The 68180-nt window shown below is 39.9% G+C and overlaps 1 protein-coding gene across 1 annotated transcript; it reads right to left on the bottom strand.

The window, feature by feature from the left end:
- Positions 1-7792: 7792 nt before the first annotated feature.
- Positions 7793-63212, bottom strand: EDNRA (endothelin receptor type A). Its single transcript, XM_080672745.1, has 8 exons — positions 62329-63212; positions 58365-58851; positions 28707-28834; positions 17978-18176; positions 14701-14853; positions 10602-10735; positions 10084-10192; positions 7793-8725 (listed from the first exon to the last, which is right to left on the bottom strand). Exons 2-8 carry the CDS (start codon positions 58782-58784, stop codon positions 8585-8587), a joined length of 1284 nt encoding a protein of 427 aa, XP_080528871.1. The 5' UTR covers positions 58785-58851; positions 62329-63212; the 3' UTR covers positions 7793-8584.
- Positions 63213-68180: the final 4968 nt, after the last annotated feature.

Below are 68180 nucleotides of genomic sequence, written 5' to 3'. Positions count from 1 at the left end.
ATCTTTATTGATGGATCAACCCAGGACTAATGGGGCCATTCTGGAGACAATCTGGGAAGTACTTGGAGATGTTAACTGTGCAAAAACCCTGTGATCTTGTAGCGATCCTACTCCTTTTTAATTGCCCCAGAGAACTCATACAAGTCTCCATGGAGCCTTGTACAAAGATGTGTGGTATAGCCTTCTTTGCGGTAGCAAAGATCTAGATAAGTTAAATGTAAAATAGAGATGTAGATATAGTCTCATATGTAGGGATTTTTTTTCTCTCCCTTGCATACATAGATCATTAATTATTTTTTTCATTCTGCAAAGGCTTTAAATATATTATAGATCTATTTTATATATCATTTTTGTAATTTAAAGAGCAAACATTTTTAAAGAAAATAATAAAAATTGAGGAATTAACTGAGCTAAAAAGAGCAGCAGAAATGAGTAGCAGGATATATGGGTAATATCCTCAACGATGAAGAAAGGATGGTGTAGCCTGGATGGCGTGGCTCAGTGGTTGAGTGTCGACCTATTAACCAGGTCATGTTTCGATTCCCAGTCAGGGCATATGCCTGAGTTGTAGGCTCAATCCCCAGTGTGGGGTGGGCAAGAGGCAGCTGATCAATGATTCTCATCATCTCTCTCTCTCTCTCTCTCTCTCTCTCTCTCTCTCTCTCTCCCTTCCTCTCTGAAATCATTAAAAATATTAAAAAAAAGAAAGAAAGAAAGGATGGTGCAGTTGTTCTCCCTTCCCCTTTCTAGGGCCACACTGGTTTCCTTTGAGAAGTCAGTCCCTTCCCATCCCTGCCCCACTCCCCCACTCCCCCACTCCAGTACTCCAGTTCTAGGAGTTGACCCTGCTTGGCCTAAACTGGTCAGTTGAATTCCCTGCCTTCCAACAGGGTCCTGATTGAGAGTGAGGAGCAGTGATCCAGGCCTAACCCCATTAGGTTTCATAACACAGAGAAAAGACTGGTCTGAGGTGGTCAGTTTTTCATTACGCACAAATATGCGCCCGAAAAGCCTAAAAGGGCACTACGTTCCCTTCACTTGATCACACTTAGTAGATTTTCTCATTCTAGGATATTTAAAAAACACAAGAATTTAACTGCATTTTATCCCAATTACCACAGTTTATAGGTCATGGAGAAATGGCTTTTTACTGTAAAAAGGTGCACTACATGGAGCGAGTCAGGGCTGTGCCCTGTAGATGCCTAGGGCCTGGGATTAGTCTGACCATGCAATACTGCATAGTCTGGGCAGGGTCCCTGACTCCTCCCACCTGGGACACATCTGTCACAACACCCTATATGTAATTGTATCTACCATCATAAAATCAAATTCAGATAAAAGATGATCAATCTCCCATAGATATGTTAGGTAAGAGGATAGTGGTTTAGGACCAAAAAGGAAAAATTTTTGGAATTCTCTGTATTTCCTTAGGAATATTCCATGACTCTTCTGATGATAACTAGATTTGGCATTGCTGTTCCTAATTTATTACCTCCCAGGAAGAAGCACAATCTACTGAGTAACATTGATGCTAAAACCTTGGGAAACCAGGAGATAGTAGGACTTTGGCTTCATCAAATTGAAAGTGAACTACACTAGCAAGCTTCTTGGAGAAAGCCTGGCTTTGCAGTTACAATGTTATGTTCAGTTCTTTATTAGTCCCGATTCTAAGAACTATGGCTTGTCTCTTTTCAGTTTTAGAAACAAAAAGACCAGAGAGAGTATTGGCCTGACCAAATATAGACACTGGTTTGTCTTTGTTGCTACTTAGAGGAAAGTGTGACAGAAGATTCTCCAAATGTAGGATTACTTAAAAGCCACTGGGGTTTTTAAATGTGAAGACCCCACTTGGAAGTTCAGAAATAATCAACTGCATGTGGTGGACTAGTGCCCTGATTTAACCTTGCTTGCTTGAAATATGGAGAAAAAGCAATAAATACAGAGCTGCACTAGATTATGTTGCAAGCAAAGGAATTGCAGACTCAGACTTTCAAGCCTGGAGTGCATTTTCTTCAATCCTCACATATAGGGTGTCCCCCCAAAATGTATACACACTGTGAATAATTATTAATTGCATTGGGTTACATCTGAAAAGAAATAAACATCAATTAAGCTATCAAAAATGTATGTGTATACATTTTTGGGGGTCACCCTATATATATAATAACTCTACCATGGACTAGTAGTGATGCTACTAAAAATAACAATAGAGGTAACAGACTAGGGAAAGATCAACATTTGTCTCAGTTATTTCCTGGACTTAATCTCCAATTTGTTTCATTCCCTTAATTTTAAATTTACTGCATAGGTTTATTTTTGCATAGAGTTTAACATGTATTTACTGACTTCAAAAGCTCATACTGTAGAGGCAATACCATGTTGCTTATTATTATCCCATTCTCCCAGGAGTGACATATTTGTGCTCACTACAATAAGAATTGTAGAAGCAAGAGCCCTCACACTGTGTTCACTGAGGTCACCAGCTGAAGTTGAAAGAATTTGGACTACTCTTGCCTTTGCTGTCTCCTAAGCTGATGCCTACTGAGTCACCACCTCACACTTCCCTGCATTTATTTAGTTACTAGAAGACCGATGCATGAAATTTGTGCAAGGACCTCGGCCCTGGCCCCCACCCACCGCAGCCAGGCCTTCTGCAGCCTCTACCGTGGCCCCCACCTGCTGTAGCTTTGTCTGGAAAGAAGGACGTCCAGAAGGACATCCAGTCTAATTAGCATATTATACTTTTATTATTATAGACTAGGGGACCGGTCGATGAAATTTGTGCACTGGGGGGTGGGGGGTCCTTCAGCCCAACCTGTCCCCTCTCACATACTGGGAGCCCTCAGGGGATGTCCTACTGATGGCTTAGGCACGCTCCCCACGGGGAGCGGGCCTAAGCTGCAGTCTGGCCTCCCTTTGTGGGAAGCGACCGGGCTGATCAGGGGAAGGCACCAGCCTCATCACCATGCTGCTGCAGCCACTGCCAGTCACCACAGCCACCAAGGTGTTTTCATCAACACGGACTCCAGTCCCTTCACCATGAAAAAATGACAACTTTCTTTAGGCATTTTCAAGATGTGTCTTTCATAGGATATGACATTTCTTTCTTTCTTTTATTTTTTTTATCCTCACCTGAGGATATGTTTCCATTGACTTTTAGAGAGTCTGGAAGAAAGAGGGAGAGACAGAGAGAAACATCCAAGTGAGAGGAACACTTTGATTGATTGCCTCCTGCATGAGCCCTCACCTGGGCCCCAGCCAGTGAGGAGCCTGCAACCTAGGTACATGCCCTTGATCAGAATTGAACCCAGACCCTGCGGTCGGCAGGCCGAGGCATTAGCCACTGAGCCAAACCGCCTAGTGCAGGATATGACATTTCTTAGCCCTCTAGCAGTGGACCTTCGTTTTTTTCTCTAGAAGTGTGGTGGAAAAACCCTAGATCACCTTTTTGGATTCTTATTACCCAAGTTACTAAGAATATTACCAGTGGCATACAGGAAGCTTAGCCAATGAGCGGTCAGAAAAGGTCTTTCCTCTGTAGTCCACACCAATCGCCGGCTGGGCCCTGCCCAGGCCTAAAGCCTCTGGCCGAAGCTTTAGACCTGGGCAGGGGCCTCCAGCTCCCTCTGATTGCCAGCTCCACCCCTGCTCAGGCCTAAAGCCTCGGGCCCTGGGCAGGGGACCCCCAGCTCCCTCCGATCGCTTGCTCCACCCCTGCCCAGGCCTAAAGCCTCTGGTCAAGGCTTTAGGCCTGGGCAGGGGACCCCCAGCTCCCTCTGATCGCTGGCTCTGCCCCTGCCTCCTCGGCTCTGATTGCAGGCTTGGCCCTGCCCAGGAGCCCCCTGGCTCAGGCCCTTCCCAGGCTGCTCAGGGCCTATGCAGGGCCTACCTCAGAGTGACTTGGGTGCCAGGATGTTCCCGGGACCCAGGTGCTGGGTGCCCATGTATGCAAATTAACTTCCATCTTTGTTGGGTTAATTTGCATACTCTGGTTGGCTATGGGCGTAACGGAGGTATGGTCAATTTGCATGTTTGTCTATTATTAGGTAAGATAGCTGTGTTCCCAGCAACTAAAACAGTTTAATATGGTGGGTGTTCACCTGATCTGTGTTGAGTGAAAAGGTAAATCAAGAGGGAGAGAGAGGAAGGGAAGAAAAGGTGGAGCACAAGGGATTCTTAGGGCAGTGAAACTATTCTGAATGATATATAATGGTGGATAATTGTCCCTGTGTTTTTATCAGAACCCATAGAATGTACAACACAAAGAGTGAATTATGTAAATTATAGACTTTAGTTAATAATAGTTTATCAATATTGGTTCATCATAATTATTACACTAATACAGGAGGTAAATAATTGGGGCGACTGTGCAGGGAAGGAGGAAAAAGAACACGTGGGAACTCTACTTCCCAATCAATTTTTCTGTAAACCTAAAACTACTCTAAGAAACATAAAGCCTATTAATCTAAACAACAACAAGAAAATATAAATAACTTAAGTAAGATGGCCTTAGCATGTTGTATATTGTAAGAAAACAGAAAAACCATATGTAACTAGCACAGACAAAGAGGTAAATGTGTTAATGTGTTGTTTTGCTTACTCAAGCCAAGGGAAAGCATGAGGGGAAACTGGAACCAGGAACTTAAATGCCCTCTTTCATTTTTATAACAATCTAGATAGACTTTCTTCATAATGCCCAAACAACGGTGGCCTGTAGCTCCCAGGTCCACAACCTCCCAGACACATTGGGAAGGGGTGCTTTCTTACTTTAGTTCTCCTCCTCCTCCTCCTCCTCCTCTTTTTCTTCTTACCTTAGCTCTTTTTAAAAAAATCCTCTAGGAATGTTGGTCAGCCTACCTTGGAAATGTGAACATCTTCAGACCACTTATGGCATTTGAGATATAGGCCCCACTTAGCACATGGTGTTCATAAGGCTGGAAACAAGTAGGCATAATAGGAGCCCGTTGCTGCTATCCTGACCAGAGATGTTGGTGGCTCAGAAAAAGATGGTGGATGTAGACAGAAGTGGTTAGGTTCTGGATCTAGTCTGCAGATAGGCCAGCAGCATTTATTGAGGCAATGGGTATAAGGTGTGAGAGAAGGGAATGGGAATGACTTCAAGGTTTTTATCCTGACAACTCAAATGTTGGAGCTGTCTTTAACTGAGCTGTGATGGTTAATTTTATGTGTCAACTTGACTGGGCTAAGGGATGCCCTTGAACTGGTAAGACATTATTTCTGGGTGGTCTGTGAGGGCATTTCCTGAAGAGATTAGCATTTGAATCAGAAGACAGAGGAAATGAGATCTATTCTCACTAGCATGGGCTAGCATTATCCATCTGTAGATGGCCTGAAGAGATTAAACAGTAAAGGAAGGATGAAATCTCTCTCTCTCTTCTTGAGCTGGGACATCCATTTTCTCCAGTTCTTGGACATCAGCGCTCCTGGTTCTTGGGCCTTTGGGCTCTGGGACTTACATCAGCTGGCTTCTCCAAACGTTCTCAGGCTTTTGGCCTCAGACTGGGAGTTACACCATTGGCTTCTCTATTTTTCAGGCCTTTGGACTAGGACTGAATTACATCACTGGCTTTCCTTGTTCTCCAGCTTGCAGACGGCAGATGATAGCATATCTCAGCCTCCATAATTATATGAGCCAATTCCCATAATAAATCTTCTCTTATACATATTGGCTCTGTTTCTCTGTTGGATCCTGACTAATACATGAGCAGAGGGATATTATAATGGCACAGGTTAGAGGGATATCAGGAGCTTAGTTTTAGATATAGTAGGTCTGTTAGTCATCCAATTGGAGATGTTAAATAAGCAGTTGGATACATATGAGTCTATTCCTCTAGGTATCGCTTGACATATTGTTTATGGACTGTAATTGTTTATTGTTCAATTTCTTCCTCTAGAATTCAAGCTCCATTAGAGTAGGAACTTTGCCTGTTTTGTTCACTGCTATATTTCAGTACCTAGAAAAATTCCTGGGGCCTAGCAGATGCTCAGCAAAATTTACTGGAAAAGTGAATGAAGAAATGAATGAAGGAGTTATGTGTTCAGCACAACAGTATAGGTTGAGAATGCAGCAGTTAGGAAGTATGTGTTTGAAAGTGAAATTGCTTGACTGGCTGTTACTAGGGAGAGGTTTACAATAGGCATTGTCTAGCAAACATTTTCTCTGAAGAACTATGTAAAAATGAAGAGACACTTGCAAGGCTTCTGTAAACTTTATTTTTATACTAACAGGCCACTGCCAATGCAGGGCCTTGGCTTTTGGCTCATTTCTACAGTTTTACTTGGAAAGATGTAGTAAAAGTAGAAACTGGAAATATTCCTACTAGTAAACCACAGTTACTTACCAGTCCATAAACAAAATGTCCATTGAAGCCTGTGTGGTTATTAGGAAAGCTATGACTTTCTGAACTTATAAAATGCATTATTCATATGTAAGAGAGAAAGCATCTTAAACAAAAAGACAGTTGTTTAAACAAAATGGTGTGAGTTTATGGCTTACATTATGGGTATATATCAGTGCATGGTATGTACCAGTGAAATAATGGAATTCGACTGCTTACACATCAAGAAGCCCTGCAATGGGGTCAATTGGAACCTGATATCGTTTTATATGTGATGGTGCTAAAACACAGCCCAACAAATTATTAGCTAATTTATCATCAGGAATATGTTTGGTGAAGTCTGATATATACATTAGATTACTTGTCAACCTTATCACTGAGGTTAGTTGAGGATTAAGACAATTTAATTACTCATAGTTTAATGATTTTTGCTCCAACAACCCCAAATACTGTTTTACCAAATCAGCTAATCAGCCAACCAACCAAATAAAACCCTATTGTTAACCCATGACTCGCCCCGTTTCATGCTGCCTCCCATATTCCACTTGTAATGGTGACATAGTCACATGCTTTATGAACACAGATTAAAACTGACTGAGGCCGACTGTCATGATAAACAACCACCTAGATTCCAGTCCAAGTGTGTGCTTTGGCACAGCTATAGGGTATCATTATTAGGTTATATACGTCCATACATAACATCATACACAAGCATGTATCACACACAGAAATATATTTCATACAGATAATAACAGAAAAATTGGCTAAAAGATATGTACAGTTGCATATATATATATATATATATATATATTTATATACACATGGTAAAAGATTTTCTGCTCTACTCACAGTCTGTAAACATCTTGGAAAATAACCAGCAAAAGTCACTGTGGGCCCTTTTAAATGGTGACTGTGTGAGTTGTGGGAGTCGGGGAGGTGTTTAGCTCACACTGGAAACCAAGAGAAGTGAGGAAGCAAAGTTCATGGTGGCCTTTGGGGTGATTATATTTCACTGACATGATAAACTCAGCCAGCCACTTTGAAATTGTTTCGTATATGGAAAAGGGAATGACCAAAAAAGTCTTTCTGTCAGTTAACATTTAAAACAAATAAAGAGAATATGAGGTGATATGTATGCTATATATATATATATATATATATATATATATATATACACATACATGTATATATGTACATATATATGCATATACATACATATACATGTTACTATTACTAAAAAACCTCAATGAAAATTTCCAGATCTTCTAAAAATATTCAATTCTATTCTCCTAGGTATCTTTAGACTTCTAAGAATTGAACTGAAAGTCTTGGGTACAGTTAAACGATATGTACCTTTATATTTTGGTATATGATATTGATTGTACATAAAAGATATTAAAAAATAGATTTGGCTTATGAAAAATAGAACTATTTGATTCAAGCATTATTTTATTAAAATTTAACATGAAAAAATGTCCAGGATCTCCTGTAATGATACACCATAAAAATAGATTCTTAAAAATTCTTTGAATAGCAGCTATTAAACTGCCATGTGTGGTTATCAGTTTGTGCTTTAGTCCTGTATTTGTTGCAGCTTGAAAATTTATGTTAAAAAAAAAAACCCACAGTGGCATGAGAAACATTAACCCAATTGTTCACTAAATTGTTTTACTTTTTTTTTTTTTTTTTTACAAAATGAACTCAAATAATTATTTTTAGGCTACTATGCAGTTAAAAATACTGACACTGAATGACATTTCAAAATAAAGGTGACTCATGCCCATACCGTGTTTGCAAAACAAACAAAAAAACCCCATTTAAAAATATCTCTATTTTATAACCTCCAAACTTTCATGGTGTCCAGTTCTCATTAAACATTTGACAGAACAGCCGTGAAAGCTAGTCATGTTCGTGAAAACGATTTTCATGCAAAAGTAGTAAATATCTTTCTGGTTTCATTTAACAGTCTCCCTTTCCCCTGCCAACTCTCACCATTTTTTAGTGTTGAATATAACATACAGAATATGTAAATTAGATAAATTAAAGAAGTAAGATTCATTGAATTTGTGGGCATGAACCAGTCCACTCTCTGATGTTTTGGAAAGCATTTTCCGGGCGTGGGTCTGAGTCATGGGAGAAGAGACTTCTGGAGACATAGTTGCTGTGTGATTTTTTTTTTCTCCAATAAGGTTTGAAGGAATACTGATTAATGTTTCTTAAGATGTTTAGTTTATACTATCCTTGTGGCTGCTCCTCTCTGTGTTGTGGTTGTTTTGTTCGTGGTTCTTCCACTGGATGCTGGTTCCATTCATGGGGACTGAGGTCATCAGACTTTTGGACTGGTAACAGCAGCAGCAGAGGCAAGACTGGGAGAAGAAACAGATGCTAAATGACATGACATGTGTTATGTTCCGACCAACAAGGGGTAAATGTCCACATACATTTGAGGACAGAATGTGAACCTTAACAGTAATCTAGGGTATGGAGTCTGTAACCCCTAGGTAGAAGCTAAATTGTCCATTCTAGTGCAGAGAAATATATCCCTTGTTTCTTGTTTAAATTCTAAGTCAAAGAGGGAAGCAGTTTTGGCCAGAGGAAGAGTGCTCTATGACTTGGGGTGGGCATGAGTGGGGGACTAGGAGGAGCCTAGCATTTCTTCAGTGTGCACCACTGGTGTGGCTCTCTGCATTGTGTACCTCATCTGATGCTCACAGCCCTAGGTGGTAGTTGCTATTTTCCTACCAGGTTGTATGAAACTACCAAGTTTCATCTATTTGTATAATTCTCCTTTTAGATTGTAAGTTCCATGAGGGCAGTCACTGTGTTTTTTTCCTGTCCTCTCTATCCCAAATAATAATAGACTCATACTTAGCACTTATTATTGTTTCAAGCACTTAACATATATTAACCCACTGAATCCTACTTATGAGATAGACATTGTGATTGTCTGATTTTACAGACCAGCAAACGAAGGAAGCAGGAAGGGCACCACCCAGACCTGCGTTTGTCAAGTAAGTGCAGAGCTGCAATGCAAATCAAGATTGTTTGCTTCCTAAGCCTGCACCCTTGACCTCTATGCTACTCTTCCTAATATGTACCATGAAATAACATCCTGGCTAGAGATAACAGAATCCAGTTTGGATTAATTCTGTGCTAAAATCATTCCAGGAACTGTGCTTGGAGCTTCTGGAGGACATGGGTTGGTTTAGCTACAAGAAGGTTTGAAGAACAGAAGGAAACTGATTTCAAATGTGATTACATTAGTTCAGATTTCCTGAGCAATAAGTATTTACTTGTCTTGAAGCGGCTATTATTAAATATACTATTAAGTAGCATTTAGAAAGAGTTTCTTAACAATAGAGTTTATGTTTTGCTGAGACTGTTGTTAAAATCTAAAAAAATATAAGGAAGGAATAGGATTTATGTATTCTATATGGCCTGCAGCTCACATTTGAGCCTTTCTTCTTAAAGGAGGGTACTAAATTGACATGTTATTAAGTTAGTTATTTTTTATTTTAACCTCTGAATATGTTGCTGTCTGAGTAGATATTGCTTTTTTAATGCTGACAATGTAACCATCTTTCTGGTTAAAATATGATTTTCACTTATCTACTGAAAAGTATAGCTGATGAAAGTAATATTTATAATTGGAATTAGCCATGCCTGTTGGCTACTTAATATACTTATTTGGTTTTCCTTAAAAATACTTGCAAAACAGTCTTACCTGAAAACAATTTTTAAATTTCTTGCTCACAAAATATAGAGCTATTGGGTTTATACATGAATTCATAGTTGCCAAGTTAATGCCGATGTAATCCATGAGCAGCAAGAAACTAGAGCAAGAGAAAATAGTAGAATAATTAGCACATAATGTTTTCAAAACTGCAAACTAGCATTTATCCCTAGAATAAGCATTTTTCTTGCCCAGAAGCCATTTCTCACAGGTAGCAGTCAGAATTTTTTTTAAAGTCCTTGTTTAAATGGCACTTAGTTCTGCAGAACATTTACTTGCCACTTGGTTAGCTCAGACTATTAGGCACAGCCTCAGGAGGGGAGCAGCAAGATTATAGACATGGCTTGCACAAATTTTGGGATCAGTTATGAGTTATGTCAGCTAAAAAAGAAATAATCAACTTTGCAGTTTTAATTTTCAGGGCTAATGAGAATGTAGACTAGATGGTTTTGTAAAAGTATCATAAATGTGAAAATCAGAGAAACTCCAATTTCCTAATAGGATCATACCTAAGTAATTCACATCGGTTCTTGTCCATCTCATTATACACGGTTTTCTTCAAAATACGGCTTAAATGAAGAGGGAACCAGCAAAGAGCAAAAATTACAACCAAGCAGAAAACTGTTTTTGCCACTTCTCGACGCTAAAGGAAAGTGAGAAAAAAAAGTACAGTAAATTCATTATTTTTGGCTAGATAAAAGAACTACATAACAAGGAAGTAGTTGAGAGCAGAGAAAGAATAGCTCAAAGAGGAGCCAGGACAGTCTTCCTCACAGTACCTCCACCTCTTTAAGATTTAGAGTCCAACTTCATTAAGGATTTGCTACTAATTCTTTTGGGCAACTTCTAGGAAGGATGGTGGCTTCAGGTTGGTTATTAGGACCAGGGCAGAGGTTCTATGGCAGGGAGAGGTGGGAACTGGATGGAGCAGAGCCAACACTGTGGGTGCACCTGGGTAAGTGTGTGTGTGTGTGTGTGTGTGTGTGTGTGTGTGTGTGTGTGTGTGTGCGCGCGCGCGCAGCACGCACATGTGGCAAATATGTGGGGAAAGCATTACCTAAAAGCATTAATAACAGGTAACTAACTAGCATTAATTACAGCGTAACAGTCAAAGTGACTGAACTCACCATGTTAAAGAATGGACAAATCTGCAAAGATGTTTGGAAAACAAAATAGGAATAGGAATTAGAAAAGAAAAAGCAACAGCAGCCTGGCTGGTGTTGCTCAGTGGTTGAGTGTCAATCTATGAACCAGGAAGTCATGGTTTGATTCCTGGTCAGGGCACATGCCTGGGTTGCAGACTCAGTCCCCAGTAGGGATTGTGCAGGAGGCAGATGATCAATGATTCTCTGTCATCATTGATCTTTCTATCTCTCTCTCCTTCTCCCTTCCTCTCTAAAATAAATAAAAATATATTTAAAAAACAACAAAAATCATCAACACAGCAATATGTTTTCTCCACTTCTTGATCTTTAAGAAAGCTAGCATTGGGATATTTTTGTTTTTAAAATATTTTATTAATGACATGTTTCCCAAAGATATATTGTTTGCAAACACAGGGGTGAGGGTAAAGGATTATCAGCAAAGATGATGAGAAAACCTGGGACATGCTGATCCTGGAGTGACTTTAGTTGAAGGTTTACATACTTTCAAATCTGCACAAGATCAGGAAAATCATAGGTTAGAGATTATCAGCAACCAGTCCTTTGTGTGCATTATGCTTGAGTATTATAGTGCATACATTTAGAAGGCTAACTAGGAACATAAAATGTAACTTGTCTATAACTGGGATCAGTTAATGTCAAAATAAAACTGATTGAAAACAGGGTTTGGAAGGGTAATGCTGGTTCAACCAAGAGCATATAGCATTAAGTATAGAAAGCCTAGAGCAAACCCACATGATTAATAGAGTTGTTTAAAAAGATTTGGGGGCAGTTATCACATATTGCTACTTAACTCAAAGAACTGAGAGTTCTTTAATCTTTTTGGAGCTATTGGGCTAGCTGGGATATACTTCAGAGAACACATAAACTGAGCAATGATTGAGAGAAATAAAGGATTCCAATCTGCAGGAATGGGAGATTATTTTAAAGGATCATCTTGTATACACAGAAAGTCAGTGTGCCCAAAAAATAAAAAAGTAAGGTATTAGGGGAGAGGTTATCTCCTCTGAGCATATCATCGAAGAGGATAATCCTTTTAAAAGGTAATATTAATACATTGCCATTACAGTCTGCTATTTGCTTACCCAATATTCATCCTCCTATTTTCCCTGCTATCAATCAGATTCTTCGTTTTGTTATAGCAGCATGGGAGCCTGGCCTAACCATCTGCATGGCTACCTGACAGTTCTGACCAATTAGATTAAGTAGAAATTGTGTGAGGTTTCTGTAAAGCTGCTTAAAAGTGGAGGATACTCCTGTGATGCTCATACACTCATGTGATCTATGTTCTTCCCCTTCTTTCTGCCTGGAAATCAGATATAAGGGTTGAGCTGTAGTTGCTGTCTTGTGATAATGAAAGGCCAGCAAAACAGCAGACACTTGCCTATGAGTCCCTTTACCACTGAATCAATGACATCTGAACTTTTTGCTGTGGGAGAAAGATAAACCCCTCCTTGGTCTACTCAATGTTATTTTGTTTTGTTTTTGCTACCAGCATCCAAACACAATCCCTAACTGATAAAATCGTTGTCAGCATAATGAAGAGAAATGTGAGAAACATACAAGAAGCAAGACCAAGAGCCCAATAGGCCAGCAGTCGAAGGCTGGCAGGGCTTTTCACTCTGAGCTAGCTCCCCCATAGTCCCACCTGAGGGCCTTCCAGCCGGGCTTGCTCTTCTGCTCTTAAAACCTGCTACAGCTTTGAGTGGGACACAAAGGAATGTCTACTGCATGAGGACCAAGTCTTGGATTCTAATTTCCATTTGGTTGAGCCACTCTCTTAATCACCTGTATAATAAGGATAGTGCCTGCCTTGCTTATCCCACAGCATGCTTGGATGAATCAAATAAGAAGATAACATGGAAATGCTTTACAAAATTTTAAAAATGCTATGTAAATGTGAAGCATCATCATATTATTATTGTTTCCAATCCCTATTGAATTATTTTCAGAGCAAATACCACTTATAGCTTAAACAGGCTCAATCATGGTGCTGATACAAAAATCAACATTTAAAACACTGTTTTTCACAAATCTATTCTAATTAATTATTTCCATTGCAGGAGTGAGAGGTAATAATTGCTTAATATGTTTCACATAGGGAGTACTTGAAATTTTCATGCTTGAACAATCATACTAAAGTTTCTCAATATAATTTTCCTATTAAATTTCAATAGGAGGTAATAGCTACTATTTGTATGGCATGTTAGATTTTTACAAAGTATATGTATGCATATTATTTCCTTTGATTCCTAAAATAACATTGATTTATATGCTATTATGCCCATTTACAGACAAGGAGCTGAAACTCAGAAAAATTAGTAAAGTAGTTGAAAAGAGCTGCTGCTGAAGAACGATGCTTGTATATTGTAATTATATAGGGTGGATTTACAGGCTCCATCTGAAACTCACATTAAATTTTGCTGTGGTGGGGTGTCCTTCTCTGCTGAGACTCAGAACTTACTTACAGTCCTAGTTTTACTCTTCGAATAAATATCTATGAACTTTTTCTGAGTACTTACTATGAATTGGATTCTATTAGACCCCTTACATGCATTAGGTAACCCCCTTGATGTATTATTATATATTTTTAAGGGGAACTAGAAGCTCAGAGAGATTAAGCAATTTCCCCAATGCCACAGAGCCAGCAAGTGTAAGACCCAAGTTTCCCCCTCTAAAACTCTGCTCTACTTGTTGCCCTGGAGGGACTAACAGCAGCCTCCTATTGACATATTCAAATTCATTCTAGAACTTTGGTCGCTCCAAAATTTGACCTCTTCAAATATATAGGATCACATTTCTTGTCAAGAGTCTCATCTTTGATGTTGTTGATGTTGCTCTAATGAAGTTCATCTCCTTTATCACTCCCCAAATGGGTGGTTTCTGTGTCATGTTATAACTAGACCCCTATCTTCCCACCTGAAATACCTGCTGGCTTTTCTTTCCCATCAAACCCATTTATCTTCCATGAACAATTCAACCCCCTTCATCCACGAACAGTTTTTCCATGACTTAGTCTTCCCTGGATTTCTATAGTATAGGCTACTTTTGCCATACCTTGTGATTCTGTTTTCCAGGTTTGTATTTTATTTCCACAACAATACTGCAAAGCCTGCTAGGGGAGAAAGTTATATGCGCCTTTTTGTCTTGACACAGTTCCAAGCCAAATTCAATGGATACACACACAAACACACATGGTCAATACACTCTTGGCAAAACCAATAAATAGTTCCTCCATTTGGGCCCAGTAACCAGGTAGGCTCCCTATTTCACAAAAGAAATACCTAATACTGTAACTATAAAGAAAATAAGACATACAAACAAATAAGACAGTATTTCTATTTTCAGGAAAGCAGGCTAAATCTTGAAATACAGTATTCGTAGGCCTTTTGTTGTCAAGGACAATATAGTCTTGGCCAGATTTTCATAATCGTATTACATTTACCTGTTTAAGATGTTCACTGAGGGCAATTCTCAAGCTTCCATTCCTTCTGTTTAACATCTCACAAGTCATGAGGGTATAGAAGATTGCGGTGCACACCAAGGGCATGCAGAAGTAGAAGCCAAACAACCACCAGTCCTTCACATCTTTGTAGAACTGTAAATGAAGGAAAGGGAGAGAGGGGGAGGGTGCTTTATAACGTGAATTAACTGTGTAGTTCTTCTGGGTCCTTAAAAATCTTCATGTTTGCAGATACATTTGTATATTCATGCTCTCTTGTTGTGGCAATGAGCTTGGGGGTGGTGCTCAAAACCCAATTAAATTGGCAACTCTGGAAATTATCCTGACTTTATAAAATAGCACATGAATAAACTGCATTAAAAAAAGATACTTCTTATAAACTGAAGTTGGTTTTAATTGTACAATGGAAGAGCCCTAATCAATAAAAAGAATTCCTTTCCAAAGCTCACAAAACGATTCTGAGACATACAGAATATATATTTATCTTCATTAGTGATCCTCAAAACGTTGCTAATGTCTGGTTTACTTTTGGTTATTACAGTCAAAGTGTACTTAATGTCAATATCTTGTTTGGAAACAGGGAAGGTTATGAATGTCTTATCTGTGTACCTTTGGTTACCAGGAGTTAATCCTTTGCCTGGTATGCCTGCTATGTGACCTCTTAGCTAGCCAGTTTGAGCCATAAATAATCACGACCCTTCTCACTCTTTTTAATACTTACCACCTGGAAACTATCAAGACAGAGTACCTTATCTGAAGGCATATTTAGCATGATCTCCCTGTGGTCAGGAGTTGTAAATACCAGGGTTATTCACTTTTATGTCTTTTTAAAGAAGAAAATTTAATACCCTATAAAAATGGAAATTGGAAAATTATATCTACATTCTTTTTCCCACTAAATTAATTATCAACTTGGGAAGAAATGCTTTTCTTTTCCTTATTCTGTTTCCTCAGATTATTTATTTACTATGGATAATGCAGCCTCCTATAATATCTCAGTTCCCACAGTAAAAGCTAATCATGTTGCTCTGTGAAAAACTAGACAATTTCTGAATATAGAAAGAGTCACAGTGGGATACATTTATAGCATGTTTATTAAAATAATCTATAAATGGTTCCTGAGGAAAAAACGTTCTGGGCAGAGGTTCCTAACTATTTTTATGCCATAGACCTTCTTGGAAGTCTGGGGAAGACTGTAATCCTTTCCGGGAATAGTATCTTCACATGCATAAGATAAAATATGTACGATTATAATGGAAACTAATTACACAGAAACAGTATCAAAACATTAAAAATAAGAATTCGATATAGTAATATAGGTGTTTATTAACAAATTAAATGGCAAATCCAATGGTGGTTCTAATGACTATCAGAATGTTGAAGCAATGATGATTATAAATGATATTGCAAGATTACACAAATGTTATATGGTATGAAAATGTATTATTTCTATTAGTGAAAAAAAATGTGGTACTGTTAAATACTATTGTAGTTTGTTGCCTATATTCATCATAGAAATAAGTGATAAATTTTAGCTATTAGTGAAAATAAACATGTCATTTCTTTCTCATTCAAGTAAACAGACCTCTGGATTTTAACTTCAGGTTAAGTCAAACTCCCATTTTATGCAGATCTTTCCCTATCCACATCACACTGTAGAAAGATTTCTGTAGTGAGCTTAAAAAGCAAACAAAAAAATCAGGACTCTCCTTTAAGTACAATACAAACACTCCTTTAAGTACCCTCTTCAATTTGTATCCCCTTCTTCCAGGTGCATTGCTGGCTGGTGTGAATGCCCAAATGCAGCCTGAAAGATGACCCCCCTGAGGGGCCTGGACTGAGTACCCTGCCCCCACCATGGCAGAGGCCTTTAGAGAAAGGGGTCACAAATTCCTTTTGAACTGATGTCATCAGCAAGGGCCTGGCGGGGGGGGGGGGGGGGAGGGGGGAAGGGGGGGGCCCTCCCTCCAGTCTGTTAGAGCAAAGTGTAGGAGGAAAGTATGGAACAAAGAATAAGAATAAAATTTGAGAGGAAAAAACAAACAAACAAAAAACAGGAGGAGAAAGAGAATCTCAAATTTAAAAAAATTATCAGTTCATACTCATACCCTTTACTGCAACCCTCTAGGTTTTTCCTGCCTGAAGGAAAAACCTTGCTTGACCATTTTACAAAGGAGACTCAGTCATTACAAAGTATCCCTTTTCATTTTGTCCAGTTCTAGTGATTAGTAAGTTCCTTATGTTGAGCCTCTTCTCTCTAACATTTTATTCAGAAAAATTTAGATTGCCTATTTACACTGCCCAAATTCTGATAACTCCTACAGACTGCTTTGTTTTCCACTGTGGCGATTTGACTTAATAAAAAAGTCAGTAGATAAACAGACCTTAATTTTAAGGTTGCCAGTTTGGCAGCTTTCATGAATACTTTTAATTTTAAAACAAGAATGTCCAAGCAGGAAAACTGGTCAACTGTAAAACCACTAATTTTGTGAATTTTCCAAGTTAGGAAAACATACCTTGAGATGTCTGAAAGTGATTAAATGTGGAATCTGAGCTGCATGAAACTTACATCAAAGCACTAAATTATGCTGATTTCAGTGAAATAGTTATTCTTTTGGTTTTCCTCCTCAGTCCACCTTTGACTAGTTTTGCAAAGGTGATATGCATTGTAAGTATGTTTCCTGATGCACGCATGTGATTAGGCTTTTCAGAGAGATATTAATGTGACCAGGTATACTAAACAACAACAACTGAATTTGTTAAACGGAACACTTTTTAAAAAGTTCTGCAAATTTATATTATTTGTACATGTAAGTATAACTTCCTACCTACTTTGAGTTAGTGAATCTATCTTTAAAAAAATGTGTGAGCAACATATATTTCCCTGAGTAACCAAAAATAAATATCAGCATGTCTGTCAGATGGAAGTTGTGCTGTATTCCTTATTATAAAAACAAGTAGCACTTTATACATATGATCTCTCTTTCCTAATAAAGTCATTTCAGAATTCTGAGTTTTTTTGGTACAGAACAAAAGTTGTATCTACAGTTGTGCTATAAAAGTAAAAACAAAATAATTGTTCTATTCAAGAAACTAAGCCCTGGTTTAACATCTACCTTTTATGCAATTAAAGAATATTTGACTGAACTAATAGAGTAAACCACACTGGGCACTGTGGTATCAACAAGTCTTGATGATGGTAAAGTAAAAGTGGAGACCTCCTCCTCTCCCCAGTTAATTCCCTTTAAACTATTTGTACCTCCATGAACTGTGATGTGGCATTGAGCATACAGGTTTTATGCTGTTCACCCTTGTATTCAAAGGGCACCATGACGAAGCCAATTGCTTCAGGGATGGCCAGGATAAAAGAAAGGATCCAGATGGAGACAATCTCAATGGCAGTGACCAAGGGAATCCCAATTCCCTGAACACGACTCCAGGAAGCAACAGCTCTGTACCTGAAAATAAAAATGGGGCGATGGAACCAAGGTGTTAGGAAATTTTGAATTATTTCAATTTTAAAAAAATTATAAATGCTGGCAGGCTCCTTCCCTTGGCCAGTGACCAACCATTGGCTTTTTAGGAACTTTCTTTGGAGTTCTTGTGTGAAAAACAAGTGGGACCGTTAAAAGTTCCACCCATTTGGAAATCAATTGCCTGGCAGGTCTGAGTCTGAACTCTTCATTTGGCATCTAGCATAACCTTGTGAGAATATATAATGTGGCAGCATCAGACATAGGAGTGTCTATGGTTGTTGTTTTTTTAATTCCTCATCCAAGGATATGTTTTTATTGATTTTAGAGAGAGAGAGAAAGGGAGAGGGTGATGGAGAGGGAGAGAGAGAGAAACATTAATGTGCAAGGGAAACATCGATCATTTACTTCCCATTTGCACCATCTGACCAGGGATCGAACCCACAACTTGGGTATGTGCCTTTACTGGGAATCCAACCCCCAACCTTTTGGTGCACAGGACAACACTCCAACCAACTGAGCCACACCAGCCAAGGCAGCATGTCTATATTTCTTAAGTGGGGAGGGGTAGAAGGGGGAAATTGGATGATAGAAGAGGTAGTGAAAGCTGCTGGTACTTGTAATGGTAATATCATACTCCTCTTTATATATTACAAAATTACAACAACATTTGAAATCTTATCTATGAATTGGAGCTAGATATCCTTATGTGAATAGTAGCCATAGGTAGTCCATCATTTTTTCTTTTCTTCTACCCTCAAAATATGATTACAGTGGACCTCTACCGGGTAGCAGTTTAAGTAAATAGAGAGTATTTCTGGTAAATGTCAAAGAATGATGATATCACTTCCATTATGGTCCTGAGCTAGAATATATAAAAATGACTTAAAGATACATTGATTTCTAATCTTTAGGATTTATAGTCTAATAGAAAAGAGTGGTTTTTTATAGAAGCATAGAATATAAATGTAACTGAACAATTATGTCAATTAAAAACAAATTGGCATTAATAAATTGTGTTTACCTTTTTTTACTTTAATATTTTTTGTGTGATAATAATCACATTTAAATGTTAGGTTTAAAGAAAGATTGGTTTCAGAAACTCTATGGTCTTTGATCTGATGTGATGGTCTGATGCTAACTACTTTCAGACTTAGTACTAAGAAATGACCTGTGATGTAGTATGGTATTTTTGTGGCTTCATTCTTGAAATTTTTGTTGCCGTTGTAATGGAAAGGAAACATTCTCCTTTTTATAGCTTCATGAGATAGAGCCAGAAGGCTATAAAACAGATCAAGGCATTGGGGACAGGTACACATGTGTTTGCAGGATATGCGACTTAATGTGGAAGATTAGTCAGTAAAGCCAGGCAACTTACAAGCTACCCATATCTACCAAGATGAGTCCCATCACTTATATTCAGTGTTCTGTCTCAGTATATCTTTAAGGTACATCTGTGAAAACACAGCTTCTTGGAATTATGCTATCTTGTTCTTCACTGTATATTAGAGTCTATAGTTTTGGTATGCACAATGATGCCACATGGGATATATACAGCACAATTTTCTGGAGAAATGTTTTGCAAAAAAATTTTAGGGTAAATAGTTTGGGGTGCAGTACAATCTCTAAAAAAGCCCAGATGAGTTCAGAATGGAATAAAATACAGCTATGCAAAGAGACCAAGAAAATCCTTTTATGATATGGCCAAGATTGCATTTTTAAATTTATGGTTATTTCCAGTAAGATAAAGACTGCTATTTATTTTGCTACCCATTTCTGTTTACTTTTCTTTGTTGCCTTATTGGACTGGTAGCCTGAAGTTCAGTAAAAAAGGAATGGAGACTGAATGTCTATATCCCAAGGCTCTCAATGAGTTATATCTATTTCTTCTCCCCTCCTCTCAGATCAGTTATCAGGAAAGGTGATTTAAATAAAATACTTTATCTCTTAAGGGAGTAAGAAAACCAGATGTCTTAGGCAGGATTGGAGATAGAAGGTGGTTTAAATGTAGTCAACATGCTCTTATAATGAATATATTCAAAGACCAGCTTCATTTTATAATGTGACATGAGTTCCCAGAATATGACATGTCTATAATCCAATGTAAATTAAATATTTAAAAACAAATAGAAGTAATTTTTAGTGTCTAGCTTAGTAAATTATTCATAATCAGTCTGCTCCTTCATTAACACACATGACTGAGAACTAGAATATTTTCCATTTGTCATCATAGTTGTCTTGATAAAATCTCTATGAAATGAGAAAACAACCATAAGAGCAATTAGAAACAATTGTGATGATGGAGGTGGGGAAAGTTGTGGAAAATAAGAAATGCTTGGATCCAAGATAGCAGCAGAGTAGGTGGATGTTACACTCACCTCCTCCCAGGACCAGACTGGAATTACAACTAAAATGTAGAGCAATCAACCTGAATAACCAATTGAAAGCTAGTTTAAGAGAAGTCTTATAACCAAGGATTTACAGAAGAAGGATGGAACTGGGGAAAGGGCTAACCCCACTCCACCACGTGGCAGCTAAGATTTTGGAGGGATATCTCAGCTGAAAAGGTTCCTCCTGAGAAGTGTGGGATCTCAACCCCAAGCCAGGCTTCCCAGACCACAGCACCAGAGCTAGAAAGACATGGCTGTGAAAATCAGTGGGGATTCTGTCTGTCAGGGGGCCAGGAGAGTCTGCTAGGGACACAGGCACCCTCTTAAAGGGCCAATGCACAAAATCTCATTCACAGCCACTCACCTTGGGCTCCAGCAGAAGGAGGGCAGATTGGATTAGAATCACGTGAGAAGAGACTGGGCTTTGTGGCTCTATGAGAGAGCTGAAGGGACAGCTGCCAGGATCTCTGTACTGAGTCCCTCTACCCACACCCCAGGGTGGAGCACTCCCCTCCATATACATTAGCCTGGGGGAATGCGATTGCCTCACACTCTGGACTCCCTGTTGCACCACCCTGGGAGCTTGTGCCCTGCTGAGGAGTCAACTGGGCTGGGTTTTAGAGGTCTGGGCAGACTAAGAGGTGTCAGTAACTGAATTGAGTGGCTCTGGGGCAGGGGATACTCCCCCACCTTACCTCAAGCCTGACCTGCACCTCTCTTTCATGGGAGATCCACTAGCCCCATCTTCTTGACTCTCAAAGGCCCCCCACACATCCAGTGGCCAGCTTCAGAGAACACCAGAGAAGGATCCAGGTAGCTTCACAAGCAGCATATCCAAAGGGAGATCTTGGCAGGTACCAGACCCTGCTGAGGTGAATTGTGCTTTTTTGTGGTTAGTACCTGCAGAGCAGCTTATACATCATGGTAGGGATTGACCCTCCCACTCAGTGAGTCTGAGGGTCCACCCCATGCATGAATGGGGTCAATAGCAATCAAGTCTCAATTACAACAGGAGAGCCCACATAACTCACACAAGGGACATTCCTGGAGCACCCAGTTTAGGTGAGCAAGGAAACTGTGCCAACGGGTCCCACAATACAATATATAGTTGATGTATTATAGAATTGTATATCTGAAACCTATATAATTTTAGGTCACCCCAATAAATTCAATAAAAATAAATAAAATAAAAAAACTGGATGTTCCCAAAGTGATTTCTTTTGGAATATAATAACACAGCACATATCTACTCAAATAGGTTCTTCTTACTATGTGTGATTATAAATAGCCTTCAATCTAATCATCATAGAAAATCTGCAAGTGTAGATCCAACCACCAATAACTGATATTTGAGAAAAACATCCCTTCTTTTTGAAATGCTTTATATTCTTGGCTTCCCCCACATTCTCCTGGTTTTTCCCTGCTTCACAGGCTACTCCTTACTTCCTTAGCTGGATCCTGCATATTTCTCTTAGTGATCCCTCCAGTCTCATGGCTTTATTATCATTTAAACTATATGCTGATAAATAATTCTCAAATTTATAACTCCAGCTTAGAGCTTCACCTCTAACTCTACCCTGGAGATATCTACTCAGATATCTAGTAGGCATTTAAACTCACCCAAACCTTATTCCAGTCTTCTTCCTTGTCCCCAAGCCTGCCTTCTTTTCAGTCTTTACCATCTCAGACCAAAACTCTGAAGTCAGCCTTCATTCCTCTTTTTCTCTTCCACCAAACAGCCAAGTATTTAGCTAACCTTGCAAACTCTTCCTTCACAATATATCCAATGCAATCACTTATCACCATCTCCCCTGTTACCATCTTGCCTGGATTATTACAATAGCTTCCTAACTGGTTTCCTGCATCCACTTTGCCCTAATACAGTCTACCCTGAACACAGAAACCAGGTTAAAACATCAGTCAAACATGTCACTCCTGTGCTCAAATGCCACATGGTTTCCCACTGTGATGGGAATACCTCCCAGTATCCTCAGAGCTGCTTTTTAACTTCCCTTAGGTCTTTACTCAATTGTGCCTTTTTACAGAGGCCTTCCCCGAACATTCTATTAAAATTGCCAGCTTCCCCTCCAAACTGTCCTGCTAACCCTAATATATTTTCAACATAACGCTTACTACCATGATATTATGGTATGCACAATGATGCCACATGGGATATATACAGCACAATTTTCTGGAGAAATGTTTTGCAAAATATTTTACATATATTTTAGTTATCTATTTTTTTTTTATTGTCTGTGCCCACCCTTCTCTTTAGAATATAAGCTCCAGAGGGTAGACATTTTGTGTGCTGGTCACAATACTTAGATTCTGAATAAATATTTATTAAATTAAATGTCTTTGTTTCCTTACCATGCATTTGTCTTTATTGGCTAAAGTCAATAGAACACTATATTGTGAACACTTTCTTATTTTTCAAGCCAGCCCTGAATTAAACAACAGATAAAGAGCTAATATGTTTAGAATTTTAGAATCAAATAATTAAAAAACCAGGAGGGGCCTTTGGGCTGATCTTTCTCCCCTTTATGTCCCAGTTAGGAGCCTGAGGACTGGCAAGTTACCATGTCCTCTGCCTGGTCTCCAGTGAATTTTGTACCCTATCATGTGATAGGCCAAAATGAAAGTATAAATTATATTTTCTTTATGTAAAGTTGTTGGTTACTGTATACAGGGTGGGGCAAAAGTAGGTGTACAGCTGTTTGTACAGAAAATAATACAATCCCATATAATAAAAATGTAATATGCAAATTGATCATCATGCTGTCACAAGATGGCTGCCTACGACCAGGCCGGCAGGGGGGTTAGTGAGGGATGACCAAATGACTGAACAAGCAGGCTGCATGAAATGACCGGGCAGGCAGGGGGGTTAATAAAGGATGACCGAACGACTGAACAGCAGGCTGCGTGGGGCGACCAGGCTGGCAGGAGGGTTAGTGAGGGATGACCAAACGACTGAACAAGCAGGCTGCGTGGGGCGACCAGGCTGGCAGGGGGGTTAGTGAGGGATGACCAAACGACTGAACAAGCAGTCTGCATGGGACGACCAGGTCAGCAGGGGGGTTAGTAAGGGATGACCAAATGACTGAACAAGCAGGCTGTGTGGGGCGACCAGGCCAGCAGGGGGGTTAGTAAAGGATGACCGAATGACTGAACAGCAGGCTGCGTGAGGCAACCAGGCTGGCAGGGGGGTCGTGAGGGGTGACCAGCCCGGCAGGGGGGACAGTTGGGGGTGACCAGGCCAGCAGGGGGGTCAGTTAGGGGCGACCAGGCCAGCGGCGGGGGTGTAGTTGGAGGCAACCAGGTCGGCATGGGGGTTAGTGAGGGATGACCAAACGATTAAACAGAAGGCTGTGTGGGGTAACCAGGCTGGGGGGGGGGGGCGTAAGGGGTGACCAGGCCAGCAGGGGGGGCAGTTAGGGGCAACCAGGCCAGCAGAGGAGGGCAGTTGGGGGCGACCAGGTCAACAGGGAGGGGGCAGTTGGGGGTGATCAGGCCAGCACGCAGAGGCAGTGAGGGGTGATCAGGCCAGCAGGGGGAGGCAGTAAGGGGTGACCAGGAAGGCAGGCAGGTGAGCGATTAGGAGCCAGAGGTCTAGGATTGTGAGAGGGATGTCTGACTGCTGGTTTAGGCCCAATCCCGGGGGGTCCCAGATTGGAGATGGTTCAGGCTGGGCTGAGGGGACCTGCCCTCATGCACAAATTTCATGCACCGGGCCTCTAGTCAATAAATAATGATACAAGAATAAACTCCGTGTTTCACAGTAGTTACAACTGTACACTTATACTTTTGTCCCACCCTGTATTTTTATAAATAGATTTTTATCAAGGCCAGAGATGTTTAATTCATGTTTTGAATCTTTATAGTATGGTCTAGTATGGTCATTAAATTTTTAAAAGTTTATTATTGAATGTACTTTTAAACAGTATAAAAAACAAATTCAAAAGATAGCACTTCAACAAAATATTTTATTCTTATTTTTTGTCCATTTCTATTCTAATAAGCATAGTTTGAATATAAAAATCAGTTATAATTTTATTTTAGCTTTATTTACATTAGATTATAAAAAAATCTCATGTTTCTACAGAGGCATATAATTTATTAATTTAATGGCTACCCTGTATAATAAGATGCAATTTACTTAAACCTTTCTTTAATGTTCATATTTCTAGTCTTTGAGTTTTGTGAATAACACATCTACAAATATTTTTTCCTCCCTTTGAATGATTTTCCAGGATTAATTATCTTGAGTGTGTAGGATTATTGAATTAAAGAAATAGAAAGGTAACTGAAGTATGTTAAAAAAAACCTTCCTACCAAGTGCCTATCAAAATTTGCCTACATTAGAATTTATTGTTTTTCTTTCAATTTTCCCACTTGCATGAGGTAAAGTGGCACTTCTGTCTTAACCTCTGCACATTTTTGATTAACAGCAAACCTGAATGTATTTGTAATGTTTGTTTATGATTTATGTCTCATGTGATAGACAACCCAATTGCCACAGAGAGGTTTGGAGGCAAAATACTAGCATTGAGAATTTTAAAGAGAAACAGTGTGGTGGATTAAAAGATAGCTGCCCGTAGACACAGACAGCAGTGTGGTGATGGCCAGAGGGAAGGGGGAGGTTGGAGGCTGGGTGGAGGTAGGCAAAGGGGAGGAAGATGGGGACATCTGTCATAATATCAACAGTAAAAACAAACTTAAAAATGATTTTAGAAAACATAAAAACAAAATTATAGCAGCAAATACTGTGACACTTCTTCAACTGAGCCCTTAAGTTGGATGCAGCTGAAACGATGCTTTTCCACTTTTAGGTTTGGCCTCTAAGTAGAGCAACAGGTTCCCCTTGGAGCCCTGAGCTTGCTGGGCAGAATGTGTTGAGGGGCCCTAGACTACATGGAGAGGGAGATGGGCTCCGCTGAGCTCAGACTTCTAGCTTTTCTTGCCAACAGGCCAGACATGTGAGTCTTGCACCCAATAGATGCTCAGCTGCCAGCTAAAATCCACCAAGAGACCCCAGTCAAATTAACAAGGATCAGAAGACTTGTCTGTGGTAAAATAATAATAAAACGGTGGATCTTTTAAACTACTGTCTTGGGATAGTTGTTTATCAAAGAAAAATGAGCTAGCAAAATTAACCAGTTGCCTGATTTTGACATTAGAATTAAGATAAAGAATGAATAACTATGTGAAATAGTGAACACAACCCCAAATGAGATCCCAAATTTCCCTACAGCCAGCATTGGACTTTGTTCAGTCCCCACGTTCTCTCTTCTGGCTCAGCCATTTCTTCCACATCTTCACTATTGTCATCCAGCAAAGGAAAACCATAGCACCAGGAGAGTAAGGAGAAACTAAGTTCATGTCTAAATACAAATGAAGGTTTTCAGAAACTCCCCTTCATGCTTCTTAAATTAGTATGAACCTTTGATAATATCACAGAGCCCATTGAGCAGTTATTTGAAACTAGAGGCCCGGTGCACAAAATTTGTGCATTGGGGGGGGGGGGTTGTCCCTCAGCCCAGCCTGCACTCTCTCCAATCTGGGACATCCCTCTCACAATCCAAGACTGCTGGCTCCCAACCGCTCGCCTGCCTGCCTGCCTGATTGCCCCTAACCACTTCTGCCTGCAAGCCTGATCACCCCCTAACCACTCCCCCGCCAGCCTGATTGCCCCTAACTGCCCTCCTCTGCAGGCCTGATTTCCCCCAAGTGCCCTCCTCTGCCAGCCCGATCACCCCTAACTGCCCTCCCCTGCAGGCCTGGTACCCCCCAACTGCCCTCCCTTGCAGGTCTGGTCCCTCCCAACTTCCCTCCCCTGCTGGCCATCTTGTGGTGGCCATCTTGTGTCCACATGGGGGCAGCCATCTTTGATCACATGAGGGCGGCCATCTTGTGTGTTGGAGTGATGGTCAATTTGCATATTACCTCTTTATTATATAGGATTATGGGATGAAGAAATGACATCAACTTTTGAGTTTGAGACCTATCAAAGTTGCCTTATTAATCGATATTTGCAACTTTTCCAGGTGTCTAATTATACATCATTCTGGAGTAGTTGTTAAAGGAGTTTTATCTTTTTACAGACTCCTTCTCCAGGCAACTTCTAACTGGAAGTTGAATCTGTACCCAGACCCTTTTACTGTTCTAATCTCCATCATCTTCCACTTTAAAAACAACTACTAACTGCAAAGAACAGCACTGAATTCTCCTCCCCAAACTCAAAGTTGCCACCTGCCTTGGCCGGGTAGTTCAGTTGGTTTGAGCTTTGTCCCAATATAGGAAGGTTTAGAGTTGAATACTCTGTCAGAATCAGCCAATGAATACAATGGAATAACAAATAAGTGGAATAACAAATTGAGCTCTCTCTCTCTCTAAAACTCAGTAAACTTTTCTTAAAGTAGATTTAAAAAAATCCATCACTTATGGCATGTAAGAATATCTATTTTAATTATTGGTAATGGTTGATTATTCATATTTTGCTGGGAAAAATTTATTCATTTTAGAAATATACTTATAGGAATATACTTTTAGAAGTATACTACCTTAGCATTTAAAAAATTATTTCACTGATAAAGCTGAATTAGGGATCAAAATAGGTTTCTAAATTTCCTCATTCTTTTTCTGAAATTCCCACTTTATCTTTTTCTTAAGTGAGTGACTATGGATGTAAAATACAAATAAGTAGGAGTTAGATTTGAGGAGGAATTAGTGAAAAGGTTAAACTGAGACAAGTCTAGAATGGAAATGAACAATGAAAACTCATCAACTTTTGTACAAGTCAAAAACATCTCTTGTTTACCTTATTCATTTAAAAGCTGACAGAACTTTTCTTTGATCCTATAGCATTCTGTATTAATTGAGCAATCAATGAAATGATAAAGAAACTGTATAGAACTTGGATGTACAGTTTCTTTCATTATCCTCCCCCCAAACAACTCTGAAATGAGACATAACTGATATTTTAAAAAATATATTTAAAAAATCATGAAAAGTCTTTCTGAGCCATAATTTGTCTCAACTCATACACTAATAGCATGGATTCCCAAGTTGCAAATTGTTTTGTAACAGGTTCCAATTTCCCTTTTTTTACTCCTTGGTTTAGTAAAAAAAAATAAAAAGAAAGATTTTCATATTTTTAGTAGAATGCAATGCAACCAAATCAAGACTCAAAGCAAAGGTACCTTATCTTCAGGAACTAACTGTGAATGATTCATTCTCATGTGAAGCATTTTGAAACATAAATGTCAAAATAGATTCCCTACATGCAGGTCCCAAGGCTTAGAGTCAATACCAAATAAAATGTAAAAATAATAAAAAAGGACCCATGAAAAAAAGAATGATGAGTTTATTACCCAGGAAAGAATTCCTGGATTAAAGTAGATTTCTGTGGGAGTGGAATTTTAAAATGGCTTAACTTCTTGACCTAAAACTGAGACCGAGTCTTAGTAAAATATAGGGTGTCCGCCAAAAATGTGTACACACTTTGAATAATTATTAATTCCAATATGTTAAATCTGAAAAGAAAGAAACATCAGTTGAGTTATCAACTGTTAAATGTGCATACATTTTTTGGGAGGGAGATCCTGTAGATGCTTGAATTATTTTTCTGTCTTTAAAAACAAAACAAAAACCAAGAACATTTCACTTGATACAGAACTGATAATTTGTAATTGAATGTTTAGTTAATTTTTTTTTCCATGCATGGTGGGGATGGTATGGGTAAGGCAAACCAATACCAGAAATAGGAATCTATGCCCTATTACTGAATCAGAAGGCAAACCTTCAGTAGGATTATGTTTTCTAGAAGGGCTGTTCAATCTCTACTCCTTTTAATATGCTTTTTAATTAGAATTTTTGTTGCCATTAGGCTGCCAAATGAATATAATTGACAAAATGCTCTAGATGCAAATTGCCTAAGCCAAAGATGGCTAATAATCAGTAAATGTGAAAAGCAATTCTAAACAGTAGAGTAAGACTGTTAATATTTTAATTCACTTGAAATAACAACTATCCAGGCACCAACTCTCAATGCTTCTTGACTTCCCTTCTTATGACAAAAATGCTTTTCTAAAGCCAACAAAAGAGTAAAGGGAAAGAACCACATTACCTGTCAACACTGAGAGCACAGAGATTGAGGACGGTGATCCCCACTGAAGACTTCTGCAAAAAGGGGAACAGCTTGCATAGAAATATGCCAAAGTCATTGTGATCAAAAGGCCAGCGCCCAGCCAACAGCTGAAAAAAGGAGACAAAGTAGTAAGAAATGGCAGAGCTTGCATGGAATACATGGACACATACTTCTAATTATCTTCCAAACTTCTACATTTTATTATTCATTATGCTTTCCAGTTAGCATGGTAGTCACAGAGTATACTTCTTCTCCTTATTTTCATGTTTTAAAGATTCAGCAATCTGGAAAGGTTTGGAAAATGATAAATATAATAACAGAAGAGATAAGCCTTTGATCTTATATGTAATAGTCATAACAACTACTTTTCAAAGAGGAGCAAAAGTGTGGGGCTTGGATGATAGCTTAACAGGGAAGCAAGGCAGTCATCTCTTATCAATTCTTGCTAAACCATAAGTAAAGCAAATCATTTTCAGCTAGTGGCATTGGAAGATTATATTGTCTCCTGACAAGCAGCCAAAGTTTTGAATGTGAGGTTATGAAGAATACTGGGGAAATGAAGTGGTTTAGGATGTACTGACTTTGTCAGCTGGTTAACACCCAAAGCCCTTTGGAACTTATTTTTCCCTCTGTGCTTAAGGAGCTGACTGCTTCAGTACATGTCTCATAAGCAGCCTTTCTTTATTTAGGCTCAAACTTGCCTTTATCATACAGAGAAAAGTGTGGGTCCTGTGATCTGTTTGTAGCATTTGTAGAAAATTATTTTTTCATGCTGACAATTTAAAATCTTTGTTGGGAAATGGAGAGCATTATGCTAAGTGAAATAAGCCAGTCAGAGAAAGATAGGTATCACATGATCTCACTCATTTGTGGAATATAATGAACAACATAAACTGATGAACAAAAACAGTTCCAGAGACAGAGAAACATCGATCAGACCATCAAACCTCGGAGGGAAGGTAAGAGAGAGTGGGGGTAAGTGGAAGAGATCAACCAAAGGACTTGTATGCATGCATATGGGTCTAACCAATGGACACAGACAACAGGGGGGGTGAAGGCATGAGTGGGGGGCATGAAGGGGGTAATGGGGGAAGAAGGACACATATGTAACACCTTAATCAATAAAAAAAATAAAAAATAAAATCAAATCTCTGTTGGTATGAAAGGATGGACCCCCTCTAGTGGCTGTGGCAAGTAGTAAGAACATGAAGTCCCCGGAGTTGCTGATATTCATCTAATTGGGGTATTGCACAAGGAGAAGACTAGTTCAGCTACCTAAGAGGGGGAAGTCTTTGCTGAATATATGATGCATTTTCAAGAGTAAAAATGGTATTGATTTCTTTTCCAAATTTTGCTTAGTGACTCAGAATTTAAACTTTCTTTACTCAGTAGGAAACACTATCCTACTAACTAGATACATTTGTCTTTTTTTTCTTTGCAAAGTACCTATTGCCATAGTAACTCTAAGTTGAGCTTCGAATTTCTGTTCTACTATTTCTAAAACATTATGTGAGGTTTAATTTCATGGTCAATGTGGTCATTAATGGGAGTCCATTGAAAGAGGGTGGGAAACCAGTATCCCATAGATACAAAATCAGAACGTATGCATTTTGAGAATTTAGTAACAAAGGCTCTCTAAAATTCTATTTTTTATGGCTAAGACCCTATATTGACTTAATTTCAGAAGTTATCTTTGGTCTTTTAATATATTTCCCTTTCTTCTGAATAGTTTTCTAAAAGGACCTTTGTCTTCAATCCAGTCCTGCCTATAGTCTCTTCTTCCTCTTACTCTAACTAGTCTTCATTGGTGTCTTCTCAGAATTTCTACATAAACTTTTGACAAGGATAACTGGTGGGCTCTTCACAAAAAAAGTTCCCTAAACTCTGACATTTTTCATGAAGCTAACAATTATACCATTGCTGATTGCTGGTTATTAATGCTTGATGCAAGTAAAGGCAAAACAGCATTTCTGGAATGAATCACCCCTATAAAGGAAAAAAACAACAACAACACCTGGAAGCTCCTTTTTATAGAGTTTGGTGTTTTATCCCAGAAATGTAATTCTCCATTAAAGACTACAGAGATATAATTTAAATGTGTGGGGTTTGTCATAGGATATGCTTTGGAATAGTTGAACTGTTATGTTATTATTGGTTCATTCCCAGAGGCAGAGGATCCTGAAATCCACTTGGATGGATTTCCCAATAAAAGTATCCAATAATGAGAGGGGAAAAAAGGATGTTTCTTGCTTATCAAGGGAGACTCTGAAATCCTGTGAAGGTCTAAGTGACATGTACTAAGAAAAATGATCCAGAAAAATCCACAACTGAGCATGTATTATTTTGGGCCCTTCCAATCTCAGTTGAATTTTTTCCTTTTTCGTGCTGGCTTAAAATTTTAACTAGGACTAGGTGTAAAGGAAGGACCGAGGGAAAGATATGGTTTTGGTGAGTCCAAAAATATTATAGAATTGTATTTCTTTGACACATATAGGTATTTGTTATTTTTGTTGTTATTTTCTTTTCTCCAGGAGTGAGCATTGATTCTTTTGGGGAAGTATGGACAAAGGGAAATGAAAGAACCCATTGGAGGAAAAGGTTAGATACAATCACAGTGTAGACTTCCCCAACCTAAATCTGCCCCATTCTGAAAGATGTATGGATAGTAACTGTTCCAATGCCACCAGGGGAAATTAAGCCCCTGCCTGGAGGCAGCTTCTTCCCTTTCTGGTTAAATGAGGCTTCTTCAAAGAGGCTCTCCTTAACTACCCAATCTCAAGTCACGTAGGACCTGCTTGGTATTCTGATTCATGGAACCAACGTTGGAGTAATTTTACATTTAAAGTCTCCTTTCTGTTCACTCTGTTTTAGCAATAGAACATATACAAAAGGAAGAGGTATCAAAGAGGCATGGAGTGCAGCTCACCCATTTTTCTCTTATTAGAAGAGGCATTTTGGAACTTCTGAAAGATTACAGGGAGCGTATACTTTCTTTTATATAACAGTATGTAAAATTAAAAATTTAAAATGGTAAAAATAAGCTGTATAAAAGTATAACGGAAAGCATGTCTCCCTTCCAATCAAGGCCCCTAAACTTCCTGCCCAAAGGCAGCCATTGTTAATTGTGTTTTCTTCCAGAAATCTTCCTATGTACATACAAGCATATGCCTTTCATAAAAACAAGTGGAACCATATGGAAAACAATACCTACTAACAGTCTTTTAGGGAAGCCTAATTGAAAGGTTTTAATTTTTAAAAGCACAATGATGAAACAATTTAGGCTAGGATAGAAAAAGATAAGCAACTGTTTAGGATAAATTAGATTATGGCAAAAGAATTAGTTGGTTTCATTAATGTGAACAAGCTACTACCAATTGGTTCACAGAGTTAATCTGGACCTTAGAGCAGTCAATTCTTATTTTTGCTATAAAAGGATCTATAATTTCCAAGCATATAACATAGTACTTAGTATTACCAAATTTGCCCTGACAACACATTCATCTTGTAATTTATTTTCTATTTAAAACTTATTTCTCAGTCTCTCAAAGTAGCATTTCCACTCTTATTGTTGAAAGAAACAATCACCTACCAACAGTTGCTTGAGAAAGTGGGAGAATACTTTACTACTTAAGACCCAGGTTGAAGAGGGCATGTCACAAACTTTTCTTGGAGACCTATCACTTTGGGCTGGGCTGGGACTGCTCAGCCTATAAGAGGTGCAGAGCAGTCACTTGGAGATGAAGCACATCCTATGGTCTAAAATGCACACTGTGCCCTCCCCTTCTTGGGATCACAAGGAACACCACAGAGCACTCACTGAGGCAGCAGAAGGCCGCCTGCAGAGAACAGATTTACTGAAGGACACTTGCCTTGGTTCTTACATAGGGAATTTTCCTACAGTTGAAAGTCCCTGATCATCATCTGAAAACTAAAATACTACTAAATGGCACAAAATAATGTAGAAATGGCTGATTTGGATTGTGTCAAAATCAACATCATAAAATTGACAGGCTGAATTTTTTTTAAGCCTGTCAAAACAGATTTACAGAAGGACTTGTACCACGATACACTGATAAGCAACCTGTTTTTAGAAGGAGTAGGCCCGAAAGCAGGATGTCCACTATTATATTTAGCACAAAGCAATATCTACTTGGTTGGGAATTTTTGGATAAGAGCAGAGTACCTGTTTATGTCAGTTTTCTGGAACACACTCAACAGCCAGGAAGTAAGCAAAAATGTAAGGAGCCAATGATTGATGTGAACTTTACACTCTAAAGTCTGTATACTTGACTCCTGGGCAAAGTGCCAAAGTCTTCACCGCACATTGATTTATTCTAACTTTACACCCAGTGCTATAAAGTTTAGCTTTTCTTGTTCTTTAGTCCATTGACATCCAAAGCTGCTCATTAAAAGAAACCTTCCAGAGTGACAGTTCCTGGCCATGGCTGTACATTAGAATGATTTAGGGAGCATTTAAAAATCCCAGTGCTTGAGCCATGGCCCTAGATCAGTGCTTCTCATCTTTGGCCCCCAGGGGACATTTGGTAATGTCTGGAGACATTTATTACCACTGGTGGTGGGGGAGAGGGAGGCTACTAACATCTATTGGGTAGAGGTCAGTGATGCTGTTAAACATCTTGTAATGCACAGGACAGGTCTGCCAACAAATAATAACATAGCCAAAATGTCAGTAGTGATGTGGTTGAAAACCGTATTGTAGATCAATTAAATCACAATCTTTAGGGTTGAGACAAAAGCCTCAATAGTTTTTAAAGTTCCCAAGTGACTCCAGTGTGTGGCCAAGGCTGAGAAGCATTGCTTTAGCCCAGTGGTTCTCAAGCTTTAGCAGCATGAGAATCATCTAGAGGACTCATTAAACCAGATTAACCCCAGAGTTCTGAGGTGGAGCCTGAGAATTTGCATTTCTCTCTCTCTCACAAAAAAAAAAAAATGTACAGGTGACCTAACCCTAATGTTGCAGTCTAATGTCCCAGGCCTCACCAGTGTGACACTACAAAATAAGGCTCTTCTTTCCCAAATTCAACTTAGATTGTGAACTCATAAGATATAGGTTCAAGTACAAGATTTACCTGTTACTAATTGTGCGACCTTGGACAAGCCATTTTCCCACTGTAAGTCTCATTCCTGTATTTGTTATTGGGATGGTTCTCATATCTGCCACATGATTGATGAGCATTTGGGAGGCTCGAATGGCAAAATGCTCATGAAAGAATTCTGCAAACTGAATGTACACCACACAAATGTTAGTTATTTGGCACTGCTATGATTTATAATCATAAACTGAAATGTACCATTTATACATGACTTAATGAATAAAAAGATAATATAAATAAATTTCCCCCTCTTTATCCATTCCAGATGTTAATATCCCTTGCCATTTAATGTTGTTACTTGGACATTATTTTTCAGATTGGCATGACATCCTAATAATGGGATAAATGAAACCAGTGGCACATTTTTCTTTGTGTTTATTTTCCCTCCACCCTGTCTGGTGAGGCTGAGGGATTCTCCTCCTCCCCACCGTCTCACTCCACCCATCCTAGACAGGAATGAGGGTTTTATGAGTACAGTCTGTAATAGCTGAAAACCTGACAGTAAATAAAAGGTTCTCTTCCCCTCAACATGAATTATTGTAGGGTCACTTGGAATTGGACATGATGGACCAGATGCCAGTCTTAAAAAAAAGTGGGGTTCGAGGTTTTCTTTTTGCTGAGGTCAGGGCTGGGATATAGAAGTTGGTACATCGTCAAAATAAAAACATCTTCCGACAGCACAGACTGAGATCATTATAAGCCTGTGACACGCAGGACAGGCCTTAATAATGAGAATATGCTCGATGGATGTTGCAAATTTAAAATCAAATACAATAAAATGAATAAATCACCGGGTGTTACTGAGAATAGGTTTTGATCTTTCATTATGCTTTAATTGCTTCAGGATTGAGGCCTAGAACATTCATAGAGATAAATAAAACCTGTGGCTGCTACCCTATCCACATACTTTTTCCTGCGATAGACTCCTTTTGCCTCCTGACCAGCCCAAGCAGTTAGAGTGGGTGACAAATGCAGAGCAGAGCAGGATCCACAAGTGTTCCCAGCTCTGGCACGAGGTGCCCAGGGACCTGGGGAGGTAGAGGAGCACTGTTTTCATTGATGCGAGTGGCCCGGCTTACTAGTTAAGTGCGGGCCATGAAGCTTGACTCCCTGGGTCAGATAGAAGGCTCTGCTATGTTCCTGACCCTGTGACCTTGGCATGTTGGTGAACCTCACTGCTTCTCAGCTTCCTCCTCTAGAAAATGAAACAGAGATGGTAGCTACCTCAGAGGATTACGTGAGCAACAGAAGAGGTAATCCATAGAAAGGGCTTAGGTGAAGTATCTGGAAATGTGAGCTGTTTGCATGGCCCATGGTTATCAGTCTCTACTTTTTAAAATTATTTTTATTGATTTCAAAAAGGAAGGAAGGGAAGAGAGAGAAACATCAATGAGAGAGAATCATTGATCAGCTGCCCACCCCCTCCCCCTCTCCCCCGCTGGGGATTGAGCAGGTACCCAGGCATGTGCCCTGACTAGGAATCGAATTGTGATCTCCTGTTTCATAGGTCAATGCTCAACCACTGAGTCATGCTGGCCAGGCTATCAGTCTTTACTTTTTGTCCTGTTTTCCAATGAGGTTGTGAAGGAGGATCATCCAGGTCATTGTGCAGGGTGATGACAGACCACAGAAGAATAAAAGCCCTCATTATCTTTTTTAAAAAAATATATATATTTCTTTATTGATTTCAGAGAGGAAGGGAGAAGGAGAGAGAGATAGAAACATCAATGATGAGAGAGAATCATTGATCGGCTGCCTCCTGCACACCCCACACTGGGCATCGAGCCCACAACCCAGGCATGTGCCCTTGGCCAGAATCAAACCTGGGACCCCTCAGTCCGCAGGTTGACGCTCTATTCACTGAGCCAAGCTGGCCAGGGCAAAGCCCCCATTCTCAACGAAATGGCTACCTAGAAGATAAACATCAATGACAGTTCCTAAGGAAGCTGTATAACAGTATTCTGTGGGGGCACAACAGAAGGAGAAGGTGGTGTGGCACAATGACAAAGAGCCCAGGCTCTGGAGCCCGCTGCTTTGTGTCCTGGCATGACTTAGGCAAGTTAACTGTGCCTCAGTGAAAACTGGAGATAAAAAGAGAACCCATGTAATGTGGGTGATGTGAGTATGAAATGAACCAATTCATTCAAAGCACTCCTGGCCCTCACAGATCAAACCATAAAGGTTAGTTCCTGTAAGAGATGGTTCCTGTTACTCCGCACTTAGTTTGGAAAGCATGAAACTGTTGCTATTATTTGCTACCCATATTGTTCACTGTTGAATATTCAGTGCTTCAGTTTTTGCTGAAGCCTTAACTTTTAGAATCTGAAACACATAGATGTTAATAATAACCAGGAGGAGAGGAGGGGAAAAAAAGAGGAAAAATACTTTTTAAAGTCAGAGTTCCAAAGTCATGAAGGTTTTATTCCTTAGAGGAAAGATGATTCACCCAAGTTATGGGATTATTATCCCCAATAGCCTTAGTCATCTGAAGGCTGGGAAGACAAGGACATTCTCATTATGATCACTCTGTGTAAGGATGCCGATCTGGATGCAAGGGCTTGAGACTTCTACTTATTTTACATGCATAAAACCAAAGGATCATTGGATGGAGAAGAATTCAACTTTGCTAAAGTAGAAAAACTAGAAATACTCAATATCAAAATTATACAGGTTAGTTCCAAATATACATCTCAATGCTTTAAAATTTCATTCATAACAGAGAGAAGATTTATGTTGGAAAGAATGAATCCAGCTTTTCCTGAATGGAGAAAAGATTTCACACATATGTCATGAGTGGAGCCTTACATTTTCTTGAAAGAGTGTTCAAGCATAATTATGGAAAATAAGTGCTCTGACCTGGACACACAAGAAGGCCCGCCATCTAATGAAAAAGTTTTATTGTTTATTTTAATTAGCAGTCTCATGGTAGTACATGCTAGTACTCATCTGAAAGAACCATGCAGGCAAAAACAAAGTAGAATTAAACAAAACAAACTAGCAGCAATCCCTACATAGAGATTTAGGTAGTAGCCCCAAAAATTTACCAGGAAGGTGGTGATAAGTAGGAAAAAGGGAAAACCAATGGCATATTTGAAAGCAGGCAGCTTATTTAATGTATACAATCTTAAGATCTGGAGTTAATTCATTATAAAGTATGTCATGTGGTCATGATTATCCTGTGTGTAGATGGAAACAATGACTGAACAAAGATATGGTATGCAGCATGAGAAAATGATACCATATGCGACTTTCTTGGGGGAAAAAAGAATGCAATTGATGCTGAAGCTGATGTGTTACAGTAAATAAGGTTGAGGTGATTTTGAATGTTTAATAACAGAAACTCATTAGAAAATAAACAATTCCTAATAGCTGAGGCATAAAGTGAAATGGCAAGACATACTCAAGATGTCTGAGTTACCAGTCATGTTATGATGCGGCACATAATAACGAGGTGCATTTCAACAATGCATCCGTTAAAGTTTTAGAAGCCTTGGTTGTTTTCTAGAAAAATGTTATGTGTGGTCTAGAGAGTTATTAAAACTACAAAAGTTTTATTTAATGTGAAGGGGGAAGGATGGGACATACTTAAGGGAAAGTTAGAAATTCTGGCTTCCAGCTCTAACCCTATTGAAAATCTTTGGGCTTTGCCAAATAAGAAATGTTGGGCTAGAACTAGATTATTTTTAAATTCTCTGCTAGCTCTTACATTGCCTGATTTTTTTCACATCAGAATTCCAGTATGTAACTGGTTTCTCTGAAACTGTTATTAACTCCATTTATCCCTAACCTAACCTAACCTAACCTAACCTAACCTAACCACAATCCTTCCCTTCATTTTTTATGGTTAATTTTACTTTTCCCACTTTTCTGTTATTCTTCCCATTATTAAGTGTTTTAGTCCCTTTTGCCTTTTTCTTTTACCCCAAAGGATTAAGCATGTTAGAACCCGAGGAATACCACAGACTGAAGCCTTAAGACTATTTATTTACTTTGCAATGTATGAATAGTATTTTAGTACTCTCCAGGGAAAAAGCTAAAATATATAGAAAATTTGCCCTGTGTGCCATAAGCATCATATTTTAAATATGATCTTAACGATATGTAAAATGCAGGAAAAAATAGTAGCTAAGTGGCTAGTTTACCTTCTAGTCAAGGCTAATGTAAAATTAAGGCTTTTAAAATAGTTTTGAAAATTAGTTTGATATTGCCTTATATCTTATTTATGGTCATTTGGAAATGAGATAACATGAACTGTACTAGTAAAGAACAATAGATTTTAACCTAGTTTTCCTTCTAGTCTTGATATTTGATGCATGCCGTACCTCCACTGTAAGAATTTTGTTTATTTTTAGTGCTAGTAGAAAAAAACACACAAAACGTACAAATTTGGGGTCTAATGTAATTAGCCTACAGTGAGCTGGTATTCCTTTCTTAGAAACTTGAATACTCAGAGAGACTGTACCATTTCCTTGAGATTAGAGCCAATGTTTTATTTTATTTTCATTTTTTTCTTAAGGGCCTGATATGTTGTTCCACATGCAGCAATTGCCTAAGTCAGTGGTCGGCAAACTGCTGCTCTGTTGACTAATGAGTTTGCCGACCACTGGGATAGGGGCTTAATCACAAGGAACAACAGCCTGTAATTATTGGAATTGAGAGTCTAGGTCAGTGGTCGGCAAACTCATTAGTCAACAGAGCGGCAAACCGTGGCTTGCAAGCCGCAGTTTGCCGACCACTGGCCTAAGTAATATTGACTGCCATGACCATTAACCATTTAAGCAAATGTTAACATCAGTCTGGTAAACAACATTTATCTTAGATTTTTAAAATTATAGCATTTCAGACTTGCATAGATGCTTAGACATAATCTAGCTTTCTAAGTGTTGTCTGTAGACTCCCTGGGATCTCTGAGAACCTTTCATGGAGTCTGAAAGATCAAGATATCATTAAGAGATTATTGCCTTTTTTAGTGGTTGACATGTGTACTGTTGGTGCAAAAGCAATGGTGGCTAAAACTGCTGGTGCCTTAGCATGAATCAAGACAATGGCACCAAACTAGTCTAGTAGTCACTGTATTCTTCACCACCACACACTCTCAGTAAAAAAAAAAAAAAAATTGAGGGATTATGAGTAAGGGTGAGGAGTTCAGCAAGGTCACAGGATGGAAGAGTAATATGCAAACATCCATTGCATTTCTATATACAAGCAATGAAAAATCCAAAAATGAAATTAAGAGATAATTCCATTCAAAACAGCAAACAACAACAACAAAAAACACCTAGAAAAGTTTAGCAAAAGAAGTATAAGACAGGTACACTGAAATATACAAAATATTGGAGAAAGTAAAGAAGATCTCAACAAATGTTTATGGATTGGAAGAATCAATATTGTCAAATGGAAATTTTCTCCAGATTTATCCAAAGGGTCAATACATTCCCTATTATAGTCAAGGAAATTAACAAGTTGATCTTAAAATTTACATAGAAATGTAAAGACTTAAAATATCCCAAACCACTTTGAAAATAGAGAACAAAGTATGGCTTCATGTACCTGTTTAAAAACTTACTAAAACCCACAGTAATCAAGAAAGGATGGTGTTGGCAAAACAACAAAGAGATCAGTGGAATAGAAAAGAAAGTTCAGAAATAAACCCTTAAACATTTATTGTTAGTTGAGTTTTGACAAAGGTGCCAAGGCAATTCAATGAGGAAAGAATGGCCATTTTAACAAATGACATTGGAATAATTGGATATGTCTATGCAAAAAAATGACTTAGATGCTTGCCTCACATCCTACACAAATTCAAACTGATTATAGATCTAAAAGTAAGAGCTAAAATAAAAACTGTTAAAGAAAAAATGGGAGAATTTTTGTGTAATCTTGCTTTGGCGAAGATTTCATAAATATGATACTAGCAACATGATCCATAAAAGAAAAGTTTGATAAATTGGATTTAATAAAAATTAAGAACTTTTGCTCTTCAAAAACACACCATTAAGAAAAGGAAAAGCCATAGTAAAAAAATATTTGCAAATTATGTATATGATGAAGAATTTTTGTCCAAAATACCTAAAGAACCCCCACAGCCCAGCAGGCGTGACTCAGTGGTTGAGCATAGACCTGTGAACCAGGAGGTCACGGTTTGATTCCCAGTGAGAGCACATGCCCAGGTTGTGGCTTGATTCCCAGTGTGGGGCATGCAGGAGGCAGCCAATCAATGGTTCTCTCTCATTATTGATATTTCCATCTCTTCTCTGAAATCAATAAAAACATATTTAAAAAAAGAATCCCCACAATTGAGAAATATAAATGCTAAAAGATTTAAATAGACAGTTCACCAAAGTAGATACACAAATAGCTAAGAACATGGAAATTAAAAATGCATAGGGGAATATCATTAAGGGAATGCAAATGAAAACCACAATGATATTTTAATAGGGATTGCATTGAATCTATAGATTGCTTTGGATAGTATGGATATTTTAATGATGTTAATTCTACCAATCCATGAACACAGTATATTCTTCCACTGTTCATATTCTTCTTCTGTCTCTCTTTTCAATGTCATGTAGTTTTCCGAATACAGGTCTTTTACCTCCTTGGATAAGTTTATTCCTGAGTATCTTAATGTTGTTGTTGTTGCAATTGTAAATGGGGTTGTTACTTACTTATTTATTTTGTTAATCCTTGCCTGAGGATATTTTTTCATTGATTTTTAGGGGGAGTGGAAGAGAGAGGGAAAGACAGAAAGAGAAACATTAATGTGAGAGACACATCGATTGGTTGCCTCCTGCATGAGTCCTGACTAGGGCCCAGGCCGGGAAGGAGCCTGTAACCAAGTTTCATGCCCTTGACTGGAATCGAACCTGGGACTCTTTGGTCCACAGGCCGATGCTCTATCTATTGAACCAAACCAGCTAAGATGGTTTTTTTTTTAAATTTTTTTTTAAATTTTCTCTTTCTGAGAATTCATTATTGGTGTATAAAAATGTCATCAATTTCTGGGTGTTAATTTTGTATCCTGCTACATTGCTGAATTCATTTATTAAATCTAGTAGTTTTTTGGTGGAGACTTTAGGGTTTTCTATGTACAATATCATGTCATCTGCGAATGATGAGTTTTATTCCTTCTTTCCAACTTGGATGCTTTTTTTGTTTTCTTCTTGTCTGATCGCTTGGCTAAGACTTCCAGTGCTAGGTTGAATAAGAGTGGTGAAAGTGGGCATCCCTGTCTTGTTCCTGTTCTTAGGGAAAATGGTTTTAGTTTTTGCCCATTGAGTATATTGTTTGCTGTAGGTTTGTCATATATAGCTTTTATTATGTTGAGGTATGATCCCTTTTTTCCCACTTTGCTGAGAGTTTTTATCAAAAATGAGTGTTGGATTTTGTCGAATGCTTTTCCTGTGTCTATTGATGATTATGTGATTTTTGCCTTTCAATTTGTTTATTTGATGTATCATGTTTATTGATTTGAGAATATAAGAAAATAAAATTAGTGTAAACAATGGAAATATGCAGAGAAACAAAACATTTATGACATAAATTACACCAAGACATATTTATTTTGTGAAACTAAGCTACAAGTTCACAGTGGTCAGAGTTTTTTGTTTGTTTGTTTTTGTACAGTCTGCAGAATTGCTTTATTGTTTGCTTTTAAAATTAGATCTACTAATAAAGTTCCTTATTCAAATTGTTTTGGATTTTATGAAACCATTTCACAAAAAAAGTATATTTGATATGTAAAATTTTAAAATTTGAGAATTTCTAGTTTCTTTTAAAATATCAGTTGAGAGGAGAAACCAAGATGGCGGCATAGGTAAACACCTAAACTGCTGCCTCGCACAACAATCTCAAAACTACAACTAAAAGACAAAACAGACATCATCCAGAACCACAGGAAGGCTGGCTGAGTGGAAATTCTACAACTAGAAGGAAAGAGAAAAACACACTGAGACTCAGAGGAGCTGCAGGAGGCAGAAGTACTGAGATGCTCACCGAGAGGACTGGCAACTGAGTGCTCGGCTGGCTTTCTCAAGCGGGAGGGAGACAAAAGCTCCCGACTGCTCTGAACTCCAGTTCCGGGCGAGACTCTTGGGACCCAGACTTATACGGGGTGAAACTGGACTGTCAGGAAAGAGAAAAGCACACTGAGACTCAGAGGAACTGAGGAAGGCAGAGGTACTGAGGCACGCGCACGCGGAGAGGGCGGGCAACTGAGTACATGGCTGGCTTTCTCAAGCGGGAGGGAGACAAAAGCTCCCAACTGCACTGAACTCCAGTTCCGGGTGAGACTCTGGGGACCCAGACTCATTTGGGGAGAAACTGGACTGTCTGGGAGCAGGCGAAACTCGAGGGTGGCTTTCTCTCAGAGGGGCTTGCAGCAATTACCACAGGACACTGAGACACAGGGGCCTATTAGGGCAGGGCTGACGGGAAACCATTGCTGTCTGCTCTCCCCCTGAGACTCCGCCCCATCCAAGCTGAGCACAGAGGCTTTTGCAAGTCTTGTCTCATAAGGGTGTCTCCAGCACAGAAGTTCTCCCAGCGTAGACATAGCTGATCCTCACAGCCAATTGGCCTGGAGGTGAATTCCTCCCAGTGATACCAACAACAATAAAGGCTTAACTACAATAAGACTGTGCACACAGCCCACAAAGGGGTGCACCAAGAGTGTCCACCTCAGGTAACTAGGGAGGCTGAGCCACTGAGCCCTATAAGACACCTAGCACACAAAGCCACTCTATCAACTCAAGGAAGCAATCAAAATGTGGAGACAAAGAAACAGATCACAAATGAAAGAAATGGAGGAAAGCAAACTACTGGATATAGAGTTCAAAACCATGGTTATAAGGTTTTTCATGAATTTTGTAGAAAAGGCCAATAAATTTAGTGAGACCCTTGAGGATATGAAAAAGGACCAACTAGAAATTAAGCATACACTGACTGAAATAAAAAATATTATACAGAGATCTAACATCAGACTAGAGGATCGCAAGAATCAAGTCAAAGATTTGAAATACAAAGAAGCAAAAAACGCTCAACTGGAAAAGGAAAAAGAATCCAAAAATATGAAGATAGTGTAAGGAGCCTCTGGGACAACTTCAAGCATACCAACATCAGAACTATGGGGGTGCCAGAAGAAGAGAGAGAGCAAAATACTGAAAACCTATTTCTATTTGAAGAAATAATGACTGGAAACCTCCCCCACCTGGTGAAAGAAATAGACTTACAAGTTCAGGAAGCACAGAGAACCCCAAACAAAAGGAATCCAAAGAGGACCACACCAAGACACATCATAATTAAAATGCCAAGAGCAAAAGACAAAGAGAGAATATTAAAAGCAGCAAGAGAAAAACAGTTACCTATAAGGGAACACCCATACGACTGTCAGCTGATTTCTCAACAGAAACTATGCAAGCCAGATGGGAGTGGCAAGAAATATTCAAAGTGATGAACAGCAAGAACCTACAACCAAGATTACTCTACCCAGCAAAGAATACCCTTCAGCATCCTATCTAAAAAAGAGTAATATGCAAATTAACCATCACTCCGCTACACCCACCAGCCACAGCCACCAGCAATGCCCACCAGCCAATCAGGAGCAAATAAGCAAATAAACCCAACCATGATGGCTACGGCCACAGAGAGCAGGAGGGAGGCTTGGGTTTCCCCGGCAATGGAGGAAGCCAAGCTTTCTGCCTGCCCTTGCCTGCCTAGGCCTCCACTCAAGGCTACAAAGTTTCAATGATAGAAGATACATAAACCCAAACAGAAATGGTGGCAGCCACTGAGCTGGAAAGAGCAGGAGGATAGGGTTGCCCCCAGCGATGGAGGAAGCCAAGCTTTCTGCACACCCTGGCTGGCCCAGGCCTCGCTTAAGGCTACAAAGTTTCAATTATAGAAGATACATAAATTCCAATAGAAATGGCTGCTGCCACGGAGCAAGCAGAAGGCTTGGCTCTGCTCCAGGCTACAAAGTTTCAATTGTAGAAAATAAATAAACCCCCAGATACCAGGGCCTCCACTTGGGTCACCAGGGGGCGTGGCCAGCCTGCAAACCACCACAGGCCCCTCGCCCAGGCCACCCCATGCCCCAAGGGAACCCCCACCCTGATCCGGGACACCCTTCAGGGCAAACCAGCAGCCCCCACCTGTGCACCAGGCCTCTATCCTATCTAATAAAAGAGTAATATGCAGATTGACCAACACTCCAACACACAAGATGGCTGCCCCCATGTGGTCAAAGATCCTGCCCCCATGTGGACACAAGATGGCCTCCACAAGATTGCCAGCAAGGGAGGGCAGTTGTGGGCGACCAGGCCAGCAGGGGAGGGCAGTTGGGGGGACAAGGCCTGCAGGGGAGGGCAGTTGGGGGGGACAAGGCCTGCAGGGGAGGGCAGTTAGGGGCAAACAGGCTGGCAGAGGAGCAGTTAGGCATCAATCAGGCTGGCAGGGGAGTGGTTAGGGCAGGGGTGGGCAAACTTTTTGACTCAAGGGCCACAATGGGTTCTTAAACTGGACCGGAGGGCCGGAACAAAAGCATGGATGGAGTGTTTGTGTGAACTAATATAAATTCAAAGTAAAGGAGCGGAGGGGAGAGCAAGAGAACCCTCCGCTCTTTCGGCTCCGTGGGCTGGATAGAACAGCCGAACAGGCCGGATCCGGCCCACGGGCCGTAGTTTGCCCACGGCTGGGTTAGGGGGTGATCAGGCTGGCAGGCAGAAGCTGTTAGGGGCAATCAGGAAGGCAGGCAGGTGAGCAGTTGGGAGCCAGCGGTCCTGGATTGTGAGAGGGATGTCCGACTGCCCGTTTAGGCCCGATCCCAGGATCGGGCCTAAATGGGCAGTCGGACATCATTCGAGGGGTCCCAGATTGGAGAGGGTGCAGGCTGGGCTGAGGGACACACACCCCCGTGCATGAATTTCGTGCACCGGGCCTCTAGTTTCATATAATCCTGGTTTGGTGGTGATGAACTCCTTTTAGCTTTTTCTTGTCTGTGAAGCTCTTTATCTGACCTTCAATTCTGAATGATAGCTTTGCTGGGTAGAGTAATCTTGGTTGTAGGTTCTTGCTGTTCATCACTTTGAATATTTCTCGCCACTCCCGTCTGGCCTGCATAGTTTCTGTTGAGAAATCAGCTGACAGTCGTACGGGTACTCCCTTGTAGGTAACTAACTGTTTTTCTCTTGCTGCTTTCAAGATTCTCTTTTTGTCTTTTGCTCTTGGCATTTTAATTATGATGTATCTTGGTGTGGTCCTCTTTGGATTCCTCTTGTTTGGGGTTCTCTGCACTTCCTGGACTTGTAAGTCTATTTCTTTCACCAGGTAGGGAAAGTTTTCTGTCATTATTTCTTCTAATAGGTTTTCAATATTTTGCTCTCTCTCTTCTTCTAGCACCCCAATAATTCTGATGTTGGTATGCTTGAAGTTGTCCCAGAGGCTCCTTACACTATCTTCATATTTTTGGATTCTTTTTTCTTTTTGTTTTTCTGGTTGGGTGTTTTTTGTTTCCTCATATTTCAGATCTTTGGTTTGATTCTTGGGGTCCTTTGATCTACAGTTGAATTTCTGTATATTCTTTATTTCAGACAGTGTATGCTTAATTTCTGACTGGTCCTTTTCCATTTTTTTGGCATTCTCATTAAGGTCCTTGAAGGTCTCACTAAGCTCCTCGGAGGTCTCATCAAGTTTCTCGGCAGTTTTTAGAAGATTCTTGAGTAACCTTATAAATGTGGTTTTGAACTCTATGTCCAGTAGTTTGCTTTCCTCCATTTCTTTCATTCGTGACATGTTTCTTTGTCTCTGCATTTTGCTGCTTCCCTGTGTTGATGGAGTGGTTTTCTGTGGTAGGTGACCAGAGGTTCAGCCTATCACCTGAGATAGACACTCTTGGTGCACCCCTTCGTGGGCTGAGTGCAAAGTCTTGGTGTAGTTAAGCCTTGATTGCTGTTGGTACACTGGGAGGAATTGACCTCCAGACCAATTGGCTGTGAGGACCCGCTGTGTCTATAATGGAAGAACTGCTGCGCTGGAGTCATGCTTATGGGGCAGGACTTGCTTCAGTGGGGCTTTGGTGCTCACTGAGTCTGCCTCTTGAATGTGTCACTTATGGATGTGAGGAGTTGAAATCTGGTGTCGTCTCACACTGACCACTAGATACACTAGCTTCTGGATCTCCAATGGGGTGCAGGTCAGCTACTGTCTGAGGCCACCCAGCAGGAGCTACTGTGAGAACTACAGTTTTCTCCTCTTTGATTGGGGTTTGGAGGTTTTGGAGCTGTCTGACCAGATCTGCAGTTTGTTAGGTTAAGCTGCAATAGGGCAGACCATTTATATGCAAAAGCCGTTGCGTGGAGCTTGGGTGAGTTTGTAGATTGTGCGGGGTGGGGTCTCAGGGAGTTACTAGGCTAGGGCATGGCAAACAGAGATGGCTGCCAGTCAGCCGTCTCTGTGTTTCCACATTTTTGCATTTCCAAGTCCCCACGTCCTGCACCCCAGCGCAGTAAACAATGATTGCAGCGTGCACCTCTGCAAGAAAGCCACCTGATGGCAGACAGTCCAGCTTCTCCCCGTAGGAGTTTGGGTTCCCAGTGTCTCCCCAGAAACTGGAGTTCAGAGTAATTGGGACCTTGTCTCCCTTTGGGTTGAAAGAAGCAGCGCACCCAGTCGCCTGCCGCCAGCCCGATTTGCGCGCCTCTGTACCTCAGCTTTTCAGCGGTTGTGCACATCTCAATGTTCTTTTCTCTTTCCTTCTAGTTGTAGAACTTCCACTCAGCCAGCTTTCCCGTGGTTCTGGGTGATAGACATTTTGTCTTTTAGTTGTAGTTTTGAAATTGTTGTGCGAGGCAGCAGTTTAGGTGTTTACCTATGCCGCCATCTTGGTTCCCCAGCTCCTGTGCATCTTATAAACCAGTGGTTCTCAACCTTTCTAATGCCGCGATCCTTTAATACAACTCCTCATGTTGTGGTGACCCCCAACCATAAAATTATTTTCGTTGCTACTTCATAACTGTAATTTTGTGTAAATATCTGTGTTTTCCGATGGTCTTAGGCTCTACAGCAGCGGTTCTCAACAGGTTGAGAACCGCTAGCAGGGTCACCGAAGACCATCAGAAAACACAGATATTTACATTATGATTCATAACAGTAGCAAAATTACAGTTTGAAGTAGCAACGAAAATAATTTTATGGTTGGGGGTCACCACAACATGAGGAACTGTATTAAAGGGTCGCAGCATTAGAAAGGTTGAGAACCACTGTCAGGGAGGCAGGTCTAGCAATGTAACCTTTCGTTTTTTCAGTAAACTCTGATGTTTCAACCCCAACTGAAAATATGGACTAGCCATAGACACTCATTTTCTGGATCATGTCCACACTGTCCTTTCCAGTGACTAGGGGAGGACACCAGTTTGCTGAAAACGTTCTTCTGAGCAGATGAGTAGATGATATGTCTAGGCAATTGGTCCATCAAAGAACTCACCCTTTCCTTTCAGTTTATTTATTTTTTTTATTTTCTGACTCCCTTCTGTCAGTTGGCCTCACCAACATGACAATGAGTATAGAATACAAAAATCTGTTTACCAGATGTTCCAATGCAAATCTGCAAGACTTACAACATACAAGCTATTTTCGAAGACAATCTTTGTTTTATACACATTTTCCCTTATAATAGCTTACTTCTGTTTTAAATAAGTGACTAAAGAAGCTGTTAGATTTAATGGAGGAGAGAAAAGGGATGACGTTCATCATTGATCATTCTGAAAATATACTTCTGTACTAGAGATGCCATTTGGATAACTATGAAGTTTGCCTTGTGAGGTAGGTATATGGGAGAGAAGCAGAGTGGCAGCTTAGCTAACAGCATGGCCTCTGACATCAGAATTGATTCAAATTCTGGCACTGCCACTTGCTGGCTGTGTAACCTTAAATAAATCCTTAAACACCGTCCTCAGTTTCTTTATTTTTGGAATTCAGGCAATACTAGTGAATCATAGGTTTGTTTTGAGGATCAAATGAGTTAGCCTGGCACAGAGTAAACACTAATTAAGCTTTAGGTAATATTATTCTTATGTTATATATTGGTATAAATAACATTTTAAAAATATATTTTTATTGATTTCTGAGAGGAAGGGAGAGGGAGAGAGAGATAGAAACATCAATGATGAGAGAGAATCATTGATTGGCTGCCTCCTGCATGCCCCCTACTGGGGATCGAGTCCACAACCTGGGCATGTGCCCTTGACTGGAATCAAACCTGGGACCCTTCAGTCTGCAGGTTGATGCTCTATCCACTGAGCTAAACTGGGTAGGGTATAAATAACATTTTAATATTGCATATTTTCCCTTATTAATTAAAAAATGCTTTTCAACATAGCAGCCATAATGTTCTTGTTAAATTTAAATGAGATCATCTAAAAGCTTCCTATCTCCCCCTGGCTGTGTGGTGCAGTTGTTTGGAGCACCCTCCTGTACACCAAAAGGTTGAGGGTTTGATTTCTGGTCAGGGCACATACCTAGGTTGGGAGTTCAATCCCCAGTAAGGGCACGTAGGGGAGGCAACCAATTGATGTTTCTCTCTCAATGTTTCTCTTTCTCTCGTTTCCTCCCTTTCTCAAATCAATCAATCAATCAATCAATCAATCAATCAAACAATAAATAAAAGCTTCCAGAGAAAATAGATAAAGGCTTTATGAAGATGTATTGATAGGCTGATCATATTTCCTGGTTTATTCAGGACAGTCTTGTTTATGCATACTGTCCAGATGTAATTATTGATAGTGTCTCCTTTTACTCTCATAAATATCCTGGATTGGACAATAACTTATATAGTCACCCTAATATTGGGCCCTATGTAATCTGCTCCCCCCCATCTCCTACCCAACACCATATCCCTGTGACCTCTGCTCTCTCCTTCCATTCAGTTGCCATGGCCTCCTTGCTGTTCCTATAGCCTCCAGGCAAGTCCTGCCCCAGATCCGTCCCAGTTTGCTGTGCTGGAGGGCTCTTACTTAGACAGTGGCATGTGGTTCGCCCTTCATCTCTTTTGTTTTTATTCAACTGCCACTTTGTATTGCCACTTTTTCAGCCACCCACTCTTAGATTAATATCTTCTCCAATTTACTTCTATCCTTAGCGCTTATCTCATATGCTGCAGGGTGTACCAAAAACATGTATACACACTTTAACAGTTGATAACTCAAAGGATGTTTCTTAATTTTCAGCCAGACTAAGCTTTGAACAAAGGAAATTCATCCTAAAATGCTACTGGAAGTTTGAAAACTCAATTGAAGTACAAACACTGCCTTTATAATTATTTAAAGTGTATATACATTTTTTGGAACACTGGGTATCCTCCCAAAATGTATGCACCATTTAATAGCTGAGAACTCACTTAATTTTCACTTCTTTTCAGGTTTAGCTGATTTGAAATAATGGGTGAAGCCAGACTAAGCTTTGAACAAAGAAAATTTATCCATTAGACTTTTTTTTAATGGGGATACATAAAAGGTAAAGTTTATGGTACAAAACTGGCAACAGTTGATGAATTGAGGGCACACAAATACTGAACGAAATGATTCTTGATGTTTGTGATTCCATTGCTTCACATTATCAGTAATGCCTGGACCAGAATGGTCATTAGTTTGAATATAGGTGTTGACCAAAAAATTATTCATTTATGTAGATTCTTTTAAATTTTGAAAATGAACTATATGTTAATAAACCCTGACTTTATAATCATTCAAAGTATATATACACTTTTTGGGGCTATATATATATATATATATATATATATATATATATATGGCTTATTATCTTTTTCTTCTATGACGGCAAGGATACTTGTCTGGTTTCTGTTTACTGCTATTTCTCCAATGACTGGTATATATTTTTTGAATGAATAAATGAAGAACATTTAGACAGGAAAGACCTGATGTGACTGAGAAACCAAATAGCCAACTAGTTGCCATCCCCATTACCTTTTAGTATAAAATTTGATCTAAAACAATAGAACTTGCATGTTTAGAATAAGTGTTATGAGAAGCATAATTTGACTAGCTCCCATTATTGATACTAGTCTCCAAGTAAGTTGTTTTCAAAGTTGTGATGGCAAAAATTGTCAGTAAAACTCCTAAAGATGTTTAAATTCTAAAAGGTGACCTCCAAATTACACATTAAAAAATAATATTAAATTTTTCTGAGGGCACTCTTGATTTTTGCTCCCAGAGTCCAGGAACACTGGGGACTTCAAAGTTTCCAAATTTAAATAAACATTTTATAGTATGTGGTTTTATAACATTTTAATGTTTAAATTAAAAAATAAGGCTACCAAAAATTAACACTGAATGATACTTATGTTCAGTTCTATTATTGAATTTAACTTCAACTATTAATTTTATAACATAGGAAAGTTTTCCCAAGAAAAACTAGACCTCATTAAAAATAAAATTGTAGCTATAGAAAACTCCCAGGAGTATATGATCTAGAAGACAGTTGTAGAATTTCTGGAAGTTTATCAAATTTATTTTGACAGAATTTCTTAGAACATTCCTTATTTAACTGCTTTATAGTCTTAGAATCATTTCCAGAGACAGTAAACTTGATTCCCCATCCTCTTTCATTTTAGTTCGCACACTCTTCAGACTAACTGTGTAAACTTTGTATGATAATAAACAAATAACACTCACATCCTGGCAACTCATAAGATGAAGACACTATAGAAATATTTCAGCATAGAAGAGCCAGAACATCTGCTTTAATTGATCACAATGCTGGAATCAGTGCAGCACTCCCACACGCACTGTGTACCATGCAAAAATTTCTGTCTCCCAGTAAAACTTTACCCATCACTGTTTTATGTTAAATGTAGAGTACAACAAACTCTTTCATGAGCTGAACTGTTTAATGGAGGAATATCATCAGGAATGATGCTTTTTTTTTTTTTTTTTACATCTCAATGAGAACAGGACTAAAACCATCTCTCCCTCCTCAGCCATGGGAAACAAGCTTGCAATCATGGACCGTTTCCATCCCCCACCAGAAATGGTATAACCGCGCTGTGAGCCAAATGCTGAGGGTTAGCAGAGTAACCTCACATGAGAATAATTACTTCACATAACCATGAGAGCAAGCAATGAGGTTCCCAGACACAGGAAACGAAAAGTCAGAAGGGGAGGTAGAGTTGGAGAGGGTTCTGAAGCCTTTCCAGACAGCAACTTCCTTCTAACAGCAAATTGGGTAATAAATTTATCACTCTGGCATTTGATATGTACATATATTCTTAAATCACCTGGTTAGCATAATGTTTTGCAATGCACATCTTAGCAATGGCAGAAAATCAACAGCTTTCCTATTCTCTAAAGAACAAATAAAATCTTTTGTGATATGAATGTTCATTTTCATATTCCACATCACTTGTAGGTTTAATATTTCAATCAAACCACAATTACAACTACACTCAAAGAATGTATATTGCACAGAAATCTTGGAAAGAACCTTTGGCTTGGTTATCTTTACAGAGAGAGAGGAAATTATATGACACAATGCCTGAACCATAGGAAAAGAACTCTTGACCTCCAGAGACAAAGGGAAGGGGGAAAGCGATCCTGTTGTTATGTGCTGCTCTGCTTTGCTTGTGCATTTATGGACCCTGAGACATTCCTGGTTTGAAGGAAAAAAGTAGAAATTCAGTAAATTTGAACAGCAGGTCTGCCTTTAGATCTGGAATTGCATGCGAGAAAACCATTCTTATAGAGGCAATGATAGTACATTTTCTTATTTTGCTCATTCATCAAATATTTTTAAAGCTGGGCTCAGTGTTAGATGCAGGAGACACAGTGATAAATGAGAATGGTGGCAGCTTGCCTCAAGGAACTTGCGGTCTAGTGGGTCAGAGAGGCAAGTGAATTGGCAAATACAATAGAATGTGTGTTAAATGCTATTACAGGGTTAACAGAGGGTGTCCTGGGAGCACAGGAGAAAGACACTAACCTAGGCTGGATCATGGATACTTGCCAGACAAAGAGATGTTTAAGCTGAGATCTGAAGAACAAAGTGGAGTAAGCCAGAGGGGGCATACGAGAGAAATATTCTAGGTAGAAGGTTCATGGTATTCTCACATGGAGCAGATTAGCAGGAGTAGATAGAGGCAGAAGAAAAATATGAAGAAAGAGGCACTGGAAGGAGGTAGAGGCAGAACTACGTACAAGGAAAACTAGCTGGGAGGCATTGCATCAAGGGGCAGAAATCTTGGTAAAGGGACACATTTTCTGGCTTAAAATTCAGGGGTAGAGTTTCTATACCTAATTTTATGATTATAGCACTATTACTATTACTGGAGTATAAGAGAAACGTTTGTTTTTATTTGCTTGATGATGAGTAAAAGGGTTAGACAATACCCTTATCATGTATGCAATTCATTGGTAATTTGATCAACTTGGGAGACTAGCAATGTGCAGACCACAGGTAATATCCTGTGCCTTGTCCATAAATGAAGAATTCCCCTGAGAAATTATCAACATTATCATTATTTTAACTTGAAGGTCTCAGATAAATCTGATTAGAAGTTGATTTTAACAGCAAAGGCTCTAATCAAATCAAATTCTAAGCATATATCAAATAGCTATTGTGTTTGAAACATAAAATCTATAAGTTGTGGCAATTTGCTTTTGAGACAGAAATTGTCTTGATGATTTGATGTGTTGAGAAACAACTTTTGTATGGCTGCCCTGACAGGATGGATCTCAGTTGTACAAGATGTCAAAGGCTGTGTGAATATGGAGATAACTGGCTTGGTGTGAACGTCTCCGGTTTCCACATTTCTCAGATCCTCTGCCAGAGTGACATATTGGGAACCTTGACTTTCCATTGCAGAACATTCCTGATCATTTCATACAGAAGTTATATTTGTTTGTTTTCCACTGTTGCCCTCAGCAAGAGGTGGTTGCTTAGATTAGACCCAATTAGTAATCAACAGTTAGTTACTGGATGTTCTCACTGGCTCTTTAACCTGTTTTCCCAGATCTGCTGTACCCTGAGTGTTTCAATGAAGACAGTAATCACCTACAGTATTATCTCTGGTTCCAACTCCCCACTATGCCTGTCAGAGATTCCTATCCTATGCCTAGTCATTGGACTCAACTTCTTCCTTCTTTCCATGACCACCATTTTAATCTTCTCCACTCTACTTTTCTCACTTGTATTTCCCCACATTCCTGTTTTTATGTAATAGGCCAAGGTAGTTTATGGGAGTGTCTGCATGCACATATAGATGAGCTTGGCAAAATAAGCCCTGGCTCACCCAGGTACAACCATCACTTTTAGGGTTTCTACTTTATTCAAAACTAGAGGCCCAGTCCATGAAAATTTGTACACTTGGGGAGGGGGTCCTTCAGCCCGGCCTGCGCTCTCTCACAGTCTGGGACCCCTTGGGGGATGTCCACCTGCTGGCTTAGGCCTGCTCCCCAGGGGCTTGGGCCTGAGCTGGCAGTCAGACATCCCTCTGGCAGCCCACAGTCGGACATCCTAAGCCGCAGTTGGACATCCATAGCATTGCCACAGAGGCAGGAGAGGCTCCCGCCACCGCTACTGCACTTGCAGCTCGTAACCATCAGCTCGGCTTGGGGCTGAGCAGAGCTCCCCCTGTGGGAGCACACTGACCACCATGGGGCAGCTCCTGTGTTGAGCGTCTGCCCCCTGGGGGTCAGTGCACATCATAGCGAACAGTCGTTCCGGTTGTTCTGCCGTTAGGGTCAATTTGCATATTACCCTTTTATTAAATAGGGATTATAATCCAACTTGCTATAGACAACACTCTATATACAAAATCTTATGAATCATTAAAGAATATAATGATTAAGTTCTATACTTCTATCTATGTTGCCATTAAGTAATTGGGGGTTATTTTTTGTCCCTAAAAACAGATACAATATTTTAATTGTTTTGTAATGAATGCATATATTTTATATATAGATTAATTCACATGGTTAAGTTTTTGCATTTCTTGAAATTTCAGGGTATCAAATAATGTGATTTCTTGACAAATTGAATCCATTATCAGTTCAGGTTGTAAGTGTGGGTATTTGAAAGGTTCTGCTAACTCATTTCCCTTCCTCCCTCCTGTTCTTTTCAGTCTTTTCTTGAAATTAGAGTTTTTGAACAATTAAAAACTAGATAGAGTGATTCTTTGATTAACTTAGTAATAGGTTTTCTTCAGTATTGCCCTTTTATGCTTGAAATCTAAGAAAGTAACTGGCATTAATTTGCTTTTTTAGGTTCCTTCTGCTTTACATTTTACTATCTCAGAATGTCGGATTTTGTCACCAGTTAATATAACATGTCTATGTGTGTGAGTGTAAGTAAGGGTCAGAGGAGTTTCTTTCCAGCTTTTGGTTTATTTTTTTCTCAATGAAACATAACTACAGACCTAACTCATTTTTCAATTTAGGATCTGTAAAGGTCTCTGCAGCAGCAATTTGGTGACTCTATCCCACCTCTCTGTGAATGTTATTTAGTGCACAGCATGTTACTTAGGGACAGTGAAGGCATTCTGACAGAGCTGAGCATGCACGTTGGGAAGTAGTTAAGAAGTAGGTAAAGTGTGTCCAGAGTGGGGAGAGCCTTGACTACTAAACATGGCAGCTCCTGGGTGTTTTGGGCAGAGTTAGATTCAATCAATAAATAGAAGTGAAGTCCAGTATAGGTTGGAGGGAAGAAACCCTGAAGAGGTAGAGATCTTTTGGAAACTTTTGGAAATTGTGTGGAGTGATCCCCTCTTGCATGCCCACAGACTGTCCAGAGCTACCCTGCACTAGCTGAACAGAATAATGACAGATTAGAAACAGCTCAGCCACTTTGATTCTTAGTTGTGTTTTACATCACATTCATATATGGAACATTTTCAGTACAATCTCTTTCAAAGTGAGAGAAAGGGAATAAAATGTGAATAGAAAGAACATTTAATCACTTGTAACATTACAGCAGTCTAATCAGCAAGTCTGCCTTGCCCAAAGATGCAATCTTCACATTGTCTCCTTCCACTTAGGCTGGCTTTAGACTCAACGTAACTTTCTCTGCCTGGAGACACCTTGGAACTGAGTACACTAGTAAAAGCAACTGATAGAGTTGTTACACACAATGACCTGTGTGATTTGAAATGCATTGTTCTTTAAAGAGCATAACAAATACTTGCACATTCTTCTTTCAACCTAATTCTTCTAATGGGGGTAGGGGGAAAACTTCATGCATCCTTTTAATAGAATGTTCTCCAAGTCTACACATTATTTTCATTTCATGGATACCTAAGCATAATAGTAAAGTGAGATGGACAGCTGCTACTTTGCTCTGAAATAAAGAGATAGTTTAACATCGTTGAAGAGAAGCCACAGACCCATTATGTGAGACCCCAAAGCATCAGAATCTTACAACAGGAGACAGCTGTGGAGCAAAGGCATGAGGACCTGGCGCTCACATTGCTTGGAAGGATTTCTCTTGACTATTGTGGATAGAAGTCAGAGAAGCAGCAATATCTTATGGCCTCCTAACCTAAAGAAGACTGAGAGAAGGAAATAGAAATAGCCCCCCCACCCCCGCCAATATTTTAAGCTCACTCCAATGCTTTTCTCTTTTCCTCTAGAAAAGATTGAGATGACTAAAGAGTATTTTTGTTGAAACCAAAAGGTTTACTTTCTAAAAGTAATGTTGGTTAAATAACTCGTTACATGTGTTTTAGAAAAATAGGAATTACACAAATGTACTCCTGTGATGTAAAAGTACCACATTCACACTATCCATATTATTTAAAACTGCAGTAGGTATTGCTGTACAGTCATCCCTCAGCATCTGCAGCGTTTGGTTCTAGGATCCCACCAATAACCAAATCCTTGGATGCTCAAGTCCCTTATATAAAATGGCATAGTATTTGCATATAATCTACATATATCCTCCTGTACATTTTAAATTATATCTAGGTTACTTATGATACCTAATACAATGTAAATGCCATGTAAATAGCTGTTATACTGTACTAGAGGCCCGGTACACAAAATTTGTGCACTGGAGGGGGGTCCCTCAGCCCAGCCTGCACCCTCTCACAGTCTGGGAGCCCTCAGAGGATATCCACCTGCTGTGGGCCTCAGCCAGCAGTCGGACATCCCTCTTGCAGTCCTGGATCCTTCTGCTCCTTACCGCCCACCTGCTCGCTGCTCCTTACCGTCCCCCTGCTCGCTGCTCCTTACCACTCAGCTCGTTGCTCTTTAGTGCTGCCGCCACTACCGCTGCACTCGCCAGCCATGAGCCCGGCTTCTGGTTGAGCGGTGCTCCCCCATGGGAGCACACTGACCACCAGGGGGCAGCTTCTGTGTTGAGCATCTGCCCCTGGTGGTCAGTGCGCATCATAGCAACAGGTTGTTCTGGTTGTTCTGCTGTAACAGTCACTTAGGCTTTTATTATATAGATTATATAGGGAATAATGACAAGAAGAAAAGTCTATATGTTAAGCATTGACACAACCATTGCACACCTAACTACATAGTCATGTCTGCAACAGCGTAGCCTTTTCTTCTGAATATTTTCATTTGTAGTCAGTTGAGTCTGCCTAGGCAGAAACTGTGGATACAGAAGGCTGACAATATTGGATTCCCAAGAGATAAGAACCATATAGTCAAATAAGAATGTATTAATTTTTATCCATTATTATATGAATGTAAAACAAAGGCTTTTTCATTTTGGATTTTCAACAAATTTGAAGATAGTCCAGATGATCTGACTTAAAATGTTACTATGGAATAGAAATGAAGTTTGGTCTGTTGATTGTCAGGTAGCACCTTAAATCGACAAGCAAGTCCCCTTCCCAGCAATTGCAGATATTGACTTGTCAAGAAGCTGTTTTGCGCATTGCCAAATGGGAATGACTAATTCAGAGATAGTTAATTATTCTCCTAGCCATATGGATTGGTTAACTGGTATATAAACATGAGTAATCAATGTTTATTACTCTACACCATGACTGCTGAAGAGTCAAATTTTGAATGAACCATATCAACATTTTCAAATCTATGATTAAATAAATATGTCATAAGAAAGTGCGAGTTGAGTACACATAATACTTCATAAAGAGAAAGTAACCCTGTCAAGAAAAAGATTAAAGTTCTGTAGCATACGTTAAACCTTTTAAGTTAATTACACATTTTCATTTGCATCATTGTTCGGTTCTAAAATCCCATTTTAATTTCAAATAGAAAACACATGTATTCATGCTATTCTGTGGAAAGAGATGATATGTGATTTTTAAAAAAATATTATTTGTTGCCTAATTTCCCCAATTTTGCAGTGTATTGGAGGAATTTTGAAATGTTTTTTATTTGTAGTGTTGAAAATTGTAATCATTGCTTACAGTTTTATTGTTAGACCACTGATTTTCCTGGTACACTGATAAAATTTTGTCACAGTGTAAGTGTATCTATTGGAAACCGAAAGCTACTCGTCTATTTAAAAGCTATTTCTTCAATTTGCAAAACTTGCCATTTCAGAATATTATTGCTCAGAATTGTTTCATTTCTATGGCTAATACAGAGAAGAAAAAAATAAAGGCTGAAGAAAGTGTTTTTTTTCTGGGCTTAGAATAAAGACATTCCAGAATATCTGGCATAGATCGTGATTTCATTTGAATTTTAGTTCATTTGAATTCTTGCAGCAATTTCCCCCTTACATCCAGAAACCAAATATGGAATATCTAATTCCTTTTGGCTTTAGTTTGTTTTGGTACTAACTCATCCTGAAAGCAAGGTGACCATGGTAGCAGTGGGTGAGTTATCCTCCTCTCCCACTAACTTTGTCTAATTTGTCTTTGGAGCCTATTGCCCAGCTCAGGGGCGGGCACACAGTAGGCACTCTTTAAATGTAAACTGAAGAAATGAAAAAGGCAACCGTAAACTGATGCCTATTTTAAACAGTTTAGTAATACTGCTCACTGAGGTCCCCAGGGGCCTGCTATCACATGAATCCTATTATTTCTAAGTCACCCAGATAACCAAGGAAGCTAGCATGTGCTTGGGCTCCACCCATCAATCTAGTCAAAATAAAACAGGTGCTTTTCCTTCTAAGCCATACTGTGGACATCGGGCTTCTGCACAGCATTACATTAAAAGGGTAACTGCAACTGAATATATTTATGTAGAGCATTTTTTGGGCTCAGTAGGTCTCACCCTGAAAATTAAATCTCAGAAAAATTAAGTGATCTTTCCAAAATTGCCTATCCACTCAGCAATAAGATTCCAATGCTGCATGAAAGACCTTCACTTTGAGGAGTCACTTCTGAAATACTATTTGGTTAACAATTAAGTTAGAAAATTAAGTGTAACATTTAACAAATAATAAACATTTAAAATACCACTAGTTGTAAGATAGCAGAAACTGCTCTCAGTAAAAACAGACTAAAATCCAGGTCAGAAAAGTCTGCAGCAACTCTCTTACTGCAGAATCAGAGCATATGTTCAAACTTGCAAATACATTTGTGGTTACTTCCTACCTTAAATACATTGATAGGGAGATCAATGATCACATAGATAAGGTCTCCAAGGGCAAGGCTGGCTATCAGCGCGTTGGGTCCATTCCTCATACACTTGTTCTGGTAAATGATTCTGAGCAGAGTTGCGTTCCCCACCATTCCCACGATGAAAATAGTACAAGATATCACAGTGTTAATGTATTTGAAAGCTGAAGTAATCTTAGTCTGCTGTGGACAATAGTTGTGCATTGAGCCATTGCTGGGTAGGGCCAAATTAGTGGGTCGATGAGTGGTAACCAGGAAGCTGAGCTCTGTCCCACGAAAAGTGGTAAAATCGTCCATGTGAGTGCTTAGATTTGTGCTGTAGCTCTCAGGATTATCACTAATTACACATCCAACCAGCGCCACCCAAAAGGACACCCTGAAGCAAAAGGTTTCCATCTTGATGCAAATTTGAGGAAATGTCTCTTATTCTGTTGCCTTTACACCCTCACTTTTTTTTTTTCACCTAGAAAAGAAAGAAAAATAATTTTGGTTACAAAATCCAGCTGCCAGTAAGACTGTAGTCAATGATTATTTACTGCTCCATTTAAAAAGCAGGATATATTTGGTAATTAGATAAGATATATCTATGTCTGCTTACCCCAAAGCAGAACAAAATCAGAAAAGAGCAAAGCTCTATTAGGGCAAGTTCTCTCTCTCTCTCTCTCTCTCTCTCTCTCTCTCTCTCTCTCTCTCTCTCTCTCTCTCTCCCACTCTGACCACAGCTATACTTATATCTAGATTATAATACACATGAGGATATGTCAGTTTTTTCTTTAAGAAATAGCTTAAAAGTTGCTGTTTTCCATTCACTGCACCTCTGCTAAGAACCTGAATTACAAAAATCTTGGAGAGTTGAGATACATTTTACTAGTGGAAAAGAAAAGGCATTAAATGCTCAGTAAAAGTTACATAGTGCTAAGGCATAAAATTACCAATTCTATAATTAAGAATCCAATATTCCAATATGTGTGCTGGCTTGCATGTAGTAAATAATGAACATGGTAATAAAATGCAGCATAGGTAGCCATTTAAAGCATTATGCAATGTTAATTTAAAATCAGAACTCTGGTTAACACCATCACTACATATAACAATTTCAGTTTGAAATAAATATGGTATAACTGATAAAGACAAAATATTTATTTTTATTGAAAATCCTGATGATTAATGTGTACAATCTACATCTTCTGACAGGAGTTTTGGCTTTTCCATTCCTCAGAAATTATCGGCATGATATTTGCCAACAAGTGAAACTGGGAGTAATGGACTTTCCCAGGCAGGCACACCATTGGTTTTCCGAGGGATATCTGTCTCATGCCTAGTCACGGTGCTGGGCATTCCATAGGCATGATGCCATCCGATCTATACCCTCCCTGACCCTGTGAAGCAGATATACCTTCCATTCTAAAGGTAGGGAACCAGAGGCTTAGGAATGTCAAGATGCTTGTCAAAAGTACAGGCGGTGGACGGCAATGCCGTGATTCTAAGGCAAGTTAATCCAACTTTGAGCTCTTAACCTCTAGCCTGCACTACCTCTCATTCTCATGCCTTCTTAGCACCTGAAATGTTTGAATAAATTCTGCAGAGTTTCAGTAAAGCAGTAGACTTAGAGGTTTGTGAGATGTTTTCAAAAGACCATTTGTTTGTTTGCTTGCTTGTTTTAGTCACTTTTGTAGAGCAAGTGGTCTTTCTTGCCCAGGAAGTCTACGTTTTTCTACTTTAATCCTTAAAGAAAAGATGGGAAAATGAGGAGGTTGGTGGTAACACAATAAGCAAAGGTAAATAAAAATGGCTCCTCATATTTAAATAGTTTTGTATTTTCTTTCTTCTGAGTTTTTATCAATCTTTTAAAATGAAGGCCCTAAGTTCATTTATGCAATGGTGGGTGAGTCTATGACATAAAATTTAATTTTTAAAAATTGTGTCCTTTTTCTGAGTTTATTTGTGGTTATAATTAACCACTTTTAGGGAGTTTGAGTTATCTTTGACAGTTATCAATAAAGCTTAGTCAATATGTGGAGGAAATGAGATTTATTCATATTGTATAGAAGATCTAAAGTAAATATAAGGTGCAAATACTGCATATGTTAACCTTCTCCAGGAAAGCAAGTAGTTTTTTCTTGCTTCTTACATGGTGGAGTGAGTATCTCACCGAATATTGACAGACCTTGTTTCCATTCTTGGAGACCAGGACTCTGAGAACAAAGCATACTGTCATCCTCTTCAGATCAGAGAAGGGAGGGAAAAAATCCTTCAATATCTTGTGCTGTTTAATGACTAAAGCCTCCTCCCAGTTTCCCAATCAGAATGGAACCTTCAAGCAATAGTTTTATTAAAACCAAGAGAGAGAAGGCTTTTCTCAGTAATGGAATAACTCCCTGCCCATTAGAGTCTGTTAGAGGATATTTAGTAAACTGACCTGGCTATCGTATTCTGCCACCCACAAAAGGTGCCACTAGTGTTTGAACACTAGCTTGCTGGTCTGCTTGGTCAGCTGATTATAACAGGAGCTAAGGAGGCCAAGGCTGTGGGTTCTTATCAAAGTGTGAGCTAGCTACTATTAAAACCACTTTCCTTCCTTCTGCAACAATGTCCCCACCACAGAAATCATTTGTGATGGTGTCTCCGTCAACTCTCTACATGTTAAGCTGCAGAGCTACCGGATACTTGGCAAAGGCATGTGAATACCACATATTGCATGAAAAATACAAAACCACACAAAAGAAGCTCCTTCAAATACATGTTCCTCCAAAGATGAATCTGTAGCTCACTTCCATGGATCTAAGTCATGCTGTGCTTGGAATAGTCAGTCATAACCAGTCATAGCTCTAGTGAAGCATCTGAAGTTCAGACCTCAGGGATGTGGTTTATACATTCAGCATTTTTCTGTTTGGGGGTCTAAGAATTCGCTGAAGTTCAAAAGTTATTATTAAGGAAGAGGCCTGGATCCTTATGCTTACACTTTAACCATTGAACATCTCTGATTCTCAGGATCAAAGTAGACCTGTACTGTAATTAGTAATTTGGAAATTCCAACCTAACCTAAATGGTCTGAGTTCAGAGCAGGTAGTTACATGAAATTATTGTCAAGATGTTTCCCAATTAGTTACCACTTAAAACAGAAGTAATTGGGGAGGGGGAAGCGGGGAGCGGAGGAAGCCATGAGTATCTACAAGACGAAAAACAAAAAACTAGGTACTTTTTACAAGTTTTCTGTGGGTTTTGCTCGTTGGGTTAGATCTCAGCAACTGTCCTTACTGACAATGTCTGACTTTAATTTGCCTCCCACCCAACCCCCTCCGCCGGCAGCTCTATCCGGAACGCCATTAGGATGGTGTAAACAGAGGCTGATTATCTAGAAAGAGCCCTAGTTTTCTGCACGTGAAAGGCAACAAGTGCCCTTTAAAGGACAGCATAGAACCAAACGCCCAGACATCCACAGGCAGGTTTCCAAACCAGCTGCCCTGGGGGTTTTCCAAAACATCTGTCCCGCACACCGAGTGCCCTTGGCTACCCTTGACAACCCCGGGTGTGCAGGGAGGAGACGCAGGCGAGTAAGAAAAGGCTGCGGGACACCTTTCACAAGTAGGCTTTGGAGCTTGCGCCAGGGGCGTGATGTTCCATAAAGTTCTTGCGTGCCCGGGGGAAAGGGGACACCCAGGGAGAACTGTATATTTTCCTTTCACTAAAAATCCGAATCCCACCTGGGTAGGCAGCGGGCTTTCAATCAGTTCCTCAAACCCCAGACGTGCCCGCAGAGAGCCCCTCCTAGGAAGGCGCCGGCGCCCACCACGCACCCCTAGACCGTGTGCGGAGGGTGGCCCAAGGTGCAGGGCGCCGGGCGAAATTGATGCCTGCTCCCTCTCTTCCCAACCGAGGGGCTCAGGCGGCATCTCCCCCACCCCTGGCCGGGTCCCCGAGAGAAAAGAGTTGCACCCACCGTGGAGCTAGGCGGGCGCAGACAGCTGCTCGGTCTGCGCGCGGCACCTGGGCGCCTGGGCGCCTGGGCGGCTGGGCGAGAGGAAGCAGAGCCGGAGAGATTGGGTGGCGTGGGTCCTGGGCTCCCGCGCGGCAGCAATCGGGCTGCACTGCTGCCTCTGCGTCGGAAAACTTCCTGGGCACCGCTTCTGTGCGGAGGTCTCCCCAGCCCCCAGCCGCTGGCCACCGGCTGGGATGGAGCCTCGCCACCTCTGTCCACAATCGCCAGACCACAGGGATGACTGCGCGCGCAAGGACTAGCAAGAAAAAGGAAACTCCAGAGGAACACACGCCCCCCTTCTGTCTGTCCTTGCCTTCTCCTCCAAAATCTCCCCGACCTTCTGCTCTACTCTAGGATAGAAAGAATGTGTCCTAAGCTTCCAACCCTCCTTAGAGGCAGCCACTATAAAGCACAGAGCCGCCCCCTCCCAGGCCTTGCAGGGCAGGAGTCTTGTTTTAACTATTTCTTTTCTGAAATGAAGGGGTGTGTGTGTGTGTGTGTGTGTGTGTGTGTGTGTGTGTGTGTGTGAGAGAGAGAGAGAGAGAGAGAGAGAGAGAGAGAGAGAGAGAGAGAGCAGAGAGAGAATCCAGGAAGGAGGATAGTTCATCAGACAAGCCTGAGAACTGAGGAAGGCATGCAGAGAAACCCATTCCCTTCCTGGGAAATGCAGGCAGATTTTATCTGTGATGGAGCCACTGCAGACAGAGGCAACTAGGGTCCAAGCTCGGCTGCTCCTTTGCGTTCCCTGCCCCTTTGCTTGGCTTATATGCTCCTTCTTAAACTCAGAGCAGGTTGAAGAGTCCCACGTGGACTGCACTTTACTGGATCAAGTACCTTTTGCTTCTGTCTTGTCCCTTGAAGCCAGCACCCAAAGGCTACTAGCCCAGAACAAAGCAGGAGCCCTGGAAAGTCTATGGAGGGGGTCCAGTGTGTGGCTCAGAGAAACCCATGATTCCTCTGGAAATCCAAACAGTGAGGGTGCAGATGCTGCAGAAGATGTATCTCAGCATCTTTATGTGATAGTAAGTTTATCCTAAATTAGGCAGTGGGAGAGGAGATGAGAGACAAAGGCCATTGCCTGTGACATGTGAGAAAAAATTGAGGGCTCCTTAGAGAAGGCCTTGCCTCGGAGTTCTTTCATTCACTGTTGGTGTGAGGCTTATTGTGGAAACGTGTATGTGGAGGACAGGGTGGTCACATTATGTTATAGACTGTTCTAGTTATCTACTGTAGCTAAAGAAAATCACCCTAAACCGGTAGTGGCCACTTTACTCATCAGTCTGCAATTTGGGTGGGTCTTGGCTAGGACAGCTCATCTTTGCTGGGGCTGGAGGCTTCACTTCCAAGATAGTTCACTTTCTTGGTGATGGGCGTCTTTCTACAAAGTGGTTTAGGCTTCCTCGGAGCATGGTGGCTAGGTTCCAAGAAGGAGTGTTCCAAGAGAAGGAAGTGGGAGCTCCTAGTTTCTTAAGGTCTGGGCCTGGAAACTGGTACAGGGTCACTTCTGCAGAATTCTATAGCCAAACAGTCACAGATCCCAGATGCAAGGTAAGAGGAAATCAATTCTACTGTCAGTGCACAATGTCTAATAATTTTGGGGGCATTTTGTACAACCATCAAAGAGATCCACAGAGTGTCACCATTGAAAGGGGCCTTAATAGTCATCTACGAATTGGACTCATTATTACTAATCTGTTCTATTACAGCATCCCCCTGATGAGGAGTCAGTCAGTCAACCAGGATAACCAGTAGCTTTTATAAGTGCCTTAATTTGCATTAAAAAATGAAAATGGTGCCCCTTGGAGCACATGACCTGGTCAGCTGACAACATTTATTTATTTATTTATTTATTCTTTATTGATTAAGGTATTACATATGTGTCCTTATCCTACCATTGCTCTCCCCACCCCCTCACCCCCGCTCATGCCCTCACCCCCCCTGGTGTCTGTGTCCATTGGTTAGGTTCATATGCATGCATACAAGTCCTTTGGTTGATCTCTTCCCCTTACCCCCACCCTCCCCTACCTTCCCCTCTGAGGTTTGACTGTCTGATTGATGCTTCTCTGAATCTGACAAGTTATTGCTTCTTTCAAGAAGGGGCAGCTCTATACCTGGGTTTGCACCTTGACATGTGAAACGTGTGCTGGATTTCAGCCCCTACTCACCTTGTGATCAGATATACTGGGACAGTACACAACTTGCACTAGTGAATATGTCAGTCTATCCAGTCTTTGGTAAAGCATATCCATCAGTCCCTGTCTCCTGGACAGCTTGGTCCACTGTAGTGCAGATCTAGTTATTAAAAATTCTTCCTTTATACCCATTAGGGTGGCTATTATTAAAAAGCTGAACAGGTGTTGACAAGGATGTGGAGAAACTGGAACCCTTGTGCATTGCTGATGGAAATGTAAGATAGTGTAGTAGTCATGGAAAACAGTATAACAATTTCTCAAAATTTAAGCATAAAAATTACTCTATGATCCAGTAATTCTACTTCTGGATATATACCCAAAATAACTGAAGTAGGGGCTCAAACAGATATTTGTACACCCATGTTCATCATAGCATTGTTCACAAGAGCCAAAAGGTGCAAACAACCCAAATGTCCATGTATGGATGAATCGATAAACAAAATGTTTATTTATCCCTAAAAAGGAATGAAATTCGGACATAAGCTACAACATAGATGAAACTCAAAGACATTGTATTAAGTGAAATAAGCCAGATGCAAAAGGACAGATATTTATGATCCTGCTTATAAGAAGTACTTAGAGTAGTAGCTGGGGAGAGGGAGGAATGAGGATTTATTGTTTAATGTGTTTGCGTTTCAGTTTGGGATGATGATACAGTTTTGGAGATGGATTGTGGTGATGGTTGCACAACACTGTGAATGTACCTAATACCACAACTGTACACTTGAAAATGATTAAAATGATAAATTTGTATTATATGTATTTTGCCACAATAAAGATAATTCATCCTGATATTAAGATTAAATCTGCCTTCCTATAATATTACCTGTTGATCTGGCCTATAAGTTCATAAAATGAATTTATTGCCTCTTCTAAGATAGATCTTTTAGTATAAATATGTTTATGTGGGTCAACAGTATATATCTGCCTTTGTAAGGGGTTAGGGTTGCCTTATTTTAGGCGAGAACAACACAAACTTTCCTTAGTTGTTGGAGATTTGTATTCTCATCTTCTCTGCTTTACTTTAGGAAAATGACTTTAGTGGACTTAAACCAGTTTTCATGCAAACAAACTACTTCCTGTAAGCCCTCTCTCCACCCACAGTGCTTGCCCCACCTCTGGTCCCTGCTTTGTACAGTTAATGAACATATAAGTAATTAATTTGACTACAATTCTCAATTTGACTTCCAAAGGTTATTTCTTTTCCTTAGAAGGTGGGTTGGATATAGATTTACAGGTCTTCTGGCTTTCAGGGATACTTTCTTTGACTTCTGGTTCAAGCAGCTCATTAAGCATTACTGTAATGGTAGTTAGAATTACTTTTCTCAGCATCATATTATCATTATTGATTTCCTGAATGATAATGTCTGAAAATAAAGTACTCAAGATGGCACTTAAAAACCAACCTTGGAGTGAATTTCCTTATGAATTTATGTTTCTTGATTCAAATTTTCAAGTCCATTTCACAATTGCTGATTCCACAGATCCTCAAACTTGAAATGCAGTAAAGGATCTGAGTCTCAGAGTATGTGCTAGGAATGTTGTGTTCAGTTTAGGGATCCCTGGGGGAAATGAAACACGAAGGGTTCAGAGGAGAACCACAAAGATAAGGAAAGGCTGTGAGAGGAAAAGTGGAGAAACTGGGTAAATGTACATCAGAGGCCTAACCCTGTCACTGCAGCCTTCACATTGGGCTGTGCTATGGCCCACTCGCTGTTGGCAGCAACCAACACTGGCCTGGAGGGAAAAAAGTAAGCCCATTAGTTGAAGGTCCATTTTTTATTAAAATTTACTATAGGCAGTTTGTTTTCAAAAGGAAGTATTCCAAAATATTAATTTGTAGATGGGTTTTTGAGGATTTTGAATTTAGTTGGTGGTTATTTCATCAAAGTAAACTTAAGGCTTAATGTAGCTCCAAGTTTTGTAAACTGCTGGTGGCCTCATTGGAGGGCCGAAAAATCAGTCAATCTAAGCATCACTAATGATTGGGCAAGCAGATATTATGTGTCCTCTGATTATATATTCCATCTGGACAAAAATATTGAATGTGAATCAAATCTATAGCTATCCTAGTTTTGAGGGAAGATAGGAGATAGATACACAAGTTAAATAAATACCATGAAGAAGCAATAGACAAATCCAGAAAGAATGACATTTTATAGGAGAACTAGTCCTGCCTCTTCAACAAGAAGTCAATGAAGAGGGATATTTTTCTAGATTAAGACTTAAAGGAGGATGACCACTAGTTGCACTGTCCCGGATTGGATCCTGGTTTGTATAGACCAACTGCAAAGGACATTTTTGGGACAACTGGGAAATTTAGATCTGGATGAGGTATGAGATACTAAGAAATTTTAAAAATGTGAAATTAATTTTATTTGGGGCACATTCTTTTAGGGGAGGTACATTTACTTTAACTGCCCAAGCAGAAACAAAAATGTCATAAGTTTAAAGAATGAATAGTACCTAAAGGCTTGGCACATAATAGGAGCTCAGTAAATGATTGCCCCTTTCACTTTCATTTGTTCCTTTTTGTTTGTCAGTGAGTGACTGGGAGAGTAGAATAAGCAGCTTCACATGACATTATGGGTGACCTCAGGAAGGTGTCACATGGTAGTGGCTAAGGCCAAGGAGATCAGTGGTGTCCAGGGAGCTACAAGGTAAAAGCTTAAGGGGATCTGATGCCTTGAATTAGCCATGATGAGAACAACCATTTATAGCAGAGCTTATACAACACTGCATCCTGGATCCCTTAACAAAATAGGAAGGGATGAGGGTTCCAGAGTTTGCTAGTGAGGACCAAGTTGGGTGCTAAGATGACATCTTTGTGGCTCTGACTTCCTAGTGTTCCTTTTGGCTGGTATGGACTTGGGAACTGTGGATTGCACTTGTAATAAAAACAAACAAAAGTTGCCTATGCTTGAATAAAAAGATTTAATCAAAAGATGACAGCAGGTCTCCTCTGGAGTAACTTCCGGGCAATTAGCTTATCATTGGTTGTTTAGATATGTCAGGGAAACTTATGAGAGAGCTTGCAATTGCCAGAAAGGATTACTAGGTATCCTTTCTAGTGCAATTTTCTATGTTCTTTCATCATCTTTGGGCTATTTTGCAACTCTGTAAGTTGTAGAAAACTGATAGCAATGCCAAGTCACTCTTGTTTATAGACTTAAAGATTAATTTTGATTGGTAGAGATGCAAGTGATTCTTGCCTTATGGATATTGACAAGTTGTCTTAGATCAGGCTGCTATAATAAAATACCACAGACTGGGTGGTTTAGATAGAAATTTATCTTCTCACAGTTCTGGAGGCTGCCAGTCCAAGATTAGGGCACCAGCATGCTCAGGTGCTGGGGAGATCTCTCTTCTGGCTTCAGAGGGCTGCCTTCTTGCTGTTTCCTCATAAAGCACAGGGAAAGAGTGACAGAGGGCGAGAGAGAGTGATGAAGGTCAAACATATGTGATATATATTTTGGTTATCTGAATGACTATATATATACTAGAGGCCCAGTGCATGAAAATTCATGCACTGGAGGGGGGTCCCTCAGCCCAGCCTGCCCCCTCTCACAGTCCGGGAGCCCTTAGGGGTGGGAGGCGACCCAGCGATCCGGGGAAGAAGAT

The sequence above is a fragment of the Plecotus auritus genome (assembly GCF_963455305.1).
Source record: "Plecotus auritus genome assembly, chromosome: 6".
NCBI classification, from domain to species: domain Eukaryota; kingdom Metazoa; phylum Chordata; class Mammalia; order Chiroptera; family Vespertilionidae; genus Plecotus; species Plecotus auritus.
The sequence above is the reverse complement of the archived record's forward strand: the minus strand, read 5'-3'. Positions and strand labels throughout refer to the sequence as shown.

Excerpts from the sequence above, each read along its gene's own strand:
- EDNRA (XM_080672745.1), bottom strand. The coding sequence starts at position 58,784 with ATGGAAACCTTTTGCTTCAGGGTGTCCTTTTGGGTGGCGCTGGTTGGA. Across the intron at positions 10,193-10,601 it reads AACCGATGTGAATTACTTAG|TTTCTTGCTGCTCATGGATT; the intron begins GTATGATCCTAT and ends CTCTTGCTCTAG. Across the intron at positions 8,726-10,083 it reads AATTTAAAAATTGTTTTCAG|TCTTGCCTCTGCTGCTGCTG; the intron begins GTAAGACTGTTT and ends TTCTTCTCCCAG.